The sequence below is a fragment of the Hibiscus syriacus genome, unplaced genomic scaffold, assembly GCF_006381635.1.
Source record: "Hibiscus syriacus cultivar Baekdansim isolate YM2019G1 unplaced genomic scaffold, ASM638163v2 tig00110654_pilon, whole genome shotgun sequence".
Lineage (NCBI taxonomy): Eukaryota > Viridiplantae > Streptophyta > Magnoliopsida > Malvales > Malvaceae > Hibiscus > Hibiscus syriacus.
The window spans coordinates 212,773-283,227 of record NW_024062814.1 but is presented as its reverse complement, the minus strand read 5'-3'; the positions used below and the strand labels follow the sequence as shown (position 1 = coordinate 283,227).

General features: G+C 34.0%; 8 protein-coding genes across 10 annotated transcripts; 3 read left to right on the top strand and 5 right to left on the bottom strand.

Annotated features, from left to right (window-relative positions):
* Positions 1-2,646: 2,646 nt before the first annotated feature.
* Positions 2,647-5,561, top strand: LOC120137231 (peptidyl-prolyl cis-trans isomerase FKBP19, chloroplastic-like). Its single transcript, XM_039153040.1, has 10 exons — positions 2,647-2,811; positions 2,893-3,055; positions 3,156-3,241; positions 3,343-3,393; positions 3,998-4,078; positions 4,150-4,194; positions 4,523-4,578; positions 4,874-4,949; positions 5,027-5,177; positions 5,260-5,561. Exons 1-9 carry the CDS (start codon positions 2,731-2,733, stop codon positions 5,120-5,122), a joined length of 735 nt encoding a protein of 244 aa, XP_039008971.1. The 5' UTR covers positions 2,647-2,730; the 3' UTR covers positions 5,123-5,177; positions 5,260-5,561.
* LOC120137232 (E3 ubiquitin-protein ligase At3g02290-like) lies at positions 3,047-8,636 on the bottom strand. 2 transcript variants are annotated; one of them, XR_005517419.1, is made up of 7 exons: positions 8,594-8,636; positions 7,875-7,956; positions 7,614-7,756; positions 6,882-7,320; positions 6,673-6,782; positions 6,395-6,500; positions 3,047-3,059 (listed from the first exon to the last, which is right to left on the bottom strand). XR_005517419.1 is itself a non-coding variant. In XM_039153041.1 (6 exons), exons 3-6 carry the CDS (start codon positions 7,731-7,733, stop codon positions 6,465-6,467), a joined length of 705 nt encoding a protein of 234 aa, XP_039008972.1. In that variant the 5' UTR covers positions 7,734-7,756; positions 7,875-7,956; positions 8,594-8,636; the 3' UTR covers positions 6,236-6,464. The 2 variants fall into 2 exon arrangements, 1 of the variants encoding a protein (XP_039008972.1); XM_039153041.1 differs by lacking the exon at positions 3,047-3,059 and having other exon boundaries at positions 6,236-6,500.
* A 1,273-nt stretch (positions 8,637-9,909) lies between these two features.
* On the top strand, positions 9,910-12,687 carry LOC120137229 (probable protein S-acyltransferase 7). Its single transcript, XM_039153037.1, has 5 exons — positions 9,910-10,225; positions 10,317-10,499; positions 10,592-10,900; positions 11,483-11,716; positions 11,796-12,687. The coding sequence occupies exons 1-5, from the start codon at positions 10,121-10,123 to the stop codon at positions 12,231-12,233; spliced, it is 1,269 nt and encodes a 422-aa protein (XP_039008968.1). The 5' UTR covers positions 9,910-10,120; the 3' UTR covers positions 12,234-12,687.
* Positions 12,688-18,801: 6,114 nt separating this feature from the next.
* On the top strand, positions 18,802-20,636 carry LOC120137230 (transcription activator GLK1-like). Of its 2 annotated transcripts, none has more exons than XM_039153039.1 (5): positions 18,802-19,238; positions 19,310-19,450; positions 19,538-19,915; positions 20,212-20,304; positions 20,393-20,636. In XM_039153039.1, the coding sequence occupies exons 1-5, from the start codon at positions 18,825-18,827 to the stop codon at positions 20,540-20,542; spliced, it is 1,176 nt and encodes a 391-aa protein (XP_039008970.1). In that variant the 5' UTR covers positions 18,802-18,824; the 3' UTR covers positions 20,543-20,636. The 2 variants fall into 2 exon arrangements, with proteins under 2 accessions (XP_039008970.1, XP_039008969.1); XM_039153038.1 differs by having other exon boundaries at positions 18,803-19,238; positions 19,307-19,450.
* A 1,489-nt stretch (positions 20,637-22,125) lies between these two features.
* LOC120137213 (uncharacterized protein At4g28440-like) lies at positions 22,126-23,122 on the bottom strand. Its single transcript, XM_039153020.1, has 2 exons — positions 22,754-23,122; positions 22,126-22,498 (listed from the first exon to the last, which is right to left on the bottom strand). Exons 1-2 carry the CDS (start codon positions 23,001-23,003, stop codon positions 22,296-22,298), a joined length of 453 nt encoding a protein of 150 aa, XP_039008951.1. The 5' UTR covers positions 23,004-23,122; the 3' UTR covers positions 22,126-22,295.
* A 5,359-nt stretch (positions 23,123-28,481) lies between these two features.
* On the bottom strand, positions 28,482-28,856 carry LOC120137226 (rapid alkalinization factor-like). The gene has a single exon (XM_039153033.1). The coding sequence runs from the start codon at positions 28,854-28,856 to the stop codon at positions 28,482-28,484; it is 375 nt and encodes a 124-aa protein (XP_039008964.1).
* Positions 28,857-46,542: 17,686 nt separating this feature from the next.
* On the bottom strand, positions 46,543-47,482 carry LOC120137217 (transcription factor bHLH162-like). The gene is made up of 3 exons (XM_039153027.1): positions 47,274-47,482; positions 46,860-47,198; positions 46,543-46,772 (listed from the first exon to the last, which is right to left on the bottom strand). The coding sequence occupies exons 1-3, from the start codon at positions 47,457-47,459 to the stop codon at positions 46,635-46,637; spliced, it is 663 nt and encodes a 220-aa protein (XP_039008958.1). The 5' UTR covers positions 47,460-47,482; the 3' UTR covers positions 46,543-46,634.
* Positions 47,483-66,187: 18,705 nt separating this feature from the next.
* Positions 66,188-69,926, bottom strand: LOC120137216 (probable serine/threonine-protein kinase At1g54610). The gene is made up of 8 exons (XM_039153026.1): positions 69,049-69,926; positions 68,513-68,797; positions 68,002-68,319; positions 67,664-67,891; positions 67,428-67,528; positions 67,189-67,300; positions 66,580-67,050; positions 66,188-66,491 (listed from the first exon to the last, which is right to left on the bottom strand). Exons 1-8 carry the CDS (start codon positions 69,514-69,516, stop codon positions 66,276-66,278), a joined length of 2,199 nt encoding a protein of 732 aa, XP_039008957.1. The 5' UTR covers positions 69,517-69,926; the 3' UTR covers positions 66,188-66,275.
* Positions 69,927-70,455: the final 529 nt, after the last annotated feature.

Below are 70,455 nucleotides of genomic sequence, written 5' to 3'. Positions count from 1 at the left end.
AAAACTTAATGTGAGACTTTGACCAACTTTTCCGTCATTGACCGAGGTTTCCGTTTATTTACGCTGTTATAAATTTGGTCAATTACACCATTTTCACCTAATTATTTTCTTCTCTTTTATTTTGGTCACTCAACTCTAAAAATTTTTAATTTTAGAAACTTTAGAGACTTCAAGGACTAAGGCTGTAGTTAACCCATTTTATTTTAAGGGTAAACTATAAAAACGACCCCTTATGTTTCAAGGATAAATTACTAATCATCTGCCTTTTTGTAAACCAAAAATAATTTAGGAATAAAATATCAATTTACTTTTTCTCATGTTTTCTTCACCAAACCCCAAAAGGTTCAAACCTGCAATTTTCATGGTGTTCTCATCAAATAAAATACTAATCACAACCTCCCCAATTTATTACAAGCCGGGAAATGATCACGTGCGAAAGCTTTAATATATGGTTAAAAAATATACTATTGGTTTTCTTATTATTTAAATAATAAACCGGTAAAAAAATTACCGGAAACATTATTATTTCTACCGGTTTTGTTATTATTGGGTGTTTTACCGGTTTTGTTAATAAAACTGATAAAACGCTACTGATTTTGTTATTGTTGGGCACTTTACCGAAAATATTAAAAACCATTAATGTTTTAGGTAAAAATAATAATATTTTAAGTAATTTTTACCGATTTTATTATTTAAATAATAACAAAACTAATAACACTTTTTTTTAATTGTATATTAAGGATGTCGTACTATAGAACTTTCCCTTACAAGCCGCCACCATCATCATCACCTTCTCCATATACAGAACCTCCTCCATCACCACTATGTGTAGAGTACTCTCCACTTGCACCATTACCATCACCACCTCCCCCAATTTATTACAAGTCGCCCCCATCACCTTCACCTCCTTCACCACCAGTTCATCACCATTTTCCTCCACCGCCCATTATTTAAGAAATCCCGCCTCTTCCATTATCGCCACCACAAGTTCCAATATGAAGGGCCATCGCCACCAGTTCATCACCAGTAATCGAAGTGCCATAAGCACACCTTCATCACTACCTTTCTATTAATTTTTTTGAAAATTTTACTTCTCGGATGTTATTCACAAAAAAAAAAAAAAATTGAAGAAAAAGTTTATCACTTTATATCAACTATGGGATCGAACTTTCCATTGAACGCCATTGAAGAAGAAGGGTAAAAAGCCGAGAAAAAAATTAGGATAGAGAGGGTGTTAAGAGGAAAAAATCTCTCCTTTATTTAACTGAGAATTGGTATGGATATTTAAAAAAATTACAGAGAAAGTTGTATGTGTTGAGATGAATTTGATGAGAACACCATGAATTCTAGTTGTTTTTGTGCAATGAAAACTGATCAAAACAGAAGAGAAAAAAATAATTGAGTAATGAATGCTATAATTTATCTTTTCACCAAAAAATGATGTAATTTATTCAATTTATAATAGCAGAAATTAATGGAACTGTTGGATAATGACGGGAAAAAATTGATCAAAATAGAAGAGAAAAAATAATCGAGTAATGAATGATGTAATTTATCTTTTCACCAAAAAAACGTTGGTCAAAGATTATATTATGTTTTTTTTTTCGAGTTGTAGAGCCACATTAATCAAAATATAAAATGAGAGTCACATTGATTTTCTTGAAAAGTTCAAGGACCTCATGTACTTTTTTTCCCAAAAGTAAATATCGGAGAAGTTATGTTGTTTGCTGAACACAGAGGCTACGTATATATAGGGAGTTGCGGATAAAATGAATAGGTTTTCCTTGATTTTCTCACATTAACTCTCCTTAAATTAAAATATATCACATTACCTAATTTAAACCTTAAATCATAATTAAAATACCGATTAGGTCCTTAGTTATTTTTAATATTCGTTTTTTTATTTTAAATTTAAAATATTTTTATTTTTTTTCTAAAAGATTAAAATATGGGTAAACTACGTAATTAATACCTAAACTATCAGTTTTGATTCACTTTAGTGCTTAAACTTCTATTTTTTTTAAAACCGTACCAAACGTTTAATTTTTATTTCATTTTAGTATATCGCTGTTAAAAACTTAACGTATTTAGTACTTAAACTGTCATTTTGACCCGTTTTAGTACATAAACTTTGAATTTTTCAAAATTTAACGTTAAATTTTGGACAGATGTACTAAAATAAAACAAAAAATAATTTTTTTAACGACAAGTACTAAAATGAAATAAAAACTAAACTTTAAATATGATTTAAAAAATTAAAAATTTAGGTATTAAAACATACCAAAATTGATAATTTACGTGGTAAACACATAATTTACTCTAAAATATTTGTCCCTCGAACTCAACAAAAAAATTCATACCTAATATTTAGTTTTTGTTTCATTTTATTATCCTGCCATTAAAAACTTAACGCATTTAGATCTTAAATTATCAGTTTTAGTACCTAAACTTTTAATATTTTTTAAAATTTAATGTTAAATTTTGAAATGGAATACTAAAATGAAATAAACACTAAATTTTAGGTATGCTTTAAAAAAATTAAAAATTTAAGTATTCAAATGGACCAGAACTGATAGTGTAGGTAATCATGCGTAATTTACCCTAGAAAATAAGAAAAGGATAAATATATAATGGCAGGCAGCCCTCCGAAAAGTTGAGGCCGTTATCTTCCCGCGTAGAAACCTCTCTCTCTCTCTCTCTCTCTCTCTCTCTCTCGAATCTCACCATCTGATGGCGTCAATTTCAGCCGCTGGATTTCTGCCGCAACCCCTCGCCTTCTCTGCCGGTACCGGAAGAGCTTCTCCAACTGTGGTACGTCCTTCAATTTCCTCATGATTTCTTCTATCTAATAGACCACCCCAAACCGAAGTGACATATACGTTTTTTTGTCAGAGACCAATAGCATGCTTTTCACTGAAGCAGCAACAATCTCAGCTGATTGACCGAAGAAAAGTAACGGTAATTGGGACGGTTGGGTTACTCGCCGCCGCTCTCTGGCATTCTTCCGACGGAGATATTGGAACGGCAATGGCTGCCTCATCTGGATTTACTGATAGTACCTTTTTTTTGTCACTTAAAATTGCATTTCATTTTCACCACTTTCTTGGTTGAAAATTATACTTTGTTAACACAAATTGTTGTAATTTGGATCACAGTGCCTGCACTTAGGGGAAAAGATTATGGGAAGACCAAAATGAGGTATCCAGACTACACTGAAACAGAATCAGGTCTTCAGTACAAGGTCATTTTCTAGGAGAAAAAAAAATCAATTCAAAATTAAATGTAGTGTTTAGTTGGTGTGTGTGTTCATATATCTTAATAAAAATTTCAATGAGAATGCAGGACTTGCGGGTGGGGGATGGCCCTACACCCAATATGGGAGATACAGTTGTGGTAAGCAACAATTTTCAAATGCTTTTTACACCATTTTCAGGATTTTATGCTAGGGGACGAATTTATATAAAATTATGAGGAAGTGCAAACTTAAAAACTTTTAGGGGGCAAAAATAGATTTTCAATTGAAAATACAAAGAAAATATCTAAAATATATAGGAATTTGAAATTTTGTAAGGGGTTGGTGGGCGACTCCCCCCATCCGCTCTCACCTCTATCCATACTTGATGTTAATAATAGTAAATTGTTTGTGTCGGCCAATTTGTGGATACAATAAGCTTCCAGTTGAAGCCATTATGTTGTCAAGCTGAATGCAATAATGGGAAATCTTTGTAACTTTAGTACTTGTTTAGATAAGTTTCATTTATTGGAATGAACCTTTGGACATTGAAAAAACGGAAGGTCTGAGAAGCATTGGGAATATAGCATGATTAAGCTTTAGAAGGTATTGGGTGGAGTTTGGCACTTAAGGAAGGACCATATCTCTGTTAGTTAACATGAAGTGATTTTAATACCTTCATATTTGGATCATAATTGTTATTGTTATTACTTTTTGCCTAAGCTAGTTCAAGCAGTTTTATGAGCCATGAATTATGTACTGTAGGTTGATTGGGATGGCTACACTATAGGATATTATGGCCGCATATTTGAAGCTCGAAACAAGAGCAAAGGCGGTTCCTTTGTGGTACATAAACGTTTCCTATCCTAATTCTGCATGTAATTATTTCTTGATTTTATCCGGTTTAAAATATGCAGGGAGATGACAAAGACTTCTTCAAATTTAGACTTGGATCCCAAGAGGTGAGTAATTGTTTTTGCTAAAACAGATCGACTAATTTTCTCCATAAAACTCAAGAATGTTGGAGACACGTGATTCTACTTTGCCTTTTTATTGCCTTTTGATCTAAAAGAAAGTTCGGTCAGAATATCTTTTTACAATTTATGCTTGGCTAAGGCCTCTCTTTAGTTACTTTTTCTTTTAAAATTTATAAGCTGCTTCCAAAATGCAATATTATATGAAGTTTTCCTGCTATATACTGCAACTGCTTATTGAGGCTTAGATGGATATTGAGATAACAATATAAAAATGAAACCTTTGAACAAGTTTTTCTCGTTATCTATTATTCAGGTGATTCCAGCATTCGAGGAAGCAGTTTCAGGAATGACTCTTGGTGGTGTTAGAAGGTGGTTGCTATGTTTTTCTAATGCATATAATCTTGTTTACTGTATTTACACATTGCATACTCCTCTATGTAATATCCTGTGTCAAATAAATCCTCAATCTTGATCAATTGTTTCGATTGCATTTCGCTGCTTTTATTCAATTTGAGCAAATAATTGTGTGGTCAAAGCTGTAAAACATCTTTAACTTGATGCAGATACCTGACAATTTTACAACGAAAACAATCAAGGATTAAGTAATTTCTGTTGTATGATAATATGGAATGCAAACTTCACAGTTTACTTCACAGTGATGCAGGATCATAGTTCCGCCGGAACTGGGATATCCCGACAATGACTACAACAAAAGTGCCCCCAAACCAACGACCTTCTCGGTAAAATTCAAGCCGTTGACTCATTGTGTTTTATTCTTTTGTTCATATGATGTAGTGTTTTTCGGTGTCTTCCACAGGGTCAACGAGCATTAGATTTTGTGCTGAGGAACCAAGGGCTTATAGATAAGACTCTACTGTTCGATATTGAGCTGCTGAAAATCGTTCCAAATTGATTTTGGCTCAAAGGTCATCATTGCCTAAACAACTAGAAACCGAAAATATATCGAGGTTAGAAATTGTGAATGTTTTATGCTTTTGAGCTGGTCATATACCATTAAAATGAATCACGAGTCACCCTTTTTTATCCCAGGGAAGTTTTCTGATACTGTAAGTAACTGGGAGTTGAGGACTTGAGGTCCTCCATGGCTGAAAATATTGGAAAACATAATGAGCAAAGAATGTGAATTATCTCTTTGAAGCAAGCAGGGAGGCCATGTTTCATCCACCAAGTTCTAGCTATTCTTGAAATATAGAACAACTCTCGACAATTTTTTTTGACGTTTTATATATTATCAACTAAAATTTAATGGTGTGAAGAAAGATGTGATAGTCCATTGTGTCCAAATTCTGTAATGATCCAAATCCTCATTTCAGTGTCAGAAAGTTCTTGTAGCATTTGTGTATTGTTATGTGTTTATACTGTTCTTTTTGCTGGTTCTATCTGGTATCTACAGATGTCGGAAATAAATTGTTATTCCGAATAGCGTAAAATGATTACAAGACAATATTTGTTCAAAATTTTTACGCTTCAACCTGTAATTTCTAAGGAAAACAACACTACTTTTAAATACTGAGGCTACTTGATCGGTTCAGTAATTAAAATGAAAAAATATATATCTAAAATAAAAGTGATATTTTCTAAGTTTACATGATAAAGATGTCATTATGAAGTCGAGTAATAAGTTGGTGAGGTGCAGTTCCATTCAACAAGCTGGTTAAGTACCACAATAATTGCTCCCTTACCCCAATTAATGGCGGCTGTTCCACTTATATAAACAAAATAATTTCTTTTGTCATTAATCCTTGTACAATGTTTCAAGTTATCGATTAAGTCCCTATGGATTTGGTCAAAAGCAAGACATGCATGACCCGGACTTGCAGGAATCAACCATGTTCGTCGGATCAAAGAATCCCAATCAACATCACGCTAAACTTTAACATAATGACTCCTACTCGTTCTTTTGTAATGTTCAACATATTTAGCATAGGTAACAAAGTACACCCGATATTTGATTGTTACGCATCATGGAGTCGATTCCGCGATAGTTACATTTACAGGCAGCTACTATAACTTCTTCACACAGTTTATTATTATATTAGCTTTTTACATTGAAAGTAACACCATGATCATTCAAGTATGAGTAGGAAGAAATTACCCGGTAGTATACTAGTGACAGACAAAGAACAAACTCTTCTTTATATGATGTGCCTCATCGATAAAAGACTTGCGAGCTTATACGTACAGATAATACCTGCCGCTCTATATGTATTTGCTCCCTTGCATTGAAATCTGATTTAACAGACTTGGGGGCTTTCACAGAACTCCATTTCCTGCACCGCAAAATTAAAGACCCTTAAAATCAGATACAACCTGAAGATCCAGGAGAGAATGAGGCTAATTAAGTTGGCCGAATTTATCCTGAACACTCCATGGCCTAAAATATACAACATAGACTGCATGTAGCTGCGTTTTACAATGAGTAATTTGGTGTACTCTACGTACCTTGCCACATATCGGACAACTTTCACTCCTTTCCAACCATTCATAAATACAACCGAGATGAAAATGGTGTGAGCAGCGAGCAGTGATTTTAGGATTTTCTGGGGTATATTCTGCAAGAAAATAATCACTCATGAACATAAGCATAACTTCAAAATGCTAAAACGAAGTTCCTTTTTTGATCCAACTCTTAGAGAAATATGCAAAATTACCATCAAGACAAGTAGGGCAGACATCCTCATCTTCAGCTGAAGGCTGCATATAGTTAGGTCCTTGTGCAACTTTTGGTGCCACAGTTCTTTCTGATAACTCAAGATGAGAAACCTTAGAGTCTTCTTCTACCTCGACTCCATTCCATTTCCTCCCGATACCCAACGGTTCCACACCAGAGCTGCTTGTATTTCTTCTTAGTGGTTGTATTTCTTCTTGAAAATGAGTCGCAGACTTATCACGCCTAGACACCAAGCCATCACGCTGCAAGCGAGAATATCTCTGCTCAGCATCAAAAGGAATCGATCTGGATGTTGTAACATGAGTTTCATTGGCTGAATCATCTGACATTGCAGTAACAATCGCTGTTGATGACAGAGAAGCTCCTTGAATCTGTGATGATACAGGTCGCCCATCCAATCTATGAAACATTGCACCATACTGCAGATCAAAGAAGAAATTGAAAATTAAGAAGTTATTTCATCAATCTAAACTTAGTGTGAATATACAACATTGCGAAAGCAACAAAATTTGCACACTTCGCTTTCAAGAGAAACACGGTACATTCACAAGCTTTGTATTGCTAATTTAATATCTAAAGAACCTTATCGAGCATTTACCACGCTTTACACATTTCCTTCTTTAAAAAAAATTCATACAAAGTGAGGTTCAGAGCAATTAACAAATTGACATTAATCTGCTTTACACCTTACATTAATTTGCTTCAGACATACCCCTGTGAATAGCTGATAGAAGAAGAATCTTAGGCCGATGCAGTGCCTATAAATTGAATTGCTAGGATGAGCATATTCTTCGTAGTCGTCACCACATGAGCAGCAGCAAAAAACACCCATTTCTTCTTGCAATGTATGTATCTCTGATTACACAATTCGAGAAATGCCTTTAGAGCTAGAATAGAAATTCATTAACAAAATAGTTCAGCTTCCTTCTGGATACAAGACATTTCCTATGAGATTGAAGGGGAGAAAAAGAACCTTGGTATATCTCTGGTCACAAAAGCTGTTCAGTTCATCAGCGTTTTGGCTGTCCGAATTTCAACCTTGGGAGAAAAGTAATCTGATACATAGATAATGAAGGAAAATTAGGAATATAAAGCTAAGCAGAAGGATAAAGCCAAGACACCTCCATCAGAGATGGACTGAAAATTTCAAATCCCATATATTCTAGGTATTTTCATTGTATTTTCTATTGATAATCTGCTTTGCCACCCCCACCCCATCAAAACTCTATACATTCGCATCTTCTAAAAATTTATAAGTTCGGCCCCCTCTTAACATAAAATCATGAGTATGTCCCTGTCATTCATTAGCAGCCTGATGGATGCCCTACAATTCGAGTCCTTTTTTTTTCATGATAAATAGAATCCTAGAATTACTCCATTTTATTTTACCATAACCACAGAAGTTCATCTTCAACAATGAGTTAAAACTCACAAGCTAAAAAGCAAACACATTGAAGTTTGAGCATTGTTTGTCCTTCAAATGCGAACGAAACAGAAAACTTCCAAGAAATTCGCAATTCCAGAGTCAATAACTACACTTATCAACAAGCAAAACAGGCAATCTGCCATCTAATTCCGGACAAATTAAGCTACAAAGCAAAGCTCTCTCACCCCAAAAATTGTAGCTTTGGAAAAAAACCTGTTGCTCATCACATAAGCAAAAAGTAATGGGTAAAACGAAATAATACTTGCCCATCATCAACTACAAGACCAGCATTTTGAAGATCGCAAATTTTGTTATGAAAAGAGCAAAAGGAATCAGAAACAAAGTTAGGGTTCCTATTAGAAAGACAAAAAAACAGAGAGAGATAGAGAATAGAGGGGAAAGTTCTACCTTTTTTATATAAAGCAGATGAAAATATTTGCCCAAGACTAAGACAACATAACGAGCGGCGTAGAATGAAGGTAAGAGGCAAAATAAACAAGGCAAAATAAACAAGGCAAAAAGCGCGTGGAAAGGGAAAAAGGGGGATTGACCGGAGAAGGTAAGGGCTAACTGTAAAGAATGAATTTGGTGAGTGGAGTGGAACACCTTATCATCAAGATATTCATTTAAATTCTTGCTTTTTAATTGCCGACGCATCTGAGTCGATTTACGTTGTATATCTAATTTTAATCGATAAATCTTATAATAAAATTATTTTATGTATATAAAGATTTAAATTTAAAATTTTACTTAAACAATATCAAAGGTCTCGATATCATTCAAATAATTGCCTCAAGTCACTCCAGTAAAAATTAGTTTGTAGCATCCAGTTGCAGGTTCTGTTGGTTTCCTTTGATGCTCCCTTTTCCCCCAATTTGTTGAGCATGTTGTCGATTAGTACCGGTCATTCGAGTATGATATTTATAAAGATATTTAAATATTTATTATTAAATAATTAATTTTTTTTAAATAAATACCAAAAGCATATTAAATATTAGTGGAACGCTTAATAAAATATAAATATAACTAAAACAGATACTAAAATGAGGCTATATTAAAGACTCGTCATCACCCATGTGGCTCTTGAATATTTGAAATATTAAGCGAAATTCTCGTAGGATTGAAAAATGGAGTCTCTCTCCACTAGAGGAAGAATAATAATCACTTATGTATACGCGAAATATGTCCAACCATCATTTACATACACATGATGTCATGTGTTACGTTATCACTCATTTACGCATGATCTATTATATATAATACATGTCACATCAATGATAAACGTTAATAGTTCATTAACTAATCATTTGTGTTCAATTAGTAATTATTTTATTTTAAAATGAAACATTGAAAGTTAGAAGTGTTTTAAAAAATAAGAACTAAAATAATTATTTTATCAAATATTAGGGTATTTTTTGTCATTATACGAAAAACAAGTGAAAGCAACAAATGGTCGTCAAAACCCGCGATCCGACTCGTCTGGCGAAGGAAAATGCACAATCCTATTCTCTCCAATTCCCTGTCTCTCTGTCTGTAACCATCTTTGCTGTCTTCTTTCTTCTTTTCTGTCTCTGGACTTTTCTCCCTGCTCTGCTACAATACCCCATCTTCTTCTACTGTCCACACTTTCCATCTCCATCTTTTTCCAGGTAAAATATAACAAGAAAAATCTTTAGCTTTTGTGGTATCTTCATCCACATTCCCCAAAGGGACAATGTGGGGAAATGTAATAGGTTTGAAAAGGATAGAGAATTAGATATACAGGTAGAAAGATCTGATTTTGGTTTCAAGAGATGTACAGAACACCGTTTCCGGCTCAGTTCTCTGATTCTCACCGCCGTATCATCGACCACAATCCCACTCCCGTTCGAGCCTATCAAGTTTGGAAAGGAAGCAATGTAATTTACTACTTGCCCATTTTCCCCCCAAAAAATTCTTGTTTTAAATGATTGTTCTTGAACTTAGAACGTTTTTGTAATGTCTACCCAGAAATTTTTCCTTGGAGGTAGAGTTATATTTGGTCCAGATGTAAGGCCAGTCTTCCTTACGATATCTCTGATTGTGATCCCAGTCGTTTTGTTTTGCGCTTTTGTTTCCCGAAGAATCATTAGCGCATTCGACAATCATCTGGGCGATCTCATTGTAGCTGTTTTGATTCTGTTAACCATATATGTAAGTTCTCATCTTCCATCAACTGTTGTTTTCTTCTGACCGTCTGTGTTCATTCAGTGATTAATATTGCTTTGCCCATCGAACTAGTGCAGGATCTTATTCTTCTGCTCCTCACTTCCGGGAGAGATCCTGGCATTATTCCTCGGAATTCGCATCCTCCGGAACCGGAGGAAGATTATTCGACTATGTCGACGGATTGGCTTGGTAGTCAGAGTAGTTCTGGTGTTCCTAATTTACCACCTACCAAAGATGTTGTGGTTAATGGGATGATTGTCAAGGTTAAATACTGTCATACGTGTATGTTGTACCGGCCACCACGGTGCTCGCATTGCTCGATATGCAACAACTGCGTCGAGAGATTCGATCACCATTGTCCGTGGGTGGGGCAATGTATTGGGAAGGTATATTATGCTTCTGTGTTTAAATTTTTTCAGCTCATGAAATAATGGCATAAGAGATTATAACAGAGATGGCCTTTTATGTATCTACTTCAAATTCTTCATGTTAGTCAATGATGCCTTGTTTAGTTTTGAAGTGGTAACACAACCGAATAATTCGATTCATTATCTCGGTGTCTCTGTAACGATGCAATCATTCACAAAATCATACATTTTCAGTCGTTGGCCAATGGAAACTCTCTGTTTTGTGACAAAAATATGCTGCTCATAGAACTTTCCTAACATGAACTTCCAGTTCAGCTTTGTAAGAATCAATTTAAGATGGGTTTCTACATTTATTTATTTTGTATAAGAGAAGGGGTAGATTTCTTCAACTGGATATAACAGATTGAATTATTGGAATATCTACGTTACAGTTGCACTTGTGAAATGAGATTGTTGTCCCGCAACTTGCTCAGACGATAAAAATGTCTTGTACACCGATGTTCTTCTGTTTCACTAGATGTTTCTCATATGCTTTGCTGGCTTTCATCGAGGGAACTTTTTAATCCTCAAGGATGACATGTAAAAATTGTTTGTTGGCAGAGAAATTATAGATTCTTCTTCATGTTCGTGTTTTCGACAACCGTACTATGCCTGTACGTTTTCGTCTTCTGCTGGATAAACATTAAGAAAATAATGGCCGAGTATCGGTGTAATCTGTGGAGTGCATTCGTGAAGTCCCCGGTTTCTGCAGTTCTTATACTATATACATTTGTGACTGCTTGGTTTGTTGGAGGTCTCACTGTGTTCCATCTCTATTTGATTTTTACCAACCAGGTTCCGATCTTGTCTATACCTTCATTTCTTCCATTATTGTCTGTCCTCTCTCTGCCTTGCTTATTGTATGTTTTTGCAGACAACGTACGAGAATTTCCGGTACCGTTACGATTTAAAAAGGAATCCTTACAACCGTGGTTGTATTCGCAACATATTTGAGGTATTCTTGTCCAAAATTCCCGAGTCCAAAAGTAACTTCAGGGAAAAGGACAAGGTGGACTCATATTCTCTCATTGGCTCATCACTGTCATTTCGGCCTATGACCGCAGATAGGCCAAAAAGAAGCTTTGATATTGAGATGGGAAAGAGGCAAACTGTTGTTGCCGAGGATTTCGAAGAAATAAGCAACTGGATCGATAGAGTTGGGGTATTGGAGAGGTGTGGAACAGAACCGAGGCACACAATGCAAAGTGACAAATCCGACTGGGATATGTCGCCTGAACTAAGTGTGTTGGCTGAAGATTTCGCAATGGAATACAGTTTCAATGATAGAAAGTCTATAAAAAAAGGCCACTGAAACTGTTTTCACCTAAAATTATAGTCGGAAAGCATCATAACAATCTCGGAACTACTTGAAACCCACCAACCTAGATGATTGAAATCGGCAACCGAACAATGTCACTACGATAGGAATCCATCAGAATTTGGTTTTTCAGGATTTATTTGTCTTTGCCAGGGAGGAAGGTTCTTGTCTGGTTAAAGGTATGCTGAGCTTGTGTGATAAATCTCACTGCTTTGATAGATTCTGGGGGTAAGCTTTTGTGCTATAATGTGCTGGTTTGTGAGGAAATGTAATTGGTTTGATTTGTATGTGAATGATTGAATGAAATCATCAATGGTAGAAAAGTTTCTTTAACTGTAGTACATGCTTACTTAAATTCTAGGGGGGACGACCGTTCTTGTCAGTCCGTCAGTCCTTCGGTCCATCCCTGTATATAATATTGATATAGAGACGGTTGTTGGATGCTTGTCTTAGAACTAAATTTGTGAAACTGAGGTGCTTTAATTATCAATTATGGTTTGTTAGTCGTAACCCCCAGCTCTCTAAAACCACCAAATTTACTGATCTTTTTCTTAACAGCTTCCGGTGTCCTTAGTTTCACGACGGTTTTCATTTCCCTGAAAAAGCTTCCGATCTCCGGCTATGGCGAGTTGCAACCAATTAAACTATCTTCTTTTCCACCATCAAAACAGATGGCTAAACCTTTGTTTATTTCGGTTTTCGGTTTTCATTTTTAGACGTATAATAATAACCCATCGATCTCATTTGACGCATCTCTGCAAATTACATTGTGGAAAGATCAAAGAAAGCTAGAGCAATCTGTGCCATGGATATCAAAGCTGTAGAACACGAACAACCTCTCTTGAAGAACATGGAGACAGGATCCGGTGAAAATGTCCGAGAAGAGCCGCAAACCGTGTCGTAATGGTCATTGTTGCATCCATTATTAAAGAAACCTAAAACCAAGAAGCAAAAGATCGTGAGAAAGACCTTCAATGGAACCGCCATTCAGTCCAGGTTTCTGCCTACAGGCTCAGCCCTCACGTTCCAAATACTGTCCCCGATTTTAACAAACAACGGCCGATGCAGAACCGAGTGTGTTTCTTTCTTTCGTTCACCGATAGTTACCGAGACGAAAGAGGGAAGGTCCGATACGGGGTGGCTACGTTTAGAGGGTTATGGGTGATGAATGGCAAGGTTGAACTTTCGGCAGAGGAGGCCAACAAGTACAAGCTCAAGTTCATTGATTTTTTACATGCTTTGATGTCCGTAATGATCTTTATGGCGCTTGTTTTGTTCGACAGAAATGTCGTCAACTGCTTTCACCCGGAGGCGGAAGAGGAGAGCAATGAGTTGTGGCTGATGGTGTTGCCTGCAAGCATTGGAGCCATAGGCTGCTACTAAGAGTTCCATAATATTTTTCTTAATGCATGCTAGTAAGAGTTCCATAGTATTTACTTTTCGGCTTCATGGGGTAAAATCCTTTAGGAGGGCCAAAATCTTAATGCATGCTACTAAGAGTTCCATAGTATTTTTCTTTCAATATTTTGTTTAATCGGCGACGGCATCAATCTTATTGTTGGTTTCCAATCGCTGGTGACTATTAGTTCTCTTGTTTTTTTTTATATTATGTCTTTTATTTTATTTTATTTTATTCAGTACTTTTAATTTTGAATAAGAATCTTTGTCATTGTGACACGTGTTTTCTCTTATAGCACGATCTTTATAGTTTTTGATACGTTTTCCGTATGCCTTTGTGGTTAATTTGGTTCTTGCACAAAAACTATCACGACATTTATTTTTTGATTGGTTTTTCGGTGGTCACGTATAGTTAGGTCTCCTTTTTTGGTAAACGATTGTTTGTCGATGTAATCAGAATTGCGTAGCAAAGCAGCCTGCAAGATTTTATGATTCGCTCTCTACACCTTTATCACTTTGTAAAGCGTCTCATTTGACAGAGACAGAGTTTTTATTAAGGGTGTTCACTGTTCGGTAAAAATTAATTAACCGACCGAAATTTTGATTCAGTCGGTTAATTTTGGGTTCAGTTGGTTAACGATTAATGATTTTTTTTCAAATTTTGGTTTCGGTTAATTCGGTTCGAAATCAGTTAATTAACTGAATGAACTGAAATTATTAAATATTTTATATATATATATATATATATATATATATATATATATTATTTAACTTTAGGGGTGTTTGAACTTAATTTTTACAGAATTAACTGATACAATTAACTGAATAAACAAAACAGTATTTAATATTTAATATATAATATATATTATTTATAAATTTCGGTTAATTCGGTTAACCGATCAATTAACAGAACTTAGTTCGGTTCGGTTAAAATTTTTAGAAAAAATTCGGTTCGATCAGTTAACCGAATTACCCGTTTGAACACTCCTAACATTTATGAAGGTATTAAGTTTTGATGTTGATCGTCATGATTAATGAAGTTTTATTTTTTTTTTTGTATCTTTAAGTTTAGTATTTATTTTTATATAAGTATTTTAATGATTATTATCTCTAAATTTTTCTCTATATTTTGATGCATTTTTTTATTTTTTTATTATTAATGAAATCTAATTACCATTGTTAAAAGAAAATTCCATGGTAAATTTCTTATAGTTCACTTGACCTGCAAAGTCTTTTACATGATGGTAAATGTCAACTTATATAATAATATAAGTAAAATAGGAATATTAAATACTAGATTTATTATTTAATACAAAAAGTATGTGGTATGGAATAAAATAGGGTTGAATTCGAGGAGGGGACCTCTACAGTGAAAAAGAAGGTTTGATAGTGAAAGTCAGAATCTTATCGGTTATCACAATGTTTTTTTATAAAACATCGAGCAGAAACAATTATTAAGGGTAGGTAAAACTCGATTCGATTCTAAAATTAAATTTTTTTAACTTAATTTGACTAAAAGACTATCTTAAATTGACTTCGAGTCATAATTTCATAAACTCGATTCAACTCGAAAAAATTTTAAGTTTAAATCGAGTCGTAAAATATAACTTGAATAACTCAAAATTTTTAATAATTAGTAGATTTATTTTCAAGTTTGAGTCAAGTCTCTGGACTTTATATGATATATTTATATCACGTATAAAAAATATGAAGAAATATATTTGTATTGTATATATGATTATAGAAAGTTACTTAAATTGAAATTAAATAATATTATAAATATTTACAATTAAATTTAAACAGAAACTCATAAAATTGACTCGATTCGAAAAAAAATTTAAGTCAAAACTGAATTATAAAATATGACTCATCAACTCGAATAATTTAAAAAAATTTAACTCAGCTTAATTCGACTCGATTAAACACTTAAGCTTATCAATTATTGCAATTTTGAGTCCCCAACATGTCTGTGTCTCTCAAACCCAGGACCACTTCAATCAAGACCTTTTATATCTCTTCTTTTTAATTGAATCTCAAGCCTTTATTTGATATTAAAAAGTTAGATGGATTTCACTCTTAGGGGTCGTTCAATTAGTAAAAATCTTGATATCGTTTAAGTAATGTTTCAGATTTAAATCATTGTGTATGTAATGGGAGACTCACCCACTAAAGTCAGGTATGCGACGTGAGTCGATCCATATTAGTCAAGACAAAGCCTTGGAACTGGAGGACAAAAAAAAAAGTTAGTTGGATTTCTATTATATTCATTATTATTAATTTTTATTTAGCTAAACTGATTACAAAGTAATATTTGTTCTAAATATTTTTAATCATTTGACAATGAACTCTCAATCACCTTGTTGCAATCACTGATGATTGAACTCGTGATCTCAAAGAATAACAACGATTTTTTTAACCACTTAGGTAAGTTGATTCGTGTTCTATTATATTTAATTTTAATTTAAGATTATAATAACATATTTAATGTTTAAATAAACTTGGTTTTATACTTTTAGGATAAAATTGGTTTTAGTTAAACTATCATATATTCACCAATCTATTGGTGATATAAAATTTTAGGGTGAAGTATATAAATGATCTCTAGACTGTAGGATATCCTTTTATTAAGTTATTCAATTACTAAAAGTTATAAAATGGTAATTCGATTATAGAGTGTTACTTTATTGAGTCCCTTAATTATTAGAAGTTACAAAATGATGACTTGACTATTCATTATGTTATATGCTCATCCTTTTACGTTAGAAAATTGACGGTATTCTGAGCTGAATGTTAACATGATGACTGTGATATGATAAAATATGATCTGAAAATCTTAAATGACTATCATATCTCAGTCATCATGTTAACGTCCAACCTAGACAACTGTCAATTTTTTAACGAAAAATGACGAGTTTGGAACATAATGAATAGCAGGATGACCATTTTGTAACTTTTAATAGTCAAAGAACTTAACAAAGCAATATTTTATAGTCAAATGACCATTTCAAAACTTTTAATAGTCGATAGACTTAACAAAGTAACCCTCTATATTAGGGGGACTATTTGTCTAAACCATTAAGCCAAGTACAACTTTTGGTGTTTTTAACTAAAGATGTATTTTAACCCGAATCTGATGGGTTCTGATCTTACCTGACCTGATAGGGTCGAATTATTTTTTTAAATTCGGGTTTAGGTCAGGTTCATGTGGATGGTGAAAAAATTACGACCCAACCCGACCCAAGGATAATAATGTAATTTCCTTAAAAAAATTATTATTTTTTAATTAAGTCTTTATTTTATATCGGGTTCTGTCAGATTTATACTCTAAAAATTCTAGTCTCGTGGAGAATATATATTTTTCAGGTCGGATCGGGTAAGGTGGAGGATATAAAATTAAACCCAAATAACTATAAAAATGATTTGTTTTTAAATTAAGAGCAAACGAAGAAAGACTAATGTTTCAATGTTTAAGGTCGCACGATTTGATAGCTTCAACTCTAGCATGCAGAGGTGAGGACGGTCCTCTAATCTAATTTGTTCTATTCACAACTATTAGGATTGAATTCTTAATTTTATTTAAAGAATTTAATGTCTCATCCCATTGTATCATATACATAAATTCACTTACAGTTTAATTTGATTAATTATTTCTTTATAACAAAAATATTTCTTTTTTAATTTATGATTAATTATTTTATATTTTAAATAATGTATGAAAATCTTAATCTTGTGCATCAATTTACTTGAAATATTGCTGCTAAAGGCAGAAAGAAATAAGATAGTGAGAGATCGGGCGGGACAAAGATCACCCGGCAAGCATAGATAAGGACCTGAAAGTTCAATTTAGGAAATATTTGTTGTTGTGTGTGTGAATGAATTTTGGAAAAATATTTTCTGAATTTCTTGTAATTATTTCATAGAAAATATATAAGTTTACCTAATGGAAATTATTTATTGATAAGTGAAAATTAGTTTTTTTTCAGAAAATATTTTTATATAACGAACTTATAGTTTTTTTTATCTTTATTATTAATTTAAAAATATATCGTTGATTTAAAAAATATAATTTTGTTTATAAGAGAAAAATTAATCAAAGTGAGATTAACACGAAATAAAATATGTAGAATAGATGAAAATTTTAATTTTATTCAATTATATCTAATTTCATCTACGAGAGGAAAAGTCTATTATAAAATAAAAAGTATAAATTCATAAAATTTTATGTATCATAACACTCAATTACCCTATTGCAGTCCTTGTGCTTGAACCTATAACCTCTAAGAACAACAACGATTTCTTCAATCATTGAAATAAATTGATTCGTGTATTTACGTTACTCTTCCTACGCTTAAATAAATTGGTTCGTGTATTTACGTACTCTTCCTACGTTACAACAAAATCGTATAATTTAATAAAAGATATGCTATCTACGTGATTACTGACTATTCAAACTCCTCACCATATATTTGTGTAACAGTACTAAATAAACATCGAAAAATCATATATTATATGAAGAAATGAAAATGTCATCAATTAATCAATCAAAATCAAGTAGTAAGTAGTTTGATATTGTTTAAATAATATTTCATGTTCGAGTCCTTCTGTATGCAGAAAATCTCTATTGAGAGACTCGCCTATCAAAATTAAGTGTGCTACTCGATCGGTCTAAATTAATTAAAACGATGATTTAAAAATAAAGGGAAAAAATGTCATCAATTGGTTCCACCCCATCCATCACTTTCTTTTTTTCATGCATATCTAAACCCATTCGAAGCAAACTTTTCTTATAAAAATAAATGAATTTAAATAACAGCTCACGAGCACGAGATTCAGAAAATTTTCAACAAATTTCAGTAAAAAGGTCATCCACAAATTTAAACAATTGTCGTGCAACTGGTTCATATACATACGGAACAAAAACGCAAAGAACAAACAAAAACCCCATAGATCTTAATCCAAGTTGTGGTCCAGATCCAATCTTTTCCACGCTCCACTTCTAGATTTTCTGTGTAAACAAACAGCAACTAGAAACCCCCAACACTTCATTAAGCGTGTTGATTTCCCCCTTCTCTGCGTCTCAGTTCTTCAAGTTGAAAAAAGAGTTCCCATTTCTTCTATATATATTAACGTAAAGTTTGGATTTTTCTCATCTTTTTTTTTTTTTTGCTTTGCCGAGTAATTGTATTAATGCTAGCCGTGTCACCTTTGATTAACACGAGGAACGATGAGAGCAAAGGAAAGATGGAGAGTTTCGGTATTATTAGCTTGGAAGAGTTCCCAGATTTCGCCGACGGAAATTTACTCGAAAGCATTGATTTTGACGATCTTTTTGTTGGCCTCGATGAAGGTGGTGTGCTACCGGATTTGGAGATGGACACTTCAGTAGGGAAAATCAATGAAGATGCTAATCAAAGGAAAGATGAGGAAGAAGATAAGGTTTCGGGTTCAGGTTCGAGCTCGAGTTCGAGTAAAGGGGAGGAGATTTTGAGCAAGAGAGAGGAACCTAATGCAGTTGATAAAACAGCTTCCAAACATGGTGTTAAGGGAAGAAAATCTTCAGGACAAGGAAAAAATAACAAACAAGAGAAGCGAAAACCCAAGGTAAAATCTTCACTAATTAGGTTTTTTTTAATTCGTTTAAATTTAATGATGAGTTGAATTATGTGAAGAAGGTGGATTGGACGCCGGAGCTTCATCGGAGGTTCGTTCAAGCGGTGGAGCAGCTCGGGGTGGAGAAGGCGGTGCCTTCAAGGATTTTGGAGCTTATGGGCATCGATTGTCTCACTCGCCATAACATTGCCAGCCATCTTCAAGTAGTTCCACTATCTTTTCTAATATGGTGGACTGGTTTGATATTTGAACTTTGAAGATATGAATAGTTTATGTTTTATTGTTTGCAGAAATATAGATCTCATCGGAAGCACTTGCTAGCTCGTGAGGCCGAGGCGGAGAGTTGGAGCCACAGGAGGCAAATGTACGGTGGCGCCGCCCCGGCTGGTGGAGGCAAGAGGGATATAAATCCATGGGTTGCACCCACCATGGGTTTCCCTCCTGTGTCACCACCCATGCACCACCATTTTAGGCCTTTGCATGTATGGGGTCATCCCACCATGGATCAATCCCTCGTGCATTTATGGCTTAAACATCCAGGCCACACACCGCCGCCACCACCGTCGACTTGGGGACCTCCACCTGCAACAAATCCCTCGTTTTGGCATCACCACCACAAACTCGTAACCCCAGGAACACCTTGCTTTCCCCAGCCAATGGCACCAACGGTACACAATCTCTACTTAAAGTTTGATTGTCACGACATTAATACTGTAATTACTCCATTACAACGTTCCAAATTTAGACATCAAATTTATAATTCCGACAATAATTTCGTTGATATGATGCTTTGGTAGACTAGCTTTATGTTTTGGCATCTAGAAACTTTATGTAGACGAAGCTTTCTAGTTATACTGAGTTGATAAGGTGCTTTGGTAGACTAGCTTTATGTTTTGGCATCTAGAAACTTTATGCAGACGAAGCTTTCTAGTTACACTGAGTTGATATGGTGCTTTTGTTGCAGAGATTTGGTGCAGCACCGGTCCCGGACATTCCCCCACACCACAAGGGCACTGGTGGACAATCGGGACCCCACCCTCTCGTTGCCTGCCACCCGGTTAGATGCTCTCACGTTGCTTTCGACTACCTCCTTATTAATAGCTTGATGATGTTAATCGTTTGATAATAATTTTGATGAATTGCAGACGAATGAGAGCATAGATGCGGCTATCGGCGACGTTTTATTGAAACCGTGGCTGCCGTTTCCTCTCGGACTGAAGCCGCCATCCACCGATAGCGTTCTGGGAGAGTTGCAACGTCAAGGAGTGCCCAACATACCACCCTCCCGTGCATGATCACCTTAATTCGACGACATAACCTTGTGTTAGGTTCTTGTAGAAATCTAATTTCGTTTCGTTTTTTTTTAGTAAAACTTGGTTCTTCTTGTTCCTTTGCGTGGACAATTTCATTTATAAGCATCATCCATGTTTGTTAATAAATTGTTCAAAAATATTAAAGACAAATCAAATACAGTAATTAAGTTAAAGAAATAAAATGAAGTCAATGTTGATTCATAAAGTAAATAAAATGAAGTCATTGTTGATTCATAAAGTATACGACGATAATTCATTAAATTTATATCCAAACTGATTATACAATTCAAATTCTGACATTAATTGGACCACAAATCAGTGACGGACGAAAACATGTCAATTATGGTGTTATTAGCCACGGATGGGGCCTAACTTTATGAGGGCTGTCGTAGTTTCCGGCAAGAATACACAGAAGTACTTTGTCATTAAACAAAAATCAAATACTGGATAAGGGGAGAACAGTAGTTCTAGCAAGCTTGCCATTACCACACGGTAGAAGCATTCTCGGGCCATGCCAGGTCGGCTTAAAATCTGATTTTTGAATCCGAGTCTGGGTTCGAACCAATCCCACCTCATTTGCTTCTGATGATAAAATATGATTAATGTAGCTTTTGGTGCTAAAGTATGATTAATGTCCAGATGGTTGGAACAAGTTTTTTTAATAATTTAGAGTGATTATAAGATAATATTTGTTTAGAATATTTCTTAGCCATTTACAACGTACACATAACATGCAAACGCAGCTCTTTGAACCCAAAACCTCTAGGGGAACACAGGTTAAATGGATTGAAACCAGTTCTCTCCAAAGAGAGTGCATGTGTATAGACCTGATGCGGAGCCAACCCTAGTTGCAAGTTGCATTGGTTCAGCTACCAAAACAAAGTAAACAAGCTCATATGCACTAGGAACCCAAGGGTTAGCCCTGTTGGTTATGGGCAGTCATTCCATAAGAATAGCCCGGACTAGAGAGTGCATGTGTTCAAACACAAAAAAGAAAACTAGAATGCATTAGCATGCCTGCTCATTGCATACATGTATATACATACCAGTACAGACGATGATATGATGCAAGTGTAGCCTTCATGAAGAAATCAAGAAAGCGATGCTTTCGGTAATAGCTTTATTCTGGAATTGATTGAGAATGTAGGATTAAACATGAAAGATGCAGAACATATTAACCCTCAGCTGACAATGAAAGTGAATATACTTGCCTATAATTATACCCAAATTAGGAGAGCCCTACATTGATAACGAAAACAAAGATATTTGACTATAATTATACCCAAATTAGGAGAGCAGTCTACACCAAAGATCCCAATAGATGGAGGTAGGGTATATCTACCATGAAATCAGACAGTTGTAGGTAGAAAAATAATGACAGGACACCTTGAAGTTGGATGGAAAAAATGTTCTGCTTAGTGTTCTAAAAAAATAGCAAGAACACATTCATAAAGCTAAACCAAGTTCGCAAAAGAGGTAAACAATTAAGTCGGAATAAATAACATCTTTTCATTACAATTAATTTTTCCGAAGCGGAGCTGATCATTCATAGCATATAAACAAGAAGCAAAAGATAATCTAAATAAACTTCACAATGAAATATGTCCAATACTAAGAAGTACTACAGCAATCTCAAAGGACTGATCATGACACAAAATCAAACCAAGAATCAAGCCCAAAGATTACTTTAAAAGTATTCAATTCCAAGAAATATATTCAATCATAATAACGGCCCCTAATTCGTACCCTGGTCAGGAACAGTAACAAGTTCATATTCGACTAAAGAAAGAATGTTATCTTCTTTAACATCGAATTTAGCAGGTTCGGTTACCTCAATCCGTCCCCATTTGTCTACTGCTAGCCTCATCGTAGTTCGCTTGAACATAACAATCTTAGCATTGCGTAAAATCACAGTGGCACCTTTCTCCATAAGATCGACTGCATCATACAGATTGAATTTAATGATTTCATCAACATCAAAACCATGAAGTGGTAATAAGCAAGCAAGGAAAAACAAAAGTATATCTACAATAGAAAAACAACAATAGAGTACACTGTTCAAGACCAATAAGAAGACAGTTTTTAAACAAATACAACAAATTTTCTTTGTGAAAAAATATAACGCTTATTCAATAAAATCCAAAGAAAATAAAATCAATTAAAATACAGAGACTATAAATTTCTATGAGATACCTTGCTCGTTGCGTGCAGTGAAGACGATGGTGCCGGTCTCATCTCCGACAACGCACTCAGCGATTCGGGCAGGAGGAGGAGGTCGAGAGAGTAGAGCACGAGACCTGTTGGGCCTCGAGGAAGTGTTGACTGGAGTCGTCTCTATTACTTTGACGATCAAGGTGTGCCCAGTTGTACCGGGCTTCAAATCCTCAACTTTCACGAACACCGGCTTTCTCTTAGCGTTTGCTTGTCCCGTCCCGGAGGCCATTTCGCTCAATCGGAAGATTTGGTTTTGTCTAAAACCCTAGGAATTTTGGCAGTGTTTTGGATTGTTTTATTGGGAGGGATGGAGGGCAGGATAGGAATATGAACTCAAATTGGGAAATTCTAGGGTTTTTAAGTTATTTGGGAAATTGGGTAGGCTGTTATTGAACTGACGTCACGGGAGGGGATCATTTACACGTGTTTTAATCTTATTGGTGTTTCCCCGGTCAATGATTTTGGAAGGATGAAACATTCCCTTATCAAAATTTAATTAGATTAATTGATCGATTTATTAGATTTTAAATTAATTAATAATTATTTTTAAATTTAATTATCAATTAATTTTATTTTAATTAATTAATTAAAAATATTAAATATATATATATAAATATTAAATTCAAACACAGTAGTGATTAATATTTAATTATTTTTAACTATAATAAACACATTAAACTTTTAAGACTTAATCAATTTTAATATCTCTACCAAACCTAAATGAATCTAACTGAAAATTTATAATACGTTTCAGTTATTTAAAAAATCAATAGAATTAACTAAATTTTATTCCTTTCATTTAATAAATTTAAAAGACTTAAATACACATTTGTTCTAAACTATACAATTTGTATCGAATTATCTCCTAAAGTATTTTTTGAGATGTTTTACCCTTAACTATAAATAATTTTTCAATTTGCCCCAAATCGTTAACACAATTAAAGATAAAATTCACGGATCAATCAGAATATACCATGTACAGTTAAATAATTACCCAATTTACCCCAAATTGTTAACACTTAGTTTCTTAAAGCAGCATACATACATGGAACACTGAACAAGAATCAAAACGATTTTCAAATGAACCCAGCAAATGGTCTCGATAATTAAAGTAAATGATATTTCTTTTTAATATCTCGAATTTAAACAGTTGTATTTACGGAATAAACGTGTGTTCCACGTGGTTAAATAAGCGATTTTCAAGCTCAAATCAACAGTGCTCATTCACGAAACAACCAAGCTAAAATAACGTGCTGAACCCACTGCTGCTGATGAAACTAAAACCGACTTTCGTCGAAATGATCGTGTGCACACATCACGTTTTATTGTTTCTTCCTTCCTCGAAGGTTAGCTATGTATTAATTAATGCCTTCAAATCGTCAATTTGATGGCTGTAAATGGCTTTTCAGAGTCGAGAAGAAAGCTGATGGCTCTGTGGAAAGGTTGAAGGCTCGTCTAGTGGCTGAAGGCTTCTCTCAACAGGATGGTTGTGATTTCAAAGAGACCTTCAGTCCTGTTGTTCGTGTTGCTACCATTCGGTTTGTCTTAGCTACTGCTGTTATTAAGAACTGGCACATTCGTCAAATTGACATCAGCAATGCGTTTCTAAATGGGCAGGTTGTGGAGGAAATCTACATTGCAAAAACCCCTGGGTTTGAGACCCATGGTCTATTGGGTGAAAAGCTTTTGTGTTGTGTGCAAGTTACATAAAGCTCTTTATGGTATTCGGCAAGCACCACGAGCTTGGTTTGACACTCTTAAGAGTTTTCTGGTGAGCAAAGTGGGTTTTGTAGCTGCTAAGATTGATTCCTCACTTTTTATCAAATGAACTGGTGATAATTGTGTTCGTTTGATGCTGTATGTGGATGATATCATCATCACTGGTGGAAATGCTGCTGAAGTGGATGATATGGTTAAGATGGTTGGTGCTGAGTTTGCTCTGAAAAACCTGGGTGAACATGATTATTTTCTTGGCGTGGAGGTTCAGCATGATGATTCTGGGTTGTTGCTGACTCAAAGGAAATACATTGAGGAACTGCTAATAAAGGTAGATATGGCTCAGACCATGCCTACACCTACTCCAATGACGGTTGTTCCCAAGTTGAGAGCTGATAATTGGCAAGATATGGGTTATATTCATTTGTATCGAAGTATTATAGGTGGCCTGCAGTATGTGTGCGTGACTAGACCTGACACAGCCTTTGCAGTGGATAAGGTGAGTCAGTTTATGAACAAACCTCTTGATAGTCATTGGAAAGCTATTAAGCGAATACTGCGATGTCTCAGTGGTACTCGTAGTCACGGATTGATGTTTAAAGGAGCTGAAACTTATAGCTTGGTGTGTTATGCTGATGCAGACTGAGCATCTTCAGTTGAGGATAGAAGGTCAACACCTAGTTATTGTGTTTTTCTTGGCCCAAATCTTGTTACTTGGTGCTCCAAGAAGCAAGCTGTTGTCTCTATATCATCCTCTGAGGCAGAGTGCCGAAGTCTGGCCAATGTTGTTTCTGATCTTGTTTGGGTTGAGCACTTGTTGAATGAAATTGGAGTAAAGCTGTCTCAAGTGCCTGTTATCTGGTGTTATAACACTTCAACAGTTTCAATGGCTGCAAACCCAACTCATCATGCTAAGATCAAGCATGTTGAGATTGACTATCATTTTGTTTGGGAGAAGGTTCTGGCTGGACAACTTGTTGTCAATTTTGTGCCTTCAGATGAGCAAATTGTTGATGTCTTAACTAAGCCTATTCCTCCTCCATTGTTTTTTTGCATGCGAAGCAGACTTGGTGTTTTGTCTGTGGAAGGAGATCAGAGAAGACGGCCTTGGGCTCGTCTCTGGTGGTTTGTATTTTGCTATAAGTAGGCTTTGTAAGGTCTTTGTTTCTTCTCTACTCGGTTTATGATTTATAACAAGAGGAATGATCAGTAGTGGAAATCTGAAGACGCATAGGTGATCGTTCGACGATGGTGAATGCAGACGCTGATAGTTGGCGACGAATGACAACGGAGTTAGGATGAAAGATTTTAGGGTTTCGATTTTTTTTAATTTTAGAAAAAATTTAAGGTTTTTAAAACTAGTAAATTTTTAATTTCTTTTTTTTAAATAAAATTTTAAAAAAATATAAATTTGATAGTATCATTTAATAGTTTTTTTACCGTCATTATTAAGCTGCTAAAATTATAACGAAGAAAACATTAGACATTTAATTTTAAAAAAGAAATATTTTGACACATAAATTTAACCTAAAATATAATTTAGGTGCGAAATATAATAATCAAAGCATTCCTTGGGAGACCTCGTAGCCATGTTCCTTGAGGAGTCTGAATCTAAGAGCTGCTGCATGAAGACTCCACTCTGTAGGCACAAATTTCTGAAGGGTTCTATCGATATTCATCTCAAAACGATGCCCCAACCCCAGCCGTTGGATGTCATCAATGAGTTCAAGCAAACTCACTGAGTCAGAATTCTCACCATTGATATCAAACCTTAGTTCCTGCTCTAACTTCGCTGCTTTCTCTTTGTATACGATATCCTGCAAATTCAGCACCAAACAGTTAAGTACAGAAAGAAAGAAAGGGAAAAGACTTGTTGTTTTGCACGAAATATAATTACTGCATGGTCATTCTTCAAGGACTGAAGGAAATCGTAGCTCCAAATAGTCGGCTGGTAATTCACTTAACGTCTTCCGTCTCGTGGCTGATCAGAATCAGAAACTCGTGCGTCCGACGACAGGGCGGAGCGGATACAGAAACCACCGTTGAATGAACGATCGTTAGATTCAACTTCTCGACGACTAATATAGCTAGGGATCATTATTTGGTTAGGGTTCACATGGGGGAAGAGGATGAGACCAGTGGCTGCCAATGCCATTTCTGTGTTTTCTTACACTGTTTTCTTATTATATAATTTTTTTTTTTGAGAGTATAAAAAGTTACAAAATAATTATTTGATTGTTAATATGTTTTAAACTTTTTTGTTAAAAGTTTACGGTGGTCTAAGTTGAACTAAATCTGTAAACTCGGATAAGATAAAATTTGATCTTAAAACCGTTTAAATTGTGTAGTTGTTTGAGATTCTATGGTCATATTTAATTATATCCAATCACCATGTTAACATCTAACTCAGACGATAATCACTTTTTAATAGAAAATAATCAGTTTGAAACATATAAATAATAATATGATCATTTTGTAATTTTTAATAGTCGAAGGACTTAACAAAGTATTACTTGTATTTGAGAAATCATTTTATAATTTTTAATAGTCGACAAAACTTAATAAAACAATATCATATAGTCGAGGGATGATTTATATATTTTACGCTAATTGCTAGAGTAGAAGGTTATAAAATAATAATTAAAATTTTTAAATAGTTATAAAATAATTATTAAAATTTATTAAAATATTACAAAGCGGTCTTTAGATTTATGGTGCTATTATAAGACGGTCCTTCAAATTATAGTAATTTATTGCTGTTTTAATGTTGTAGGGGATTATTGCTTATTGTGTTACCATTTAGTCTTAGTGAGAAAAGATTATGAATACATTATATATATATATATATGTATGAATCATGTCCATACTTCCAACATGCTTATGTTAATGAATTTTCATGATATATATAGGGCCGTAAATGAGACGATACAGATCGTGAGCTCGAGATCAATTCGGTCAAAACTCGATAAATACTCGAATCGAATGGACTCGACTCGAGTTCTTAACAAACTGAAACGAGCTACTTGATACATGACTCAAAAAGCTCCTAAATATAATATATTAAGATTTTATTTTTTAAAAAAATTATTAATAATATTAACATTTATGTATTGATTTTTTTTAAATGCAGTATAAGGTTTTCATGTATTTAAAATTCATGTTCGAGTCCGAGTTTGAGGCTTCAATCGAGTTAAGTTTAAGATAATTTTTTCATTTCGAGCCTTTTGGAGCTTTTACGAGCTTCAATTCATGATTTCGAGTTCTAGTCGAGCTTGAAAATTTTAAACTCGCGAGTTTTCGAGTTGAGTCGAGCTCCATTTCAGAGTTTTCAAGTCGAGTCGAACTTAACAATACTCGAGCTCAACTCGCTTACATCCCTAGATGTATGTCATATTAATAGTATATTATTGAACTTGTGAAACTCAACGCTCAAATGTTTCCAACTAGTAGATTTGAATAGTTCATGGAGCACTCTCGCTGTAGGATTTCCAACATCCGTATATGGAGTACAATATCCGAGTACTTTAATGACGATGTATATCCATAAGACCCTTATATGTATTTGGTTTTTAACTTTAATTATATTTTGGATTTATTTTGAGTAGTACTTGTAAATTAGAGCTCCGATTTTGAAAGTTTTATTAATTCTTTTATATATATATATATATTGTCAAGAAAGGAAAAAATTTAGGTAGTGATCGCTCAGGTGACCTTGCATGGTACACTAGACTCATCTTGTTATGAATCGAGTTTAGAGTATTACAAAATACTAGTTGACTATAGATTTCATTGATCAAAAGGTTCCATTTATTTTTATGTATACATTTGTTGTTTTGCTCGATAATCAAGGACGGAGCCAGTATTCTAATTCAAGGGGGACAAAATATAATTAATCATAGAAAACGAAAGGAAATATAATTAATTAAAATAAAGGGACAACGAAGAACAAGTGTGTGGGAAATTTTATGGGCATATAATAGAATTGCATCATTTAATCGGTGACCCGAGCGCAGAGGGTTATGACACTGCACCCTCTAGTGTAAGGATTAACCCCTCCGGCAGCGCCGCAGTTGTAGTAGGATTGGCCTCGTTGGTTGCACGGAACGGCATTCTGCCTTAAGGCGCTGTAGCTAATGTATCTTTTTCCGGCTAACGATCGAGCAGTTTCGGCCGAAAGGGATTCATCCACATATTCTTTGCACTCACCGGAGACGCCGTCACACGTTTGGGTCGCACCGAGACTTCGATAACGGACCATGCTCGGAAACATCGCTCCACCCCAGTTGATGGCGGCATGGGAAGACGATGACGCCGCCGATAAGGCAAGAAAGAATATAAGGAGAGCGCAAGAAAGATGATTACTCATCGGAGAAAAAGTAGGAAAGAGGTTCCGAAAAAGGAAGAAGAAGTCGACGACAATTACGATATTATTTTTTGATGACAAACCATAAGAATATTTTATTTCGAAAACCGATTACGGAATTATTTGTGTTCAGCCATGCTTTATATGTGTGGTTTTGACTTGTTTTACGCTTAGCTTAACGTTCGTTTGGGTATGCACGTTTCTTGCTCCTAGAAATTTGTCCTAAATAATTTTTTTTTCACCTTTTGTTATTATCAATAACAAATACAATTATATATATTATAGTCATGCTATCTCTAGATATCATCCAATACCGAATATAAATAATCTCGAAATATCCGTATAAATCGTATCACTAAGGTCATAATAGTTTAGACGTGTATTTATCAACATCACCACTAGATCCTATAAATAATATCGAGTATCCGTATAGTTTTCTCGATTATCACTAAGACGGCATAGATATAATATTCAAGTGTCACTATGGCTACAGTTCGTTATAGTATGTATGTATAATTTAGTAATGGTCGTTAAGACCAAACAAGCAACTATGTTTTACTTACGTCATTAAAGCTAACAATAATAATCTTATGCCTATAAGATCACTTATTGAGCACTAAGCCCAAATATCTGAGTCTAGTGTTGAAATGTCAAAGCTTGGAAAATTGGTTCAAGTTAGGCACCTAATATTGTAATGTCAAAATTAGGTGCAACAATGTCAAAATTAGGTGCAATAATGTTTGAAAATTAAATGGGTAAATTATAAACTTTAGTCACTAAACTTTAGGGTATTTATAAGATTAGTCCTTAAGTTTCAACTATAAATACCCTAGCTCATTTAGCTTCAAAACCATCCCAAAGCATTCTAGCTTTCTTCCAATATTAGAGAGATTTTAGAGAGTTTCTTGAGAGTTGTTTTCTCCTTTTTATCTAGAGAGAATTATCATTGTTTTCTCCTTGGTAGATCGAGAGAGGTTGTAATTCCTATTTTCTCATAGTGAAATTCTTCTACCGTTGCCAATGGTTTTTACCCTATTTTTTAGGGGTTTTCCACGTAAATTTTGTGTCTCTTTTATCTTCATTTTTATTTTCTCAAATTATCAGTTGCGATTTTGCTCTATCCGATAGCCTTCTTCCACAACAATTGGTATCAGAGCTAGATTAGAGTGTGTAATATCTGCTTATTGTCTTTGTGGTTGCCACCAAAAGGTGGATCCTCCAACATAAGAAAGTAAGAAGTTATTACCCATTCTTTGAAGGTTCCAGAGAACTATTCACGATAGTGAAATAGTGGGAGCTATTCGTAAACAAAGCAATGGCAATGAAATTTGATATTGAAAAGTTCAATGGGAGAAATTTCTCATTGTGGAAATTGAAGATGAAGGCCATCCTGAGGAAAGACGGTTGTCTAGCAGCTATCAGCGAAAGGCCAGTAGATTTCACAGACGACAACAAATGGATCGAAATGGACGGAAATGCTATGGCAAACTTTCATCTAGCATTAGCAGATGAAGTATTGTCAAGTATCAAGGAGAAAAAGACAGCTAAGGAGATATGGGATCATCTCACCAAACTGTACGAGGCTACATCGTTGCACAATAAAATTTTCCTTAAGAGAAAATTGTACACTCTCCGTATGCCAGAATCTACTTCAGTGACAGAGCACTTAAATACACTGAACACTTTATTTTCTCAGCTTACATCCTTAAGCTGTAAAATAGGAGAACAAGAACGTGTTGAACTTCTACTTCAAAGTCTACCGGATTCATATGATCAACTCATCATCAACTTGACAAACAATAATGTCACCAGTCTAGTCTTCGATGACGTTGCAGCTGATGTTCTACAAGAAGAAAATCGGCGCAAGAACAAGGAAGACAGACAAGTAAATCTGCAACAAGCAGAAGCATTGACAACGATGACAACGATGAGAGGGAGATCAACAGAACGTGGCCAAAGCAGCAGTCACAAACATGGTAGATCGAAGTCGAAAAGCAAGAAGAATTTAAAGTGTTACAACTATGGAAAGAAGGGTCACTTGAAGAAGGATTGTTGGAGTCTAAATAAAAACTCCAATCCACAAGGCAATACCGCAAACACTTCAGATGATGGAGATGCTCTATGCTGTGAAGCGTCAACCACCGTGGAAGGAAGAAAATGATTTGCATATATATGAATCATTGATTCGGGAGCAACATATCACATGACCTCAAGAAGAGAATTGTTCCATCATTATGAACCTGTCTTAGGGAGATCAACAGAACGTGGCCAAAGCAGCAGTCACAAACATGGTAGATCGAAGTCGAAAAGCAAGAAGAATTTAAAGTGTTACAACTGTGGAAAGAATGGTCACTTGAAGAAGGATTGTTGGAGTCTAAATAAAAACTCCAATCCACAAGGCAATATCGCAAACACTTCAGATGATGGAGATGCTCTATGCTGTGAAGCGTCAACCACCGTGGAAGGAAGAAAACGATTTGCAGATATATGGCTCATTGATTCGGGAGCAACATATCACATGACCTCAAGAAGAGAATGGTTCCATCATTATGAACCTGTCTCAGGAGGATCTGTGTATAGTTACAATGATCATGCCTTAGAGATCGTTGGCGTGGGAACCATCAAATTGAAGATGTATGATGGAACAATTAACGTTGTTCGAGATGTGCGGCACATGAAAGGTTTGAAGAAAAATTTATTATCCTACGGATTGTTGGATAATAATGCTAGCAAGATTGAAACACGGAAAGGAATCATGAAGGTGTTCCGTGGAGCGCTTGTGGTGCTGAAAGGTGAAAAGATAGCTGCAAACTTGTACATGCTGAAGGGAGAGACATTGCTAGAAGCAGAAGCCTCTGTTGCCTCATGTAGTTCAGATTCTGCAATGCTATGACATAAGAAACTTGGACACATGTCAGAACAAGGAATGAAATTCCTTGTGGAGCAAAAGCTACTTACAGGCTTAACAAAAGAATCACTTCCTTTGTGTGAGCATTGCATAACAAGTAAGCAGCACCGGTTGAAATTCAACATATCAAATTCTAGAGGCAAAAGTGTTCTAGAATTGGTTCACTCTGACGTATGGCAAGCACCAGTAACGTCCCTAGGTGGAGCAAAATACTTTGTCTCATTTATTGATGACTACTCCAGGAGATGTTGGGTGCACCCTATTAAGAAGAAGTCAGACGTGTTTTCAACTTTCAAAAAACTTCAAAGCGCGGGTGGAACTTGATTCTGGAAATAAGATCAAGTGTTTCAGAACAGATAATGGAGGAGAATACACAAGCGAAGAATTTGATGACTTTTGCAGGAAAGAAGGCATCAAAAGATAGTTCACAGTGGCGAACACTCCTCAACAAAATGGAGTGATAGGGCAGATGAACAGAACCTTGTTAGAAAGAACAAGAGCAATGTTGAGGGACGCATGCCTAGAAAAATCATTCTGGGCAGAAGCAGTCAATACCGCCTGTTATTTGGTGAATCGAGCTCCATCAACTGCAATAGAGCTGAAGACACCAATGGAGATGTGGACTGGTAAACCAGCTGATTATTCAAACCTCCATATATTTGGAAGTATTGTGTACGTAATGTACAACTCCCAAGAAATCTCAAAGTTGGATCCAAAATCCAGGAAATGCAAATTCTTGGGGTATGTTGATGGAGTAAAGGGGTATCGCTTGTGGGATCCCACTGCCCACAAAGTGATCATTAGCAGGGATGTTATATTTGTAGAAGATAAACTACAAAGAAAAGAAGATGATGATAGCGCTGAAAAGTCAGAGACTACTCAGATACATGTGGAAAAAGAGTTTGAAAAAGGAGATTCTTCTGAAGCAGAACCAGCACATGATGAACAAGAACCAGAGAGTTCTGAAGCTCCAACAACTCGTCAATCAGATCGTGTGAGAAGACGTCCCAATTGGAACTCAGATTATGTTATAGAAGGTAATATTGCATACTGCCTTTTAACAGAGGACAGTGAGCCATCAACATACCAGGAGGCAATAAACAGCTCAGATGCTTCACTGTGGATGATGGCGATGCAAGAAGAAATCGAAGCACTTCATAAAAATAATACATGGGACCTTGTGCCACTACCACAAGGAAGGAAGCCAATTGGTAACAAATGGGTTTTCAAAATCAAGCGAAATGGTGACGATCAAGTGGAGAGGTATCGTGCAAGACTAGTGGTCAAAGGATATGCTCAGAAAGAAGGTATTGATTTCAATGAAATTTTTTCTCCTGTGGTTCGACTAACAACAGTTCAAGTAGTCTTGGCAATGTGTGCTACATTGAATTTACATTTGGAACAACTAGATGTTAAAACAGCTTTTCTTCATGGAAATCTTGAAGAAGAGATTTATATGCTCCAGCCTGAAGGTTTTGAAGAAGACGAAAAGAAGAACTTGGTTTGCAGGTTGAACAAATCTCTGTACGGTCTAAAGCAGGCACCAAGGTGTTGGTATAAGAGATTTGATTCCTTCATTATGTGCCTTGGATACAACAGACTTAATGCATACCCTTGTGCTTATTTCAAGAGGTCTGGTGATAATGATTCTGTTATATTGCTGTTGTATATGGATGACATGTTGGTTGCAGGACCCAACAAAGATCATATTAAAGAATTGAAGGCACAACTGGCTAGGGAATTTGAAATAAAGGACTTGGGATCAGCAAACAAGATTCTAGGGATGCAAATTCACCGAGACAGAAGTAATAGGAAGATTTGGCTTTCACAAAAGAATTACTTGAAGAAAATCTTGTCACGATTTAACATGCAAGATTGTAAGCCAATTTCTACCCCTCTTCCTATTAACTTCAAATTATCCTCCACTATGAGTCTTAGCAGTGAAGAAGAGAGGATGAAGATGTCTCGAGTACCGTATGCATCAACAGTGGGAAGTTTGATATTCGCTATGATATGCACAAGACCAGACATTGCACAAGCAGTGGGAGTGGTTAGTCGGTACATGGCGAATCCAGGCAAAGAGCATTGGAATATTGTAAAGAGGATCCTAAGATACATCAAAGGGACCTCAAATTTTGCATTATGTTACGGAGGATCAAACTTACTAATCAATGGGTATGTAGATTCTGACTATACAGGGGATTTGGATAAAAGCAGATCTACTACATGATATGTGTTCAAAGTTGCTGGTGGAGCTGTAAGCTGGGTTTCAAAATTGCAGTCAGTTGTGGCTACGTCCACAACAGAGGCAGAATATGTAGCAGCTACACAAGCCAGTAAAGAAGCAATTTGGTTGAAGATGCTATTGGAGGAGCTTGGGCACAATCAAGAGTATGTCTCTCTGTTTTGTGACAGTCAAAGCGCCTTGCATCTAGCAAGGAATCCAACATTTCATTCAAGGACTAAGCACATACGAGTTCAGTACCATTTCATTCATGAAAAGGTGGAAGAAGGAACGGTAGATATACAGAAGATCCATACCAAAGACAACATAGCAGATTTCATGACGAAGGCGATCAACGCTGATAAATTTACCTGGTGTCGATCCTCTTGTGGCCTGTCAGAGACGTAAGAAACATGATGGTACAAGGTAGAAAGAATGGTGTGAAGATATGATTTTTCCAATCAAATCTTCAAGTGGGAGATTATTGAAATGTCAAATCTTGGAAAATTGGTTCAAGTTAGGCACCTAATATTGCAATGTCAAAATTAGGTGCAACAATGTCAAAATTAGGTGCAATAATGTTTGAAAATTAAATGGGTAAATTATAAACTTTAGTCACTAAACTTTAGGGTATTTATAAGATTAGTCCTTAAGTTTCAACTATAAATACCCTAGCTCATTTAGCTTCAAAACCATCCCAAAGCATTCTAGCTTTCTTCCAATACTAGAGAGATTTTAGAGAGTTTCTTGAGAGTTGTTTTCTCCTTTTTATCTAGAGAGAATTATCATTGTTTTCTCCTTGGTAGATCGAGAGAGATTGTAATTCATATTTTCTCATAGTGAAATTCTTCTACCGTTGCCCGTGGTTTTTACCCTATTTTTTAGGGGTTTTCCACGTAAATTTTGTGTCTCTTTTATCTTCATTTTTATTTTCTCAAATTATCAGTTGTGATTTTGCTCTATCCGATAGCCTTCTTCCACAACATCTAGCACTAAGGCCAACCCATGGTCTTACTTCAGTCATTCATGCCAAGCTTAGGGAAGTCTATGAAGGTTAGCAGCTAGCTTGGTCTAAAGGTTTCAAGCATGTCCTGATTTAGACTGATAGCACGGATGTGTTCGAGTTCATCTCCCCTCCGTTCTCGGTGAGTCCTTTCACGCTCGTCTGTAACATTGCTGTATTGTGCTCAAAACCTTGGGTGGTTGAGTTCACTACCATCCGTAGGGAAGTTAATTTTGCTGCCGACCATCGGGTCTAGTTCATGATTCATCGAGATCCTTCTTTGAGCATCATTGATCAGTCTCCACGTTCCTTAAATCTCCATGGTCCTCCTCACGTTCGCATATGTTCTGTCTATGGTCTCATTCTCATTGCAAAAAATTATTCATTGGTATTGATACTTCTTGTTGGATATCGATACTTAACACTTAAGTATCAATTTTAGAATAAAGTTTGAAGTGAAATTATTTAAAAATGAGTATTAATGCTTTCATATCATTATCGTGTTATGTTTGACTTGAAATTAAGTTTGTCAAGATTGGAAATTTCATATTAGTTGGTGGCCAACTCATTGAAATTTTTTTTGGTAGGTGGCCAACTTATTTTTTATGGTTGGTCCTTAAAATATTAGGTTATTTATAAGTTTAATCCTTAGAACTCAACTATAAATAGGTCTAAGTATCACTAAGACGGCATAGATATAATATTCAAGTGTCACTATGGCTACAGTTCGTTATAGTATGTATGTATAATTTAGTAATGGTCGTTAAGACCACACAAGAAACTATGTTTTACTTACGTCATTAAAGCTAACAATAATAATCTTATGCCAATAAGATCACTTATTGAGCACTAAGCCCAAATATCTGAGTCTGGCACTAAGGCCAACCCATGGTCTTACTTCAGTCATTCATGCCAAGCTTAGGGAAGTCTATGAAGGTTTGCAGCTAGCTTGGTCTAAAGGTTTCAAGCATGTTCTGATTCAGACTGATAGCACGGATGTGTTCAAGTTCCTCTCCCCTCCGTTCTTGGCGAGTCCTTTCACGCTCGTCTGGAACATTGCTGTATTGTGCTCAAAACCTTGGGTGGTTGAGTTCACTACCATCCGTAGGGAAGTTAATTTTGCTGCCGACCATCTGGTCAAGTTCATGATTCACCGAGATCCTTCTTTGAGCATCATTGATCAGTCTCCACGTTCCTTAAATCTTCATGGTCCTCCTCACGTTCACATAAGCACTTGATGTTCTGGCTATGGTCTGATTCTCAATGCAAAAAATTATTCATTGGTATAGATACTTCTTGTTGGATATCGATACTTAATACTTAAGTATCGATTTTAGAATAAAGTTTGAAGTGAAATTATTTAAAAATGAGTATTAATACTTTCATATCACTATCGTGTTATGTTTGACTTGAATTTAAGTTTGGCAAGATTGGAAATTTTTATTGGCCAACTCATTGGAAAATTCTTTGGTAGGTGGCCAACTTATTTTTCATGTTTGGTCCTTAAAGTATTAGGTTATTTATAAGTTTAGTCCTTAGAACTCAACTATAAATAGGCCTAAGTATTTCATTAGAAATCATCCCAAAACAAGTTCTCTCTTCCTCTTGTTTTCTTCATTCTCTTACTTTGGGAATTCTAAAGAATTTCATTTGTTGTAATATTTGTTGATAGTGAAGTTATCATCCAGTGCGGTGCCCGAGGAGTAGACGATATTCTCGTCGAACCTCGTAAATTTGGTGTGTTCTCTCCTTTATTGTTTTTTATTCGATTTTTCCATTGTGTTACAATATTCAATAGTTTGACAAGTTTATCCGCTGTGAAACCTTTAGTGGTTTTGATCTTGACATTTTAAGTCAATTTTGAAACTACGTTCATGTGGGAAATAACCTTGTTTCCCAACAATTGATATCATAGCTTCAGTTGAGGTTATCCTGGTGGTTCCGTTGCTGAAGAGATACAGTTCGTGATATTGAATATTGTTCGTTAGAATTAAAATGCCAAAATACGGATTAGTTGAGACATTAAACTCTTCATCTGGAACGGTGAGTAGAGCTGGGTATATGGCCTAAGGCCCGCGGGCTACCCGTTTAACCCGCGGCCCGTGCGGACTTCGGGCCTAAAAATTAAAGCTCGTTTAAATTACGGGTTTTTTAGCCCGGACCGTTAAACCCGCGGGTTTAATAGGTATAACCGCGAGTAGCTCGCGAAGCTCATAATAGTCCGCTTAATTTAAAATTTATAAAATTTTAGAGAAAGTAAACTTAATGAATTTTATAGAAAAAGAAAATAAATTAATTATAAATATGATGTTACTTATAACCATTGTAGTTTTTAAATTTATTAGGGCATTTGTCATAATTCTACAGCTGCTTGATTTTTTTTTTCATTTACAATGTATCAAATTATTCTTTATTTTAAAAAAATAAAAATTAAAAGATTTATATAGTATTTTAGTCTTATAAAATTTACATCATTATCACTTTGGTATTTAAAGATTATTTTTATTTATTTTTGACCTTTATTTTTTTCAAGAATCTTTAATTATAAAAAGTCACGTGATATTCTAATAATATATCACATGACACGTAATATTTGGATTAAAAATAAGAAAGAAAAGTAAAAGAAAAAATTAAAAACATACTTTTCAAATTTTAAAGACTTTTAAAGGCTTTTACAAAATAAATATATTTTAACAAATTAATGACTTATATTTTATCAATTTTAATATAACCGTATCTTTCAAATTTACTCTCATACTGTAAGTATTTTCTTTTATATTTTCATATTATGTTTTAGTTTTTCTCTAAAGTATCCATAAAATACAATTATATGGACTACTTGACAATTTTCTTGTTAGATTTGTATAACATTTGACTTTGTTGAATTTTTATGTTTGAATTTATGCTTGCATACACTTCTGTATCTTCATATTATAGCCTTGAATAATCGTGTTTTATAAAAGTATAATGTGGTTATTGTTTTATTTATTTTTCAATTTGGTGATATAAGTGAATATTATTTTTTTAATTTGAGTTTAAGTAATTATATCGTTATATATATATTAATGATTAAAAAATTTAAAAAAATTATTTTATAATCATTTTTGGTTATTTAAAATAAAATTTAAATATTATTTATTATTTTGACGGTGCTACCTTCCTTTTCAAGTTGCAGGATCATTTTTAAAGGTGTAGCAAGTTATAACATTATTTTTATTGCATTTAAAACATTTAAAATTATTGTTATTTAACAGGCCGCGGGTAAGCCCGTTTAGCCCGCGGGTTAAATGGACGAGCCATGGGCCTTAAAATTCAAAACAGTTTATGAATACGGCCTTTTTAAACCGCTCCGTGGGCGGGTAGCCCGTATACCCAACTCTAACGGTGAGGAGGGTGATGTCAAATGCAAATTTTTCGGTGGAGTTGTTCGATGGATCCAGTCATTTTGGCATGTGGCAAGGTGAGGTGTTAGACGCTTTATTCCAACAAGGTATAGATATCGCCATTGAGGAAGAAAAACCCGAATATATGGAGGAGAAAGAATGGGGAACAATCAATCGTTTGGCGTGCAGCATGATTCGATCTTGTCTTTTCAGGGAGCAGTACAAGAACGAGACTTCTGCAAGTAAGATGTGGAAAGCATTGGAGAAAAAATTCCTAAAGAAAAGCTCTCAGAATCGTCTCCACATGAATAAAAGATTGTTCAGATTTGATTATCAACCATACACCAATATGAATGAACATAGCAATGCGTTCAATAAGCTAATGGTAGACTTATTGGATATGGATGAAACCTTCAAAGATGAAGATTTGGCCTTGATGTTATTGTAATCTCTTCCATATGAATTTGAGCACCTTGAGACAACGTTACTTCATGGTAAGGATAATGTTACCCTTAAAGATGTAACATTTGTTTGTATAGTTATGAGCTCAGGAAGAAAACCAAGAAGGAGAGCAAGTACGAAGCAATGGAGGCCATGGTGGCAAGAGGTCGCTCGAAAAGTCAAAAGCCAAAGTGGAGAGGGAGATCAAAGTCAAAGTCCAGACTGGGAAAAGATGAATGTGTCTTTTTTCATGAGAAAAACCATTGGAAGAAAGATTGTCCGAAGCTGAAGAAGAAATGAAAATCTGCTCCAGATGCATGTGTTGCAGAGCATGATGCAAATGACTCTGACATATCATTGGTTGTTTCATCAACAACATTTCATTCAGATGAATGGATATTAGATTCGGGTTGCACCTATCATATGTCCCCTAATCGGGAGTGGTTCTCTGATTTAGTAGAACTAAATGCAGGAGTTGTTTATATGGGCAATGACAATGCCTGTAAAACTGTTGGGATAAGTTCAATTCGGTTGAAGAATCAAGATAGATCAACCAGAGTTCTGACTGATGTCCGATATGTGCCCAGTTTGGAAAAAAAAATCTCATCTCATTGGGAGCCTTGGAATCCAAAGGCTCAGTAGTCACTATGAGAGATGGAGTTTTAAAAGTCACATATGGCGCATTTGTGATGATGAAGAGCACCAGGAAAAATAATTTGTATTACTACCAAGGTAGTACAATTATTAGAGCAGTTGCAGCAGCTTCCGGAGGTGATGATTTGGACGCAACCCAGTTGTGGCATATACGGTTGGGACATGCTGGAGAGAAATCCTTGCAAATTCTGGCAAAGAAATGATTTTTGAAAGGTGCAAAGGCTTGCAAATTGAACTTTTGCGAGCATTGTGTTATGGGAAAGCAAAAGAGAGTGAAGTTTGGCACCATTATACATAATACAAAAATGTATTGTGGATTATATTCACTCAGATATATAGGGTCCTTCAAAGACATCGTCTTTGGCAGGAAACCATTATTTTGTAACTTTTGTAGATGACCTTTCCAGAAGAGTTTGGGTGTATCCGATGAAGTCTAAAGATGAAGTGCTTTGAATTTTCCTGAAATGGAAAAATATGATCAAGAACCAGACTGGTAGAAAGATCAAACGTCTTAGGAAGAATAATGGAGGGGAATATAAAAGTGGCACATTCTTTGATGTTTGCCATGAGTATGGTATTGTTCGACATTTCACTGTTAGAAATACACCATAACAAAATGGGGTGGCAGAGCGTATGAATCGAACACTATTGGAGAAAGTTCGATGTATGTTGTCTAATACTGGGTTAGGCAAGGCATTTTGGGTTGAGGTTGTGACATATGCTTTCCATCTCATCAATTGTCTACCGTCATCAGCGATAGGAGGAAAAACACCATTGGAGGTATGGTCTGGAAAACCTGCTACTGATTATGATTCCTTACATGTATTTGGATTCACTGCTTATTATCATGTGAATGAATCTAAGCTTGATCCGAGAGCAAAGAATGCTCTCTTTATAGGAATCACTCATGGAGTGAATGGATTCCGCCTTTGGTGTTTAAACATCAAGAAGATAATTTGTAGCAGAGATGTTACCTTTGATAAATCTACCCTAGTAAAGAAGGTAACAAATGAAGCTGTCCAGACAAGTAGTACTCTGCAGCAGGTGGAGCATACTCCAAAACAGGTGAAGTTTCAGTAGACGATGATCCCAGAAGTTGATGCAGCTGATTCTTCAACTCCAATAGAAGAATCAGAAGATGAAAAGGTTCAAACCCAATAACCATTAGAGACACTAGAACCACTTGCAGTTATAAGGCCAAGGAAAGAAATTCGTAGACATGCTTGATTTGTTGATATGGTGGCCTATGCTCTTCCAGTTGTTAATGATGATATCACTATCACTTACCAAGAAGCAATACAAAGCTTGGAAAGTGATAAGTAGAAAAGTGCCATGGATGAATAAATGCAATCTTTCCAAAAGAACAACACTTGGAAACTGACACAATTACCGAAAAGTAAAAGAGCAATTGGATGCAAGTGAATATTTGCAAAGAAAGATGGATCTCATAGCAAGAAAGATGTTCGTTACAAGGCACAGTTGGTAGCTAAAGGCTACGCTCAAAAGGAGGGAATCGACTACAATGAAGTATTTTCCCCTGTTGTGAAGTATTCCTCCATTAGAATATTGTTGGCCTTGGTAGCACAGTTGAATTTGGAGCTAGCTCAACTTGATGCAAAGACGGCTTTCTTGCACGGTGATTTAGAAGATGAGATCTATATGACTCAGCTAGAAGGATACAAAGATAGTGGTTGTGAGAAATGGGTTTATAAGATGAACAAATCGCTATATGGATTGAAACAATCTCCGAGGCAGTGGTACAAGCGATTTGATAACTTTATGACAAGGAAAAAGTACATTAGAAGCAAATATGATCATTATGTGTATTTGCAAAAGCTCAAAGATGAATATTTCATTTATCTTCTCTTGTACGTTGACGATATGTTGATCGTTTCGAAGAGTGAAAAGGAGATAGACAAATTAAAGGCTTAGTTGAATCAAGAGTTTGAGATGAAAGATCTAGGTGAGGCCAAGAAGATTCTTGGTATGGAGATAAGAAGAGATAAACAGAGAGGGAAACTTTGTTTAACACAGAAGCAGTATCTGAGAAAGGTATTATAATGTTTTAGCATGAATGAAAATACCAAACATGTAAGTATCCCACTGGCTTCTCATTTGAAACTTAGTTCTCAATTATCTCCTGAAACTAACGAAGAAAGAGAGTATATGGCAAAAGCTCCATATGCTAATGCACTTGGGAGCTTGATGTATGCAATGGTGTGTACGCGTCCTGACATTTCACAAGCAGTTGGAGTTGTGAGCTGGTGCATGCATGATCCTGGAGAAGGACATTGGCAAGCTGTGAAATGGATTCTACGGTATCTCCAACAAACCGTGGTTGTTGGTTTAGTTTTTGAACAGGATGAAGCGCTTGGTCAGTGTGTGGTTGGATATGTTAATTTCGACTATGCTGGTGATTTGGATAAGCATCGATCAACTACTGGGTATTTGTTTACTCTTGTTAAAACCCCAGTAAGTTGGAAGTCTACTTTGCAATCTATGGTGGCTTTGTTTACTACAGAAGCAGAATACATGGTAGTTTCAGAGGATGTGAAAGAAACAATTTGGCTTAACGGGTTGATAGAAGACTTGGGAGTTGTTCAAAGTCACATTAATCTCTATTGTGACAATCATAGCGCTATTCACTTAGCGAAAAATCAAGTCTACCATTCAAGGACTAAGAATATCGACGTGAGGTATCACTTTGTGCAGGAGATCTTTGAAGAATGAAAGATTCCACTTCAGAAAATTGCGACATCAGAAAATCTTGCAGATATGATGACCAATGTGGTAACAATAATCAAGTTCAATCATTGTTTGAACTTGATTAACATCCTAAAAGTTTGAACACCTTCGGGTATGTAGCGCTTGTAAGCGCAATTAGAGGCATTACAAATTTGGGGAGTTGAAGAAGTTGAGTAGGCTTGGTAATTTCAAGCCAATGTGGAGATTTGTTATGTTTGACTTGAAATTAAGTTTGGCAAGATTAGAAATTTCATTTTGGTTGGTGGCCAACTCATTGGAAAATTCTTTGGTAGGTGGCCAACTTATTTTTCATGTTTGGTCCTTAAAATATTAGGTTATTTATAAGTTTAGTCCTTAGAACTCAACTATAAATAGGCCTAAGTATTTCATTAGAAATCATCCCAAAACAAGTTCTCTCTTCCTCTTGTTTTCTTCATTCTCTCACTTTGGGAATTCTAAAGAATTCCATTTGTTGTAATATTTGTTGATAGTGAAGTTATCATCTGGTGTGGTGCCCGAGGAGTAGACGATATTCTCGTCGAACCTCATAAATTTGGCGTGTTATCTCCTTTATTGTTTTTTATTCGATTTTTCCATTGTGTTACAATATTCAATAGTTTGACAGGTTTATCCGTTGTGCAACCTTTGGTGGTTTTGATCTTGACATTTTAGGTCAATTTTGAAACTACGTTCGTGTGGGAAATAACCTTGTTTCCCAACATATCAATATCATAAAATTTAGATATTAATATCATCACACTGGTATCGATACCACCCTCATGGGTATCGATACTCATCTCGAGTATCGATACCACTTTAAGCATCAATTCTTGAATAAAATCATTTGGTATCGATAATTGATGATTAAGTTGGATTTTATTATAATTTTATTTAATAAAGTAAATATTTATTAAGGTAAAAATTCTTATGGAAAAAGAATTCTTGGTGACTAAGTATTTAGTTTTATAAATAGAGATTATATCTTAACCTTTAGGGTAATAGGAGAGAGAATTATTTTGGAGAGACGCAAGCTTTTTTTAGATTTCTATAACTTTTGGGGTTTATGTTTATGAGATAGTTTTGTAGGGAGGTTGAAAGAGTGTATTGGTTTGTATAATGAGTTTTGGGATACATGTGATATCATGTATTTGTATTATTCGTGTTCTCTACATTTATAGTGGATTGTTGTTTATCTCGCTTATAGAAATAGACAATGTCGAACACGTTAAACCTCATATCCTTTATGTTGATATTTATTTGGTTATTTTTTTAGTTCTCAAATTCCTACCAAAGAGCAATGTTGATTCCTCTTTCATCTTTAATTGTCGTCGTTTGACAGCCTCCGACCACCGTGCTAGATGAGTATTTGGTTCAAAGAAGAGGGAGAATGTGACAAAGGTAACATAGAGAGAAAAGAGAGGGTGGGAAAAGCCTTTGTCCTTCCACATATATCCCACCATGGCCATCATCCACGTCAAGAGGCAAATCATCTTGATTTTCCTCAATGGGTAAATTATCCTTTTGGTCCGTCAACATTTGAATTCCATGTAAATTTCTCCCTTCTCTCAATGCCCAAGGTCCAATTCTCACCCGAATTTGTCAAACGTGCCTCAAGGGTCCAATTATGATTCTAACTCGGCCCAAGTCCATCTTGAGTCAACACCTTAAGTTGTCTCAAAAGTTCAGACCGTTACATAATTATGATACATCACAAAAATTCACAATGACATTTTTTTGAAGTATGATCAGAAGAAGTGCTAGAAAAATTAATTAATTTTGCCCCTCAAAAACAAGATTACAGCACAAATGAAATATATACTGTGTTGATTCTCTGGTCCAAAGTAGGGCTATATAAAGTACCTCAAAATTGAGGGACATAAGGCCTACATTCCTCATCTCTTATTTTCTTATTTTTCTTTGTTTCTCTAATATCTCTGAGTCGTTGTGTACAGATGAACTTGGAAAGGAGTGCTTAAGAGAACGTGACTTTAATGAAAGGGTCATTGAATCTGATCTCTTGTTTGACTTTTCATTCTACTGTTCATTTAACTTTTGCTACATTATATCTTCTGTTAAGATCTGTTCTCTTCTTTTCCCTGTTCTTGAACCTTTTCTTTGTAAGTTTCAATATATTGAAACATGAAAATCTTACATGCCCTTCATCACGTCTCTCGTTTCGGATGTCATTGCTTTCAAAACTCTTTTGGTGCATCTCTCGTTTCGGATGTCATTGCTTTCAAAACTCTTTTGGTGCAGAGCTTGGGAAAAACCCATTTTTCTTTGTGGCCATTTGTTTGTGTATCAATTTACAGATTTTAAGATTGATGGAAAGATTCTTGGAAAGTTGGTCAAGACTAATCAATCTTGAGATATGTCAGTTGATATACAAACAAATGGCCACAAAGAAAAAAGGGTGTGCATCTCAACCTCTACACGAGAAGAACTGAATTTAGTTTTGAAATTGGTGGCATCCGAATGGGGGAGAGATGTGATAAAAGATATGAAAGAATTTCGTGTGGTTCCATTGAAAGGAGCAATGACTAACAATGATTATCAGATAAAATGGCCGACAATACACCCGTGATCTTCGTAAGAAAGTGTTGGTTCGGGTTTATGGTGAAGGCGTGGAAGTGTTCTTCAATAAGGATTATGAGATTAGGACCTTGGAGTGCATGTCCAAGCATGTCAAGGACCTCAGCCTCTTGGACCTTTGAGTGTTCACAGATAACTGTTATAGATTCACAAACTATGATAGGTGCCTTCTTAAATGGTGGTGAAAAGTTTTTGTAATCCTTTCTCTCAGTCTTAGTAAAAATTTTATTTGTTTCTTTTTTGTTCTCTTTATTAGGGTAAATAAAATTCGACTCGAAAAACATATTGTTTCGACTTAAAAATTTTCATATTCAAATCAAATTATAAAATATAACTTGAATAATAATTTGAATAACTCAAAATTTAAGTGGTGAATTTATTTTTAAATTTGAGTATAGTCCCTCGGCTCTGTATGATAAATAAATATATATATACAAAATTAAGAAATATATATATATATATTGTATATGGTTATAGACAACTATTTAAATTGGAATCAAATAGTATCATAATATTATAAATATTTACAATTAAATTTTAATAGAAATTTGAACAACTCGACTAAAAAAATTTTAAATCAAGTTTCAATTATAAAGTAAGACTCATCAACTCAAATAACTCGAAATTTTTTTACTATACTCAATCTAATGCTCACGCCTACTCTTCACAAACTATAGTTATTGATTCTTCTTTCAAGTTTAACTACCGTCGTTTGACAGACTCCGACCACCAGCTAGATGGCTCAACATTTGTCACACTGAATGTCATTATCAATAGAAGGATGTCAGATGCAAGATGCAAATATTTGTTTAAATCTATGTAATCTATTGAGTGATCTCGGTAGTAAATGAGAAGATTATTTTTCTTAAATGTCTCGGATTTGAGCAGCTATAATTGTAGGTTGTACGCGTATTATTAATAGAGTAAGAAAATATTTGAATAATTACTGTTTTATAATCACTATGAAATATATACACTTTGAACAAATAAGTTAATATTTGAACTCCAAAGCCAACTTATAACTACGAGCTTAACTATTCAGAGCCCGTCGCGTAATCTTCGCACTTTTATTATTGTTTTGATGATATGTTAACAACTCTAACGATCATTGAATGGTCTCAATAATTAAAGAGAGTGTTCTCTCTTAAAATCATGAGTTTGAGCTTAGGTTCGAGCAATTGTTTATGCAGTTATGTGCGTGTTGTCAATTACTTGAAAAATTATTAACAGACAGCAGACTATTATAAAAAAAAACTTACAAACGAACTAACAACTAGATCTGAATGACGGCAGTGGAAGAACAATGGCTTCATGACCGTCGACGAATGATACTATGACGTCCATAAGCTATAAACATGATGAGCATCGATGATGAACTACAACCGGAAGGATTTAAGCTCGGATGAAAAATGAAAAAGAGAATAAAAGAAAGCAATAGAAACAAAGGAATAAAAACAGATGAAGAAACAAAAGCAGCTAGAGTTAGTTCCATGTATCCACTTATATGCTGAAACCTTCTGCAATTACAGTACTTAGTCTTCGATCATAGTAGAGAAATCAATCAAAATCTAGTTTTCCATTACCAAAATTATATATATATTTTTCATAAACATATGAACTTATTGGAAAGGTTTCATTAATCAATACTATATCAACTGACCGAGAAAACAGAAGACGATATCATGGAATCCATTGTAGGGATTCATGATCTATATTATTAAAAATTTTGATACATGAAGTCTACTCTTCCTTGCTGTCTAAGTCACTGCAACATCCCTTTTGTTAATTACGATTATCACATGATCGGGAAATCCCAAGTTTCAGGATAGATTTAGTTGAAATCCCACATTTCGGGATGGATTTCGAAGCTCCATAACTCTTGTTGCAGCTGATCGTCTTCGTAGCCGGGTCCATGCATTAATTTGTTCAGCTTATTCTTTATTACTTCTGCTGAAACAAATGCTCCAATCTGTCACCAAAACAAATCAATTAGATGAAGAGACGCATATGATATAGAAATATGAGATAGGAGAGAGCTAGTGGCTGATTAATTTACTTCAGCATGAACAACATGGAGAACTGTATTCCCAACGGCGGAGAAGCTGGCATTTAGTACATCAGCTCCATGTTGATTTAGTATGCAAATTATGTCATAAAACATGAACTGGCTGTCTGTCCCGGTCGTCAAAACAACCTCCATGGCGGAGCCATGTTCGTTAATCTTGAGCTCGGGAGATTTCAAGCTCATACTGCTTTCAGTTGCAGTACTACTTGTATAAGATCTCTTTCTTCCCATTAGGTCTTTCTTTTTCTCCTTGTACTCATTCAACCTCGTCTCCAAGCTCTTTATGTGGTTCACAGCTTCATCTATTTGATCAGGAATCGACAACACCTCCTGCAAAACAAAACCCACATTCAGATCAAAATTCAGAACAAATTTCAAAGTTCAAACCCATAAATAAAAAAAAACCTTGGAATCACGACGGGGGAGAAGAGAAAAGAGCTCGGAGTACAAATTCTTCATGTGGCTTCGCCTGTTTTTCTCGATGATCTTCCTCTCAACCTTAGCAGAAGAAAGACAAGCCCCCTTCTTTCTCATTCCCTTGTTGTCGAGACCTGAGGTTTGAGCCATGAATTGCATTTGAAGTTCTTCCATTGAAGAAGATGATTTAATTAAGGTGTGCTGTGCTGGTTTATGATATATATATATATATATATATATATATATATATATATATATATATATATATATATATAGAAATCGGGAACAGGTGATTTGATGCGGAAATGGGAACAGTGGAAAACCCGACACTTCATTAAAGCGGGTGAAAGAGGCTTACGATTGGTATATGCTGAAGCCAAAATTGACACGTAAATCGGTAAATGTCGTCACTTTTATTACGTTATTATAAAATTTAAATGACGTAATTGCTTTTAATTTAAAGATTAATTGTCCATTTATTAAGAATAATTTCCTTTTTCATTTTTTTATGGTTTCCAGAAAACGGATATTTTCTTGATTTAGTAACGTCAATTTCAATGTTGTGCGTGGTTATAAAAAATATAAATTATATGCGGTATCATTTGATTGAAAATAATTATTGAATTAAATAAATTAAAATTAAAAAATGGAACAAATGATAACCTATGTACTTTTACTCGATCACGAGGATTAAATTTATTGATTTAAATTAGAATTAGGATAAATTAATAAAATGTATAATAATAATAATAATTAAATATATAATTATATTAATTTTATCGACTATCATGTCCGTTTTTCCGTCAAATATTAATAGTAGGTGGTTTTATTGACATCATTTAAATGATTAAACAATCTTGTTGATAAAATTAAAATATCAATGATCATAATAGAATCTTTTCGTAACTAAATGGTCTCCACTTTAATTTACCCTAAAAAATCTCAAAAATTACTTCTTTTCTTTTTGCATGCATGCATGTATTTTAATAAAAAAATTGTAATATTTTTGTAAATTTGTAATATTTTAATAATATAATTACAACTTCAAAATCACTAGAAGCTTTTGTTTTGAATTTAAAATCAAATAATTAGGATTCAATTATGGACCTGATAGTCCACGTACGAATGACCTGAAAATCAAACTTGAAGACTTTTTTTTATTTTTTTTTCAAGAAAATAAAACTTAGAGACTTTTTCAAATAATCAAACATTAATTTCAAAAAAATCCAAACATTAACCATTGTGGCAATTTAGGTTAAAATTTACATTGTATTATGATTAATTTGTAATCAAACCTAGTTAAATTTATAGAAGTTATAAGCATGAAATATGTCAATACCATTTGTGGTGGTTAGAAAATGTTGGTGCCGTAGAACTTTTGTCATGCGGGTGGAGTCTTCATCAATTGTTTTAGATGAAGAATAATTAAATACTTATAAGTCTAATTTGAATCTAATATTAGGATTGAAGTTAGGTTTGTGGGTTAGTTATGTGTAGAGAATATTAGAGTACCTCTACTTAACCTAGAAATAGATACTATAAATCTTATATGATCAATCATATCTACTACATATATCGTGACATGTCTAACATCAATTTTTATAGTGCAACCAGTTATGGAACACGTTTGACTGTATCAAAACATGCAACTCACAATATCATACATGTAATTGTCACTATGAGTAATGTTGTGATTGACACATAATGATTGTAACACCCTAATTCAGTATGACCCAAAGACCGATAGATTAGAATGTCACACGGGACAACCGAAGTGGCTCAGCCAAAACTTTTCTTTAAAAATTGATGGTAAAATATCTTATAAAAGTTCATCCATGGTGAAGTAAAATAAAATATAATAAATAAGTTTACAATACAGGGAACTCCCAAAACATTCAAAATAATATAATATTGAATTTAAAACAAAATAGAGTTACAAATATAAACGAGTCTACAATAGTACATGCCCTCTAAAAAAATTCAAGATATACTTTGATGCCTCGGTTGCACTGAAACGGTTTACGATGATAAAACTCCGCTACTAATCACCTAAGAACTTGCACACAAAAACAAATTCCGAACGATGAGCTTACGAGCTTAGTGTCACACTAATAATTGTACTATACAACATGCATTCGCTAGATGACATGTACTGCTGAAATAGGCATCAAGGTGAGACTGAGGGTTCTGCATCTCGGAGCTTACACCCCTAGCCTTTCTTAGATACCCTCGGGTATATGGGGTGAGATTTGAAACTGCATTAGAAACATATACCCCCGATAACTTACTCCATCGAGTTTTGGGACATCTTCACCCAGTCGACTACTGAAGTGCATTGGCACTAACTGGGATACCCAACTGATTGTTGTATTCTGCTAAAGAGACTCGGGTGTCCTGGCTGTTTTTCAAGTGTCAAGAAAGGCTAGTTTTATGTAATCATAGTTGTTATTGTTTCTAGTTGTTATTAATTAATTACTATTCTCACTTGTAGTTTCACATACTGATATTCTAGTGTTATTGGGCCCCTTAAGTCTAATCTCTTAATCATCAGGTTATTTATCCAAAAATGTCAGCTGGTATCGATACTGACCTTTCAGTATCGATATTGAACCCTGAGTATCAATACCTACCTTTTGGTATCGATACCTACTTATTATTATATGCTGATAGGGGAGGGCAGTATCGATACTCATGGCTGAGTATTTATACTCTACTACTAGGGTATCTATATTATCCTGAGTATCGATACCGAAATCAGGTTCTATGTTTTAAAAAATGTCTCAGTATCGATACCCCTACAGGGAGTATTGATACTCTACCCTTGGTATCGATACCCTGCATGAGTACTGATACCAAAAATGCACATGGAATATTGGTCTCGATACCAATCCTGTGAGTCTCGAAACTAAAACCCCAGTATCGATATCCCTGAATGAGTATTGATACTACTCACACAAAACTCTCTTATTTCGTAAGAACAATATCGATATTGTTCTTTTAGTACTGATACTCGTGCCTATAAATATTCTGTTTTGGGCACGAAAAATGCTAACTTTATACCCCAAATGCACTATTGAGGTTCCCAATTGTTATTTAAGTCTTATGAATTATTAAAGGGGTCATAAAAGGGCTTTTTAACTTGCTGAAACATCAAAAGATGCAAGCTACCATGAACATGCTTCATAACTCATGCAACTTATGAAAACTTATCTAATGACCTTCATGTGGTATAGTTGAGTTAAAAATGTGTAACCTTGGATTTCTAAGTTGCTGGAAGCACCTCAAAGTCATCTTAGCACAAGTTTCTCCTTGTTCTTGCTCTCAGAGCTTTCTCCAACTTCTCTCACTAAACAAGAATTAAGCATAAGAGTTACTAACTGGGTTTAGGGGTTAATAAGGGATTAAGAATAATTCCTAGGGCTAAAAATCTCTAAAACAAATTAAAATCTCCAAGTTTCTTAAACCCTTTCAAAACTCATATTTGGTTACCATGGTGAAATGAAGAGATAGATGATTTGATTTGAAGCTCTGGAGATGTAGGTTATGAATCTTACCTTAACAAATCCAAACTAAGGTTGCAAGGCTACCAAGTTATCACATTTGTTCTTCCTAAGTTGAGATAAAAATGAAAGGGAAGAAGGAAGAAAAAGACAAAGTGAATGCAGAGAAAAAGATGAGACAGACGTGTTATCAAGCCATTAAGGGATTTCAGCTTTTGAAATTTAAAATGGTATAATTATCTCATTGGTCTTCTAATTTTAGCCACAATCTAAAAATGTCATTTTCATCCATTATTGGGCTCAAACCAAGCCCAATTCCACTTCAATTTGGGTTAAGGCTTACTATAAGCTAAGGGATTTATTTAAAGCCCATATTGGGTTAGCCCGAAACTCTTAATCTTGGTATAGGTAGGAGGCTAAAAATCTTGATATAGGTGGGTGTTTGATTTTGTTGGAGATTGGTTTATTATGATTTGGGGATAGGGTTGAGGAAGTTAGAATTAGAATAAGGTTTGATAGAGATTTTGTGGGAGAGGACACTTTGTCAGACAATAAAGAATGAAAACCAATTTTGAGTTCAAATCAGGAAAGACATGTTCTAGTGTTAGGTTAGGGTATATTTTTTGGGCTTAATTTGAGATTTTAGATTTAAGTTTCGATTAATGTTGAATTCATTGAGTGGTTTTAATGGTAAAAGTAAGTGTTGTTCTCCCTAGAGGTTCCCAAATTCAAGTAGTTGTATCTGCAAGGTGTATGTTATTAATGATTAAGAAAGATTTTGAACAGATAATACCTTATAATTATCTGAGGCTATTACAAAAAATGACATATTTTGAGCTTTTGTGTACTCGATGGTAGATTGAGCTTGTTCTTTTTTTAAAATTTAAGGTCTGTCAAGTTGTTTGATTCGGTATGACCTCAAAATAGAACACACATCATTTTTCAATTGATTATTTTTATGCGATTATTTATACAAGAATGTATTCAAGTTCAATGAGTAATTTAAAAAAAAATAATTTATAGTAATAAAAAACTTAAGATTTTAATTGATTTAGTAGGATGTGATGTTAAATTTCTGAGTCAAAATATTTGAACTATCACTTTATATAGTAAAAAATGTTACAAATTTATTTACTTTTATAATTTTAAAGATATTTTAAAAAAAGTGTATTTTACTATTACTTTTGGGAAGTGATTTTGAAAAGCGATTAAAAGGTACTTTTAGAAGTAATTTTAAAAAGCGAAATTTAAAATTTAATTGTTTGAGATTAATGTTCATTATCATTTAACTAATATTCATTATCATTTAATTTAAGATTTCAAGAAAATAGGAATGGTTTATAGTATAAACAGTGAGTAATATTGTAAGACTAAGCAATTAAAAGAAGATGCTTAAACTGTTGTTGAGGTGAGAGACAGATGGTGGATGCAAGACGTTTTCCTTGTAAGGAATGGGGGCTATCACTTGGTGACAACAACAGCACAGGGTCGAATCTATATGGGATAACACTGTACAAATTGCGGTATATTCAGTGTCGACCGTCAACATCAACCCATGTCTGTTTATTCAGTGACAGGGTCGAATCTATATGGGAAGACGTTTTCCTTGCAAGGAATGGGGGCTATCACTTGGTGACAACAGCAGCACAGAGTCCAATCTATATGGGAAAACACTGCACAAATTGCGGCATATTCAGTGTTGACCGTCAACCTCAACCCATGTCTCTGTTTAAGAATTTATTTTCTCAAGATTTTCGGCGTCCTTTCCTCATTCACTGTATTTAGTAATAGAAACAGCACGACACAAATCCCGGCCGCTAACTGTCCACCTCCATTTCTCCGAACCTGCCGTGGGACCAGTCGGGCAGGGGGTGGGGTTGTTGCAGGTGGGTTTATTTTCCATTGCAAAGCAACGCCACAAATTTTATATTTATAAATATTTTTTTTTTAAAAATAATAATAAAATTAATTAATATGTCAAATATCCCTGTACTATTTAAATATGAATTGAACTCAATCAACCAAAAAAATCATAAATTTCAACGTTTATGTGTCTCATATTTTTCCTCTTACTGTTTTAATTTGAAATAATGTTCACCCTATCCAAATGAAGAAATTCAAGCCAATGAAAATAAAACAAGTCTTCTTTGGAAGCGACAAAAGTCATCCAAATGTCTCTTTTTCTTTGATTATGCACTTTAATATTTAGTTCTTACAAATGAGTTGTTTTTAGGGTAAAGTACACAAATAATCCCTCGATCATAGGATATTACTTTTCAAGTCCCACGACTATTAAAAGTTACAAAATGATCACCTGATTATTTATATATTCCAAATTTGTCCTTTTTAATTAAAAAAATTGGTGGTCGTTAGAGCTGAATGTTAACCCTTTGATTGTGATATGATAAAATTTGATCACATAATTGTTTTGAGATTTATTTTATAGATTGACTCTCTGTCTACATTATACTGTCGAGTCAGTGCTTGAAACGTTATGTCTTTGAGTTAGTGCTTGAAACGTTATGCCGTTGAGTTAGTGCTTGAAAGCAACGACGGTGCCAATAGACATCATTAAAATATAATTTTATCATATCTCTGTCAAGAGGTTAACGTTCAGCTTAAACATATGTTAATTTTTAATGAAAAATGACTAGTTTGAAACATATGAATGGTTAGATGACCATTTTGTAACTTTTAATTCTAACACCCTTAACTCATATATGTACTCGAATACAAGGCAAAGATGTCACACAACATTTGTAAACATACTATAGTTGAAAACGAATACAAATTTGAATTTTAAAAACTTATCAAATTTAATTCTTTCAATGGAATAATATAACCACGTAAAATCATATTATAATGTTTAAACATCCAAATCTATATCAGTTTCAGGCAGTGATTAGACAGTTTTATAATGTTTTCTCTTATAAAGTAAATTGCCTAATAGTTGTCTAACTTTAAAATATTTCTTTAATCTAATAAAATATAACTTTTTATCCAAAGCAAAAAACTTATATTCATATTTTTTCATTCATAATAATATATCTCAAACATTTTTTACTCGTATACATGCCATCTAGAAAATTTAAAAGAGTAAGATGTCATTACCGATACCTGTAGTTATTCTTTGTTGATTGATGCCAAGGTCCACTCCTAACTTCACTTACTCTTCTTAACCTACGTGTGAAAATCATCACACGCTAATTATACACTTAGTGAGACATTATAAACAAACTAAAATGATATCAAATACAAAATAACATAGTAATATTATAACAAATTAAAACGTTAAAATTGAGTTCAAATAAAATCATTAAATATTCAAACCGACTTATTCAAGCCGTTTTTTCCTCATCAGAGACCTGAAAATCATCATCTCATGATTTTGTCAAAACCATGATAATCAATATCAAACATAATAATCATATCATATTCTTTTTCACTTTTCATTTACATAACCAGTACTTTTACGTTTCAGAATTCATTTCCATATTTAGAACTGATTACCATACTCATAATTCACTTTCAGATTTGTAACTTTAATTTAGATTCATAACTTTACTTCAGATTCATAGCCCAATGTATGTTTATGAGAATGCAAGGTACGTGAGTCAGACGAGTGTACGCAATAAGCACTTCAGTGCTATCATCAAATCATACTATACACTCCAAGTGCAATCATATCATTTGCACCAACAGTGCTATACATAATGTACACAAATATACCAGATCAGAATCAAAATCAATCCATCTCATGACATGCCAATTGTACCAACGAGTCTCAATGTAACATACAATATACTTTCATATCATATCTTATTCATTTAATAATCATCGTTTCATAATTTAAAATCATTTAAAAATCATCATCATAAAATCATACTTGGGCAGTTCATACCCTAAACCATCCATAAAACTTTATAAAAACATCATGGAAATAATCCATTTATAAAATATAAACCATACTTTAAAATAATACAAGGTTGACTTATCGCAAGTCGTCCTCAATCATAATAATTAAATAAATAAAATGCACTCACTCTGACACTTTATTTATAAATCAACATATAAGCCTCACTAAGCTTTATATTTAAGCCTTTGCTTCCATTTGCTTCAACTACATAATTTATTAAAATTTCATACTCTAGCAGTTTGCACCACCTTCAAAGCAGTATTAATTTACATACTTAAAAATTATTTCACTTATACTAATGGAAACTAGACTAAAAAAATCCAACCATCTAAGGCATTCCTTCTAGTTCAATTTGTACAATTTATAATGAATTTTCAAAGTTGACTTACAGAAATTGTTTTACACAGAATCTGTTGCCCTGTTTTCTGATCAATCCCCGATTAAAAATTCATATCTTTTTGTATGCTCCTCGAAATCAGTAGTCGCTTGTTTTAAACAAAACTAGACCGTTATATGAATCCAATGGTATAGATATCATCCTCTAATCACTTCTATATAATATATGGTGATCTAAACTTACTACAGAACACAATTCTGGACAGATTTCACTAACGTGTATTTTCAGCTTATTCACTAATTCTATTAGCATACCAAATGAACGTATATACATTAATCACAAAGTTTTTTTAACATTTAGGAGTCACCTTTTACCATAGTAACTTTGTCAATGGCTCATCGCATGCCAATGTTTGCACAATAACATAAATACAATTAAATATGCACTCACCTGGTGTCCTAAGCTTGTAACCTTCCTTAGTAATCCACGTTTCATCCTTAAGCTTCTCCTTAGCTTTAATATTGTTTGATCTTGAATTCAAGCACACAATTTAAATGAGCATCATTTACACAACATAATTAATTCAAGTCACATGTTAGAATCTTACTAACATGAACACATACTATAAAATAAATTCCTAAAAATCTTTCGATGCTCATTCTATGTTAGTTCCATGTCACAAAATCTATATTGACCTTAACCATCCAATTTCCCTTTTATCCAAATTTATCCAAACTTCACATAAAATTTTCAACTTTACGTTTTAACCATAATTTATGAATTCTTTTGGAATTCATCTCAATTTTTCCATTTTATTCGTAATATTCATTTGCCCTTTTACTTTAATTCAAGTCTCAAACAACTTAATTAAATTTCTAGTACCTAATTTCCATTCCAATACCTCAATAATTCCACTATAACCACATAAGTCACTAAATTTCTCAATATTTTCAATTTAGTAATCAAACTTTGGCAACTTCCCAAATAGTCCAATTTCACATTCTAACATCAAATTTATCACTCTAACATTAAATTCTAGCATAGTAAAACAACTATTGAATAATTACACATCAACCCCATAACGTTTTAATATTACTAAATAGGTCCCCAAATTTCACAAAATTACACATTAGTCCCAAAAAATTATAAGGCTTGTAGAATCCTCCCTACATCATTTCCAACCCCTACATAATTTTTTCATAATTTTTCTCACCTTACAAGGCTTAGGTTGAATGCTTCAAGGCTAGAGTTCCTTGATTTTCACTTGATTTCAATTGATTCAGGCATGAAATCAACCTCTATTCAACATTTTAAAACATCTACAATCAAACCCCTAACTCAATTTCATCAAATAAAAAACTTCACTAAATTAGGGTTAGGCCAAAAATCACTAATAGCATTTCTAGGTGGTTTTGATCATAACACGAGCTTGGAAATGATTCTACAACATCAATAACCTCTAAATCCATCATCAATGCATAAAACCTTAACATGAACATAAACCCTAAAATTTGGGAACTTAACATTCAAGCACGATTAGCATGAAATAATAGTATCAAATGATAGAGCTATTCGAATATAACAATTTTCTATTTCACGTCTTAATCCAAAAATAAAAGGAAATTTCTTGAAAATGAAAAATAAATTTTTTATCCATACCTCGTGAAGCTCTCATCCATGGATGATTTTGAAGATGAATTTTTCATGAAATTTGTAGTTAATTTCATGTACATTTGTCGTTTATTAAGCTTAAATAAATTTAAAATTCATTTAATGGAAAACGACAATTTTACCATTAATGAAACTTGATAATTACATACATACCAAACCACATATCCGTTATCATCTTCCCAAGGTCAAAGATGAACACAATATTATGCCTTTAACAACTTTATCCATACAACTTTCTAAAAATTTCAATCTTGCCATTTTCATCCAACGGTCCAAATTGAACATGGAAATAAATTCTCAAATTCAATGATTCATATTATTTTCAATCATTTTAAAATGTGGAAATAATATTTTCAAGCTTAATTTAATAACATTAAAATTTCCCCAAAATTTCTTTTTGATCCGACTTACCAAATTTTTACCAGGCTTTAACACTATAAAGCTTTTAACACAAGTTTCGGATAAAAAATCTGATTCCCACCAAAATGTCATTCTTGAGGGTAAATTATTCATTTTTTTGGGTCAAGACACCTAAATTTTTAAAATTAGACTTTTGGTCCCTATACTTTTAAAAATTATCCTTTTGGTCCCTAAACTTTTTAAACTTCATACTTTGGTCACTAAACTTTCAAAATTTATGTTTTGGTCACTAACCAAAATTTGGGGTATTATATTAATAGTAGGGGACTCAACAAACAAATTTATATAATTGAAGGATCATTTTGTAACTTTTAATAGTTGGAGGACTCAACAAAACATTGCACTTTAAATCGGTTTTGAATTTTATCCTAAAATAAATTATATCCTTTTTATTAGTTCCATTCATAAATAGTTCATCGATTAATAGTAGAGGGACTCAACAAAATCTATGTTGACCTTAACACTTTAAATTCTTACTAGCATGATCATTCCTAAAAAACTTTAAATGGTTTTCAATTTAGCATTAAACTTTAGTTTTGAGTTCAATTAGAGCATCAGGTTGTTAAAACACGGTTATAACTTATTGTGAACTTTAGCTTGCCTATTGATTTTGTCAATAAACTTTAAAATGTTTTAATTTTAGGCTTTCAATTGTACTTTGCTTAACAAGTTGGTCCATGAAGAAAATTCTCAACTCTTCATGCCACCGCTTCCAGTCAATCTTCACTTATCATCGATCATTATTCACAATAAGATCAGTATAAAAATATTTGTGTTTTACCCCTTATTGTTCTCATCAAATTGGTTTTGAACGAAGCTCACTCAAAATTGACGAAAATTCATCTAATGGTTCGACACACTAATGTTCCATCTCCTCTGGTGGTCATTCGATAAGACTGGTTTCGAGGTATGTTGTTCGCCTCATTGAAAGAATGTTTCTCACTATTCAAATTTTTGAACAAACGCCCCAAATCTCCCAAATTCGAGAAATGCCCCAATAGTGGATTTTTATATTTACTTTCGTGATATTTAAATAAGGTTTTTAAGAAAATCTAAATGATTAAGTGATTGAACGATAATAAGACGAGTTCATCGTTATTTAGAATGAACACAAGAGATTTTAGAGAATGAATATTTTCATCAACTAAAAATAGATGAAAAAAATAAACTTTGATAAAGAAACTGATGAGGTGGAATAAAGAAATTTTCCCACGTCAGCACTAAATTATCACATCATCAGATTGTTAATGATTAAACGACACAATTCTTTCATTGAATCCGAAACCAAAACCAATACTTAAGAAATCAATCCATATCATACCATCATCTGATTACCAGATCAGTTTCATATACCATCATCTGATTACCAGATCAGTTTCATGCAACACCATATATTGTTAAACCGTTATATTTGACCACTTACAAAGAAATCAATGCATTACATGTGACCCATGCTATTCAAACATGACATGATCTAGTCTCCAAGTCTCTGGAACAAGACTTTCTTACCTTCAATGAAATTTCTTAATAACGCAGTAAGACTAAGAGCTTGGACGTCAATCAACTGCCACTTTTTAAGAAGTGCATACTACATTCATTGTTATTTCTAATGTTTGAACTCGAATTCTCTCATTGAAGCTTACTATTGCATTCAGTGAGGGAACTGTGATTATTCAATCAAATAATTTTTCCTTTTTGTTTTATAATGTAAGAAGATTAATCTTTCGGGCTTCGTATTTATCTCTCTCAACATTGTTATTTCTAATGTTTGAGCTCGAATTCTCTCATTGAAGCTTACTTTTGCATTCAGTGAGGGAACTGTGATTATTGAGGGGCTGAAAAGTATAAAGTACTTGAATGACAGACTTGGGGGATAAGGCCTAATTCAAGTAATATTCAAACTATAAGGCTTATTTTACTCCTGAAATATATCCAAATCAGTAATTTTGTCTTTGATTTTTAATTATATTAATTTTGCCCTTAAAATCATTTAATTACTTTAATTTTGTTTATGGATTGATGTTGACTATTACGATACTGACGTAGGAGTTAACCGTACTGATGTGATAGTTTACATGTGAAGGGCTTAATTTATTTTTTTAGCCGACTTTGAGGGTATAATTAATTTTTTAACCTAATTCAAGTGTAAAATTAATTTAGTTGAAAGCTTGATGACTTATTTAATTTTTAAACAAAAAATTAAGAAATTATTAAAATTTTAAAAATATATATATTACAATGTTCACAAAAATATTAAAAATTAAAACACAAAAAATTAAATAAAAAACAAAAGTTATTAGATTATAAATTATAAATATAGGAAAGGTATAATAAAAAATAGACCCCAACATTTATACAAACGGTCATTTTGCACCCTATTCTTTTTTTTTTTTGAGTATTTTATTCCATATTGTTCAGTTTTCGATTAAAATAGACTTTGTTGGATGAAAACCATTAGTTGACCGACAATTAACCTATATATATTATGTAACATCCTCAATACCGGGTTAGTGACTAGATTGAAAAATTTCAGAAATTGGTGATTAAAGTGGGATAATTGAATAGTTTAATGACTTACTTGAAGATATTTTATGCATCATTGTTAGTAATTATTAGATGAAGTAAAGGGTAAAATAGTCATTTGACATGAAAGATTTTTATTTTCCTTTATAAGATAAGGAAGCCCACGTGGAAGAGAAAAGAAGGCAAAACAAACATCCACAATTCTCTTCTTCTTCAGCCGTGAGTCACCATGGCAAAGGTGAGTTTTGTGGTTAGTTGATTATTTGTTGAAATTAAAGTTGGTTTATGATTATTGAATGATAATTAAGCTTAAGGAAAACTTAAATTATCTTAAAAATAAAGGATGATAGAGTTATGAGAGATTAAGTAAAAGGAGTTTTTAAGTGAATTCTTGAAATAAAAGGAGTTAATAGACTTTGAAGTTGAATTTGACTTATCATTAGTGGAATTAAAAGATATGAAGTGTTAGAAGTGGATTTAGAACATATTGAAAATTGAGCATGATTCTTGAATTTCATAAAGAAAAGAGGATATTGAGGTTAAAGATGAGATAAATGAATATTAATGAGGCTCAGTATGTATAGATAAGTTTTAAGGTATAAGGAGAGGTTAATAAGTAGAATTTGAGGACAAAGTAAGACATTTTCGTGCTCAAAATGGAATTTTTGGGTTGTGTGCATCGATGCATCTTCAATGTGTATCGATGCACTCTCAAATAAATAAACATCGAATGCAATTAGTGCATCGATGCATAAGGAGTGCATCGATGCACCCCCTTAAAATGAAAACATCGAATGTAATTTGTGTACCGATGCATGGATAGTGCATCGATGCACATGTTAAGGAATGCATCGATGCACTGTAGAATGTACCGATGCACTTCAAGGGGAAATAGAATTAGACCTTTCTTTTGGTCTAAGAAATGATAGATTAGAATACATCAATTAGATATTGATATGTATCAATGCATAAATATGTAGATATCGAGCACGAACAAGTTTCGGGATGACCATCAAGTTAAGATTCGATTAGAAGAAAGGAAATCATAAAAGGGGATTGGAACTTAGTGAAGCCAAGGTGAGTGCATATTAGTGATATGTAATGTTTACTGGAAATTGGACTTGCGATAAGTCTATTTCCTAGAGTAATATGCATGAAGTCATGAACATGAGAATAGTTTGATATGATTATATGTGTTATATGTTGATATGTTTTGTATATGATACATGATTTATGTAAAATATTATTATGTGATAATATCATAAAATAAGATATGTAAAGATATGCTTGTAAGAAACAAGCCATGTAGGTATATGTTACTGACAGAATAATTAAGCCAAGGTTTATTGTGATATGTAAGAATGAAATGTAACTGCATATAAATGATAAGTCATGAAGATATGTGACTATGAGAATATTTAAGATAAGAAAATATAAATCAGAAGATAATAAATTAAGAGACTCTACGAAAATAATATATAAATTAGGGGACATAACATAACGATGATACGAACTTATAGGATAAGCACTATAGGAAAGAGTGATATATTTAAAAGAAAACTATGATATAGGAAGTATAAAACGAAGAACTATAAAACCCTATGAGAAGGTTATGAGAGTTATGTGAAACTAAATTAAATGGATATAATAAACTCGTATTTAAATAATGTGAGATAAGTGATAAGGGCTATATGTTATTGTACAGGTTAGTATAATAAACCATGTAAGCTGGTACAACAGGAAAATGAGATAAAGATAAATATTTTTACCTATAGTATTTATAAGATTATATGCTAGTATGATAACATGAAAAGTGAACCAAGTTCTATGATATTGATATATGTGAGTATAAAAGTACAAACCATAATTTATATGATATAAATAAGTTATTATAGGTACATGATGTATGTTATGAGATATGATCTATGTAATTACAAGAGAAATAATATTTGAATATATGAGTATATGTATATGTGAATGATATGAAAATGAACTATGTGACTATGTGTGATCTTATGAAAATGTGACAATGAGCTATGTGAAAGAACTATAAGATTATGTGTATATGTGATATGAATATGGCAATGTGTGATAACATAAATATTAATGCCCATGTTATGTGTCATGAGAGCTAGAGGTATAGTTGGCATGCCAAGAGTCGAGGGTCTACACGGTCGTTCAGGACATATATGTATTCCTTGGAACATGTGTGATGTCTTTTGAGACACATACTTGATCCTTAGCATATATATATGATTCTTAAGGAATTTTCTACGTGGTCCTTAGGGACATTTTATATGGCACTTCAGTGCAATTCTACGCGGCATTTCGGTGCAATTCTACGTGGCACTTCGGTGCATTTATACGAGCTGTGGTGACAGCATTAGTGCACAACCTCTAGAGACTCACATATTTATAGTTCTCACATATGTACATGGGCTAATCAAGAGATAATAACAAATATATGTTGTGATATGATAAATTTTATAGCAAGGACATGATGAGGTATGGGTATAGTATATGATTAAGAAGGTTAAGTATATGTACTATGTGATTAAATGATAAGTGACTAATGATGATTTATATGCATGCATGTATTTCTTATTAGATAACCTGATATGATTTATATGATGATGTCTGTATTGCTTGGTTAATTAAATCATTATTGAGTAAAAGAATAGATATAATAGGATATAATTATAAGATATAAATGATAAGAATATTGATAGTGGAATAAGGTTAGAGATGAAAATAATGTGTGATATGTATATGTGTATAGTACGTTATATATAATGTTATATTGTTTTGATGTGGCATTATAAGATGATATGTTCATGCATGTGTAAATAGTTAGAGTTGTTTTATAATTTAATGCCTCACTAAGTCATAGACTTAGCGTGTGATTGTTTCACACGTAGGTTACAGAAACGAGAATAGAAGTTAAGAGGAGCAAGACATGTTAGCATCTTCCTTACGAATATCATATCAGAAACATATGGAGTATATGTATTTTGTGTTATAAAATTTAGTTGGCGTGTGATGAATTTAAGATTTTAGTGGATTTGTAAAGAAAATAGTTTTGAAAAGTCAATGTGACACCTCAGACGCGGATCCAGGTTGAGGGTGTTACAGATTATGTGGTATTTTCACATGTATTCAATTGATGATGCGACATGTTCCATGTCAATCAAAGTGATGACATGTGCCACATCATCCACATTGATGATGTAGCATGTGCTATGTCACACAAAATAATGACATAACATGTTCCACATGACTTAACATGTGTCATGTCTGTAATTATACGCATGTGAAAATGTCACGTCAACAACATAGGTTAACTGTTAGTCAACTAATAGTTTTCATCTAACAGAGTTTGTTTTGACCGAAAATTAAAAATTAGGAGATAAAATGCTCTCAGAAAAAGAATACAATACAAAATGATCATTTATATAAACGTTATGAAATGTATAATATAGGATATTATAGGAAAGGTATAATATAGGATATTATAAGAAAGGAATAATCTTATATTTATAATTTATAAGATTATAAATTATAAATATAGGAAAGGTATAATAAAACACAAAATATTACAGTGTTCTTAAAAATATTAAAAATTAAAACACAAAAAATAGTTATAAGATTATAAATTATAAATATAGGAAAGATATAATAAAAATATAGTCCCCAACATTTGTACAAATGATCATTTTGCCCTCTATTTTTTTGAGCATTTTATCCCATAATGTTCAGTTTTCGGTTAAAATAAACTATGTTTGATGAAAATCATTAGTTGACTAACGATTAACCCATATAGATTATGTGGTATTTTCACATGTATTCAATTGATGACGTGACATGTTCCATGTCAATCAAAGTGATGACATGTGCCATATCACCCACAATGATACTGTAGCATGTGCTATATCACACAAAATGATAACATAACATGTGTCACATGACTTGACATGTGTCAAGTCTGAAATTATACGAATGTAAAAATATCATGTCAACAACATGTGTTAACCGTTAGTCAACTAATAGTTTTCATCTAACAAAGTTTGTTTTCACCGAAAATTAAAACGTTAGGAGATAAAATGCTCTCATAAAAAGAATACGATACAAAATGACCATTTATATAAACGTTAGGATGTATTTTTGTCATTACGTCTATAAAAAATTAAAAAATAAAATTATTTATAAAGTACTAAAATTTTAAACACTTCCATCGACAATAGTACCACTCTTTAACATATTTTCAATGAAATTAACCTTGTATTATTTTAATAATGAAACTCAATTTCTCTTTTAATTTTCTATTCCAAATATGATGAACATACTACGAGTATGATCAACTTTCAATTTTTTCTTGTTATATTAAAATTCGTGTGAGAATTAAATTTATATATGCTAAGTGAATATATATATATATATATATATATAAGAAATAAATAAAAATTAAAATTATAGCAAAACGTGTAATTAAGGGTCTGTAAAATTTAAATCAATTTAAATAATTTAGGGCAGTCACATGGCAAATATCTTTGGCCGACGCGTGCTGCTTTACTTTAACTACTTTTTTTTTTACTGATTTCAGCATATATAAAATATAATAATACTGCATTTCGTTTTCACTATTGGGATAAAAATAGTTTTAGGGTTTATGGAGCAGGAGTTGTGGCTGACACGCGCTCCAGGGCATATGCTTCTGGTCGAAAAGTGGTCAACCTGTTAGCTCTGTGGAAGTTCATCGGCAATGCAACCCAACCACCATGTTTCAGACCAGACTCACGGAACCGAACACGATAGGTGTCGACCCGATCCAATCTAATTGAGTCATTTTTATTAAATAATTCGGATTCGGATCAGATCGAACTTTTTAGAAGATAAGTTCGGATCTGATCGGATTCGAATTTAAGGTAAAAAATATCTGACCCAACCCAAAAATACCATATATATTTAGACATAATTATAAGAATACACATCTTTATATAAAAATGTCTAACTCAACCCAAAAATAATATAAAAATATCATATATATATATATATATATATATATATATATATATATATATATATATATATATTTAGCGATAATTATAAGAATACGCCTCTTTATATTATTTTTTTCAATTAAGTCTCTATTTATTAAATAAAAATAAAAATTTTATATTATTTTGGGGTCGGATCGGAGTCTGGTTTTATTTCAAAAGTAGGGTTGGGTTTCAAGTCGGGTGAAATTACTCTAAACTCTAGTGGGATCGAGTTTTATGTGGAAAGTATAAAATTTTCAGACCGGATCGGGTTGATCGAAAACTCGACCGACCAGACCTCTCCTGTCTCTTTCTCCTTTTATTACCAAACCAAAGCCTTTCTTGGAAAGGGCCATAGATAGTGATGAAAAGAAATTGTACCCTCCATTTTTTACCCAATTGGATTTGATAAGATGAACGTTTATGTTCGAGTTAATTTGTTTTCTTAATATTAGTTGAGTATTGTTCGAATTTAGGAAAAACTTGTCGGCCTCGATATGATTATAATTATTTTATGTATTTCTATATGATTAGTCAGATTTTTGATAAAAACACATGTAAAAATCATGTTATACCGACGTTTCTTGTGACGTTTTTACAAGCGCCAGGATAAAATTTAATGTCGCTTAAAAATGTCACTATAAGATTAAAAAAATCGCTAAAAACATATTTTGTTTGGTGAACTCACACGTCCATCACAAAATCTAAGTACTAAAATAAAAAGTTTATTTTAGTCTTTCTAGTACAAAAAGAGACGATTTAGTTTTCTATGTTTGAAAAAGATAACATGTTAGTCCAAAATATTTGCAACACGGTCAAGTAAACTTATATAATTCATTTGCATTTCTTTCTTTTTAACACATTCACAAATAAGATGATATTATGTGTCTATAAGAACGAAGTCAGAATTCCAACTCGAAAGAGGAAAAATATAACTTTTTTAGAAGTAGAGGGATAACATCCGAGTGACTTAAACGGAAAAAATTAAAAGTTCAATGATCAAATTAAAATATATATATAACTGGATGACCAAAATAGAAATATACTAAAAGTTTAATGGCTAAACGTGTAGTTTACCCAAATAAATGGAACACCATAATAATCGTAGATATAAGAATGGGATGGGAATGAGCAGGCAAGATTAGGTCCATCTGGTTCTCTCAATAAGAACGTGCCTTTCTTAATCGTCCTTTCTTTCTCTGGACTTGGATGAATAACTTGTAGTTCTTATGTTGAAAATTTAGTGCATGTTTTTTCAAAGATGTACACTCCGAGTCTATGATATGTGATATAAAGTTTGGTCCGAACTGTTCGATTTCACGTCGAACGCCCCAGCAACAAATCGAGTAAACAGGTGCATCATGATGAAGATGCAACAACAATGGATGGAGGGAAAATGTCACACCAAAAAACAGTTTCAAAAGTGTAACTCTTCTAATTCATGCTATTATTGATGTATAAAAACAGTATAAAAGCCACATGGTAAATCCTGTAATATAATTATTTCTTGGTATTAGATTACCTGATTTTCCAGCTTCTAATCAGAGCTTCATCACTAAAATCCAAAAAGGAAAGAGTATAGAACATCTATCCGGCTTTGCGAGCAGTAACGAACAATGAATTTTCTCTCGCTTGCTTCCCTTGAGCTTGTGGTTTCCCGGGTTTTGTCTTGTCAAGTCTTGCTCTTCGAGCAAATTCTTGGATCTTACGGTCGTGCTCTTTGAGAAACTGGTCGACATTCTCGGATGGAGCGAGTAATGGACCCGAGACGCAGATTTTGTGTCCCCTTGGAACATGACCGTGCTGGAGAATAGCGTTCATCAGAATACATAGATTTCAGAATAAGATGTGTTGCAAAAAACTAAATAAAGAATAATGTCGAGAAACTAACGGTTGGTTCCTTAATGCAGGGTCTTCCGCCTCCTGTCTGTGGGGATTCTGCAGTTTTCGGTATATGGTGTCTGACATCGTGTTTTCCTGCATCCTCTAATTCATTAAATGATCTGCGAGACCTGCCTACTTGGTTCACTGCTTCTAGAGTCAAAGGTCCGGATTTGTCTTTGCGATCCTCAGGAGCCAATGTTCTAGTCGCTACCAAACCCGATAACATCGATAAGTTAGCTCTGGATGACAGCCTAGTAAGGTCATCAGGTTCCTTCCCAGACTTCCCAAATGCAGCGCCATAGACCAACGGACCTGAATGTGAGACTTTCTTCCTGTTATACTCCGAGAAATCTCTACCGTTTTCTTTTGCAGCAGATGTTTGCTTAGGGGGATCAATCAAGAAACCAGAAAATCCATCAGAGTTACGAGAGTCTGATATCTGACTCCTGCTTTTCAAACTAGGATGTGGTTGTCTTCTCTGTAATTCGGGAAATTGAAAATAGTTAGTTGCAGAGAAGCAAGGACTGAAGGAAATTAGTGAAAGAAAAATGCCATCTAGTTGCATGCCATCGGCATTAGAATGGACAGCCATGAAGTTTTCTTTAGAGAAAAAAACCTGCAACGATATAGTTAGCTCGACATTAGAATTGGACGATGATGCAGAAATTGGTTCCTTCTGCCCCATCCGTTCCCTGTCAACCTTCGACCTGCTCCCGACTGCTCTTTGCCTAAGGGAATATACGAACCAGTTAATCTTACGAAGGCAACTTCTTAAAATTATGAAAATAAGAAAAGGCGTTATTTCAAGTCCGAAAAGGAAAGACGAATTTGATGATAACCAATTTTAACATATACCTTCTAGCTTCTTCGTCCCCCAACTTAGCATCAATCTCCTTGCTAGGAGGATATTTGGGTAAACTTGAAGGATCACAGGCAAAAGGTTGTGTTGTAAAGAACTGAGAAAAGGCCAGGTGAAAAACGTCAGTGAAAACCGATAACAGGTTATAAGATTTTACGAATTACAGGTGAAAAGTACTAACATAAGTTAATCATGAGAAATTCAATGGTGATTATTGACACATTCTGCATACCTCACTCTCGAGAGCAAACACTGCAGTTTTTCGATGAACAGGATCGATCGAAAGCAAGGTGTCCATGAGACCTACAGCAGGAGACGGGAAGTCTTTAAATGCCTCATCAACACATCGTCTATACGGATGGAGAGGCTTGAACACCGTTGAGTAAGGTAATTTTGCCCTTCGCCAGTATTCCTCAGATGGAGAACCACATAGCTTAAAAATCTTGTGTAATTGCTCAACCTACATATTAAGAAACGATCTATTAAGAAAAAGACCTATTAAAATTTCCAACAATAATAATCATTGTATTAGTTGCAAATATTAAAAATTTTAGGCTCTGGACCTGGTACCTCTGTTTTCCCAGGCAAAATAGGTTTGCCAGAATATAGTTCTCCAAGTATGCAACCAGCACTCCATAAGTCTACGGCAACCCCGTAATAAGAAGCTCCTAACAAAAGTTCCGGCGGTCGATACCAAAGAGTCACCACACGGCTTGTCATCGGAACACTTTCATGAGGATCAAAATGACATGCTAAACCGAAATCCGCAATCTTTAAGATCCCGTTACTGTCAATGAGAAGATTTGAACCCTTTATGTCACGATGGAGGACACCGTGGCTATGACAATGGTCAAGTCCACTTAGAAGTTGCTGCATATAGCATTTGATCTGACCAAAAATGGAAAGATATATTATGAACAAACACTAAAAGTTAAAGAAATTTCCATGAAGAGACATCCTTACGAACTGCAGAATAAAGGATATGTGACCCGTGTGCCCATGTTCCATCTCGATACTGCTCTATTAAGAGACACTGTTGAACAACAGCATGAAATAACTAAAAAAACAAATTTAAGACTACCTGTGGCTCGGAAAACTTGATTCCAGGAAGCGATGCAAGTCCGACGAGATCATGTTCCATATACTCGAACACAAGGTATAAGCTGCATGACATTGGGGATGTGATCAACCCTTCCAATTTAACAACATTCGGATGATTGAGTCTTCGTAAAAGATTAATCTCCCTTGCCATAAACTTCACACTCTCGGGGTCGTGATTATCAAACCGCACTTTTTTCAGCGCCACGAATGTATTATGAATCACGTCGCGTGCCTTGTACACACTACTGTAAGTTCCTTGGCCAATCTGCAAGAATGAAACACTATCATACATTATAAGCATCAACATGGAAAATGCAAATCCTATAGATACAATAACAAGATAAGTTTCTATAACAAACTAAATCACCATAGACCCTACTATAGATTAAAGATACATGATGACCATTGATCAAGGTTCAAATTAGGGATTTAAATAGCGGCCCGATATCGGAATACCGACCGTCCTTATAAAGCTGTAAAAAGTAAAAGAGGATCAAGCTAAGTAAGAGAACCTACTTTATCCAACTTCTCAAAGGTGTTGGCCCGTCGGGGAATCCATCCCTTGATAGCTTCACCGGCCACGGCAACAAGCCAAGACGGCCAACCGGCCGCAACCTGCTCTGCTTTTATGCCATTCAACACCCTTCCTGAACCAGGATGATGATGATGATGAGCATAAATCGTTGTGATATCGAAGTTTTCGACCTTATCAACTGTGTCGATCACTTCAAATTTATCAATAATCATCTCCTTCTCAGCCTGATCATTATAACAATAATGATTGGAACCACTGGTTTTCTTATCTATCAACAACACTTTCACATCACCTCCGTCGCATTTACTCTTGGATCCAACGATCTCCTCTCTTCTAGACGAATTGGCTCGAGGAACAAGCTTTTCCGATGATCCTTTTGGCCTCAGCCTCTCTCGGTGGCTTTCGCGACTACCTTCAACAGCCGCGGATTTAGAATTCATGCAACCCATGTTAGACTGTTTCTAATATATGAACACAACCACGATCGATAACAACAAAGAACCTACTTTAACAACCAAAAAGAGAAACCCTTCTAACTCTTATCATCTCCTGTCAATCTTGCTAAAGAATCTGAAGAACTCACAATATACAATCCATCAAATACCCCAAGGCCCAAAGTTGAAGAATTTGGACAACACGAGTCTGTAACGATCAAAGTTTTATCTTTGAATCCTTTTGAACAGTTCCATGTCATCCCAGAAGACCCATATTTTCCAAGTTAGAGTAGGAAACAAGTCACGTTAATACTGAGCAAAAATAAAACATAGGAAAGAAACAACCAAAAACCCAGAAATGTTTGGGAAAGAAACTGAAAATCTGGGAACAAAGAGGGAGTTCAATTAATGGCAAAGAAAATTTTGTGGGTGGACTCTGATGATTTTTGATAAATGCGTAGGGATAAACGTGTTAATAAAGTAGATTTTCAATTCGAGGAGTTCTACGTGGACCGTTAAGAAAAAGTATCGATTTTGTTATTATTTTTTGGGTAAAGTATAGTAATGGTCACTGAACTTTTCTAAAGCTTTTATTTAGGTCTCCCAACTTTTAAAACTTTTAATATAATCTCCCAACATTTAATCCGTTTGCAATATGGTCCCCAAAGTAACTGATGGGGGACTATTTTACAAACGGACTAGATGTTGGGGACTGTATTGCAAGTTTTAAAAGTTTGGGGACCTAAATGAAAGCTTTAGAAAAGTTTAGTGACCATTACTATACTTTACCATTATTTAATATATTATATTACCCAATCTTAATTGGAGGTGGCGAAAAAAAAAGAAAAATATGATATGCCACTCCATTCGAGTCTTACACGTACAAATAATATATAAAAAAACGATAATTATTAACTAATTCATCATTACTATAGTTGAAACTTATTAACTAAT

What these genes read in the sequence shown, in the direction of transcription:
- LOC120137232 (XM_039153041.1), bottom strand. Translation starts at nt 7,733, where the DNA reads ATGGGTGTTTTTTGCTGCTGCTCATGTGGTGACGACTACGAAGAATAT. An exon ending in TCTATCAGCTATTCACAGGG is followed by an intron (nt 7,321 to 7,613) that starts GTATGTCTGAAG and finishes TTTGATCTGCAG; the next exon opens with TATGGTGCAATGTTTCATAG. An exon ending in GTTGTCCGATATGTGGCAAG is followed by an intron (nt 6,501 to 6,672) that starts GTACGTAGAGTA and finishes TTTGCGGTGCAG; the next exon opens with GAAATGGAGTTCTGTGAAAG.
- LOC120137226 (XM_039153033.1), bottom strand. Translation starts at nt 28,856, where the DNA reads ATGAGTAATCATCTTTCTTGCGCTCTCCTTATATTCTTTCTTGCCTTA.
- LOC120137216 (XM_039153026.1), bottom strand. Translation starts at nt 69,516, where the DNA reads ATGGGTTGCATGAATTCTAAATCCGCGGCTGTTGAAGGTAGTCGCGAA. An exon ending in TTTTGCCTGGGAAAACAGAG is followed by an intron (nt 67,892 to 68,001) that starts GTACCAGGTCCA and finishes CTTAATATGTAG; the next exon opens with GTTGAGCAATTACACAAGAT. An exon ending in AGCTAACTATATCGTTGCAG is followed by an intron (nt 67,051 to 67,188) that starts GTTTTTTTCTCT and finishes CCCGAATTACAG; the next exon opens with AGAAGACAACCACATCCTAG.
- LOC120137231 (XM_039153040.1), top strand. Translation starts at nt 2,731, where the DNA reads ATGGCGTCAATTTCAGCCGCTGGATTTCTGCCGCAACCCCTCGCCTTC. An exon ending in GCAAAGGCGGTTCCTTTGTG is followed by an intron (nt 4,079 to 4,149) that starts GTACATAAACGT and finishes TAAAATATGCAG; the next exon opens with GGAGATGACAAAGACTTCTT. An exon ending in ACTCTTGGTGGTGTTAGAAG is followed by an intron (nt 4,579 to 4,873) that starts GTGGTTGCTATG and finishes ACAGTGATGCAG; the next exon opens with GATCATAGTTCCGCCGGAAC.
- LOC120137229 (XM_039153037.1), top strand. Translation starts at nt 10,121, where the DNA reads ATGTACAGAACACCGTTTCCGGCTCAGTTCTCTGATTCTCACCGCCGT. An exon ending in AAGTTTGGAAAGGAAGCAAT is followed by an intron (nt 10,226 to 10,316) that starts GTAATTTACTAC and finishes ATGTCTACCCAG; the next exon opens with AAATTTTTCCTTGGAGGTAG. An exon ending in ATTTGATTTTTACCAACCAG is followed by an intron (nt 11,717 to 11,795) that starts GTTCCGATCTTG and finishes ATGTTTTTGCAG; the next exon opens with ACAACGTACGAGAATTTCCG.
- LOC120137213 (XM_039153020.1), bottom strand. Translation starts at nt 23,003, where the DNA reads ATGGCCTCCGGGACGGGACAAGCAAACGCTAAGAGAAAGCCGGTGTTC. An exon ending in CACTGCACGCAACGAGCAAG is followed by an intron (nt 22,499 to 22,753) that starts GTATCTCATAGA and finishes TGTATGATGCAG; the next exon opens with TCGATCTTATGGAGAAAGGT.
- LOC120137230 (XM_039153038.1), top strand. Translation starts at nt 18,825, where the DNA reads ATGCTAGCCGTGTCACCTTTGATTAACACGAGGAACGATGAGAGCAAA. An exon ending in ACATTGCCAGCCATCTTCAA is followed by an intron (nt 19,451 to 19,537) that starts GTAGTTCCACTA and finishes TATTGTTTGCAG; the next exon opens with AAATATAGATCTCATCGGAA. An exon ending in CCCAGCCAATGGCACCAACG is followed by an intron (nt 19,916 to 20,211) that starts GTACACAATCTC and finishes CTTTTGTTGCAG; the next exon opens with AGATTTGGTGCAGCACCGGT.
- LOC120137217 (XM_039153027.1), bottom strand. Translation starts at nt 47,459, where the DNA reads ATGGAAGAACTTCAAATGCAATTCATGGCTCAAACCTCAGGTCTCGAC. An exon ending in TCCCCCGTCGTGATTCCAAG is followed by an intron (nt 47,199 to 47,273) that starts GTTTTTTTTTAT and finishes TTTGTTTTGCAG; the next exon opens with GAGGTGTTGTCGATTCCTGA. An exon ending in TCCATGTTGTTCATGCTGAA is followed by an intron (nt 46,773 to 46,859) that starts GTAAATTAATCA and finishes TTTTGGTGACAG; the next exon opens with ATTGGAGCATTTGTTTCAGC.